Genomic DNA, 70,756 nt, shown 5'->3' on the forward strand with positions numbered 1-70,756 from the left:
CTGGCCTCTGTATTTCCTGTGAACGGTAAGTTGGATCTAGAGACTTGATGCAAGGTCAATTTTTGGCGAGTCTACTTCAGGGTGTTGTTGGGCGCTTCCCACAGTGGACAGGTGAAGTCTGCTTTGTCACTTGCGGGGATGTTGACAGCCACGGATGGTCACTGTCTGGGTCATTGGTCCATCAGGGATTGTGGCACTCTGGCACCCGGGGGAGCAGGTTAGAGGCTCACGTGCGTCCAATGATTTTCTGTTCATCCAGAGAAGAACTTGCTGGTGGAGGAAGGGGCAGCGGTGGTCCCTGGGTCCTTTCCTCTCCACCACTGACAGTACTCCGCTTTGACAGGGGACCTCTCCTGTATATGAAGCTGTTCCTGGAAATGAAGAAAACTTCACCTGGGCTTTCCTTGTACCTTAGAGTTTTAGTTTTGAAATCAGCAGCCGGACCCACATGCTGTGCCTCAGCAGGTACAAGCCTGGCTCTGGCAGGACCCAGGACTGTGCTGGAGGGGTAAAGTCCTCTCTGACCCCACCCTGTCTAAGGGCTCAGAGGCCTCTGCCATCAGACCAGGGCACCAATCCTCACTCCCCCATGCACCAGATTGGGCAGCTTATTTCCCCTCCTGGAGCCTCAGTTTTCTCACAGGTAAAATGGGAATAAATACCAGGCTTACTTTAGAGAGTCGTAGGTTAAATGCAGTAATGTGTATGAGGTGCCGAGTGCGGGGCCTGACACATGAGAAGTTCACAGTCACGGTGACGCATGTTATGGCATCATTTATGACTAGTGCCTTCCTTGCCTTGACAGTAGGTGGTGTGAGGAAAGGGGCTAGACCATTCACCTCAATATGCTCATCTTCGGTAACATCCTTAAGGGGGCCCCCTATCAATGGCTTTTCCAGACAAGGTCCTTGGGCCTCTGACCCAGGGTAAAAGGATCTGAGTCGCTGATTTGAAGAGGGAGGTGTTTTGTGACCAAGGAGAGAGATTCCCATCCCTTGTGATATTAAATGAATAGTAGCTTATGTGTTACAAGCCCCATAGTAAGGTATGGGGCTCCAAGACCCTGGAGCCCCAGTGCCTGGTGAACCATCACCCAGAAACAAGTCCCAGGACTCCAAGGCCAAAGTCCTGTGTGTGCTCAAGTTCTGTTTATTGCCCAGCTCGCTCCTGGACGGGTGGCTGAGGGGGCAGAAATTCTAGGAATCCTGGTTCCTCCTTCCCCTTGGCACCCTGTTCATCTTCCTCCCCTCCCCGCCTCCCTCTCCACCAATCCTCAGGCCCCTCTTCCATTCCATTTGGTGGACAAGTGGTCAATTGTCTCTGGGATCTTTATGTCCCTTGGGAGTAGTCACGTTAGGGCCAGATGTGGCTGTTGTAGGCATTAAACAGTGGGTCTGACTGAATGAGGCCTTTTGGAGATGCTTAGAGCAGCTAGAGGGTGAGAGAGGTTAGGGGAGGCCAGGGGTGGGGGTGGCGGGAGGGGGGGGCAGGGAGACGTTCCTGTGTGAACCACGTGTTCAGGCAGTGGGGGATGGGAAGCAGATTTCATGGGTGCCACACTCCAGAATGCAGCAGGTCCTGCAAATAGCAGCGTAAAGTAGCAGAGCTCCAAAAACAGTGCCAGCTCCCAAATCGAGAAGCTGCTACCTCCTTCACATTGAGAGTCGTCCCTGTTGCTCACGGCCACTGTACCTACCCTTTGTCCTCATCCCCATTGTCTCACGCCTGGACTCTGGCCCTGGCCTCCTAAAGGACACGCCTGGCTGGATGAACTCTTGAAAATACTAGTGTTCAGGACACTTGTTTAAAATCCTTCCAGGCAGAATGCTTAAACCTTTTCGTTTAATCCACCCCTCTGGCTGTCGAGTTAAGTCTGTGGACTTCTAGCTAGTATGTTTTTAAACACACATAATGAAATGTACCATATTATAAAGGCAACCAATTCTATCCAAACACAATTAACCAAAATATTTTAAAAAAATAAAATTTGTGTTTAGTAATCTACAGTCAGGTGCCACATAATGACTTTTCAGTCAACAACAGACCACATGTACAACACTGGTCCCATAAGATTATAATGGAGCTGAAAAATTCCTATCACCTAGTGACGTTATGGCTATCATGTCAGAGCACAATGCATTGCACAAATACTTACCATTGTGTTACAATTGCCTACAGTATTCAGTATAGTAACATGCTGTACAGGTCTGTAGCTAAGAAGTTAGAGGGGAACAGAGTTTGTCACCCCCAAAATATGTATCTTTGGCATAAGGATTATTTTAGGCTGCTTAATTTTAAGAAACAGCAGATTGGGGAGAAGCTCTGAAAACCAAGTAGGAGGTACCCTTTGTGAAAGACATTTGCATTTGTAAGAAAAATCTCCATTTGTACGGGTGTCTCCCTGGGTCTACCAAGGAATAGGAGAATGACCTTTTCTTTATCAAAGCAGCAGACAAAGATTTAAATCTGCATAACAACTGTCAACCTCAGAACGTCCAAACTTGCAGAGAATTTTTATAAGAGTTTATTTGAGCCCAAAATGACAACAGTTGCCGGGAAGCAAGAGCTGAAATGCTCCGGAGAATGACAGTTTTGCAGTTTCTTTTATACATTTGGAATTAAGGAGGGAAGATCACAGGGAGGTGGGAGAAGGCAAGGCGGGGACTGGGTTACAGGGTCATTAACAAGATTATGCGCTCTCTTGAGGGTAGTTATGCATTTTCACTTGGTTGAATTTTGTTTTTGAACAGTCATATTTGCCGTGGTGCCCCCGCTCCCTTTCCACTCACCTTTTCCCTCTTCTGTTCTTACCAACCAGCTCTGCTCAATCACCCTGAACCTCTCTGCCCACGGTGCTTATTGAGTCATCCAGTCAGGGACAGCCTGGGGGGTGGGTGAGGGAAGGGGTCTCCGGTGAACCATCAGAACTTGCATAATAGTTTTGGTGGGTACGTGCATGGTGCATTTTTCTGAGGAAACGTCCATAGATACTCAATGATGTGACCAACATAAACAATTGAAAAACAGTGTAAGATCCACAGAAGTGAAGTGTTAGGGTCTTAATGTCATTCTCCTTCCCTGGGTTTGAAAAGAGGTCTTAGGGAGAGGGCAATGTTTAACGCAAAGGAATGCCTCTCAAAATGGTGAGATTTCAGGGATAAATGACATTGGAGAGAAAGGTTTGGGGGTAGGTCCCACAACTCACACCACCTGACTCTGTTCCTCTAGAACTGAACCAGTCTAAGGAATAGCTGCAGATGACTTCTGAACTGGTCAGAGTAGGGGGGCTTCTGTGGTTATCGAGTTGTTTTTCCTGGCAGTAGACATTGTCATTGTTGTCACACGACAATTCTGATATCGTATTCCCTTTCTAAGGGAAAGACTTTGAAATGGCAATACAGATCTATCTGAAATCTTCAAATACAAATAATTCATAATCAGTGCTTGAGCTCTGCTCTTAACCTGCAACAGTATGTTTCTCTATAGCTTGACTGGCTCTGAGTGAAGGACATGCAGCTTTTGTGTTAAGAATAAATGAAACCCTGCCAAGACAACACTTAACCTGACTTGGTGATTGTCACTTAGCCTCACCTCTCTCCTCAATGTCTGGCTAATTCTTGTAACTTCAAATATCTTCCATTGAATTTACAAGTTCAATTTTCACTACTATTTTGTGTGTTTTTACCTTAAACCTTGCATACAACATAAAATTCACCATCGTAACCATTTCTTAGTGGACAGCACAGCAATGTTAACAGTATATACCTTTTTGTGCAACAAATCTCTAGAACTTTTTCATCTTACAAGACTGAAACTCAGTACCCACTGAACAACTCTTTTTTTCCTCCTCCCCGCATCCCCTGGCAATTTCTTTCTGTTTCAGTGAGTTTGACTACAGTCATGGGCTGCTTAATGACATGGATACAAGTCTAAGAAATTTGTCACGAGGTTATTTCATCATTGTGCGAACATCATAGAAAGCACTTACACAAACCTAAATGGTATAGTTCTTACGTCGATGTAGGAACATCTGATCCTGTAGAGAATTTTTGTAAGTTTATTTGAACCAAAACTAATAGTGTCAGGAAACAAGATCTCAAATGCTCTGCAGAATGACAGTTTTGCAGTTTTTTTTTATACATTTGGAATTAAGGAGGGAAGGTAAGGAAGATTATGTGAAGGTGGCAGAAAGCAAGGTGGGAAATCTCTATGATTGGATTACAAAATAGTTAAGATTCGGTGCTCCCTTGAGGGCCATTACGCTTCCCAGGGGTATGAGAAAGAGGCTTTTCAAAGGTGTGTTATCCTAGATGCACCAGAACAATGAACAGGGCTTGCTTAAAGCAAAAATAAGTCTTTTAGTAAGGAAGTTACATGCCTGGGAGGGTGACTACCCACCATGACCTGCCCAGTTAGGAATTTATGATCAGATCACCCTGTGAGGTTACTTTCCATAGAACCCTTTTATGTTTTTCATCCACAAGAGCTATAAAGCTTTTCTTTTTTTTTCTTTTTAAGGAATGAAGCTTTTCAAGTGATTGTGATGTTGAATCACTTTATGCTCTTAATAGCTTTTTATATGCCTTCGTAGATGGGACATGAATTTCAGAGGAAAACTACTCCCCTTGAAATTCCTAAACAGAATATAAACAGAAATATTCCTAAATAGAGATAAAAGAATAAGTGTTTTAGCAGTATGAAAGCATTACCAAATGTTCATTCATCAAGAGGATAATCCCTTTACCTAACTGAAAGAAGGAGAAAAAAATGTGGGTCCTTTGTGGCCAGGATTTAGGAGAAAGACCTTGAGGGAAACAATTGATCTCCTCTGCCAGTTTCTTGGAGTGGGACCCAGATAAATCCAGTGATCTGTTGCTATCAAGGTGAAACTCAACTCTAATCTCAAAGCTGATTGCCTTTCAAAATGGGACTCTGAAATGATATCAGTCACAAGCTAAAAAATAAACATAATAATAAAGGTATTTCAATGGCTTTATTTATCAGCAATAAGAAAACACATACTCTGAGACCCTCCCCCATATACCTACTTTTTCCTTTTCTATTCTTGAGGCTCAAGTTATCTAGACATTCATTAGTTTCAGTACAGATTATATTTCCGAAAGCCCCCACTGGCTGCTGTGCAGAAAATGGGCATAGCTCCTGATCTCCATCAGAAATCGTTGGTCCAAAAGTGTGGATGGGGCTGGAGTGGGTGGGTGGGTGGGTACGAGAAGCACATTTATTGCGGAAAGAGACAAAGGAAAGAGAGAGGCAGGAGCAGGGAGAATGGAAAACTAGGTTAAGGGGTTTGGGAAAATACAAGAAGGTAAGGAATGGGACAACAGGAGAGGATGAGGAGAGACTGAGCCTGACATTGAGAGTGCAAGAAAGAGAAAGGGGTCCGGAAATGAAGAAATAGGAAAAGTAGAAAGATAGAGAAACTAGAAATTATAAAAACTTCGAATAAAAACCAGTTAATCCCACCCAAAGTATTCTGCAGTGTTTTTGTGAGACAGTTAAGACTGAAATAGGAAGAGGCCCTTTATTTTTTTAGGAAGAGAATGCAGTCTGGAGGTGGGAGAGGAATGGTACAGAATTTTCCAAACAAAGCGAGAGCCTGTGGCCTCCCATACTGCCCCCAGCCCACACTGAGTGAACTCTTCACACCACAGCCCGTGACAGAGAGGGGGAACAGAGATGTAAGCCTGGTCTCTGTAAGGGCTAAGGGCTGGAGAGCGGGACCACAGAAATGGGTGCATGGTGGGTAGGAGGCAGGCAGGGTTAGAGAGCAGGGCTCTGGATGGAGTGGCTGAGGGGGCCTGTCTGGGGAGGCTCCCTCCCATCCAGAGGGAGCCACCCCAAGGCCTCATTGAGGTGCTGACTGGACAAATAATTCTCCAGGTAATCCACCAAAAGAACGGTTTATTCAGGAAAATAAAAAGAAACAAAGCCACCAAGGAGTGTGTATACCCACACTCCCAACCGGCCGCCCAGGTGGAAAAAAAGAGCGCCGAGACCAACATGGCTTCCCCCTTTATTCACATCCCTCCCCTGGAAGTTACCTCAAAGTTCAAAAGGAAGTCATGACTAGAGAGTTAACAAGGGGCCCAGCTCTACCCATAGTCCTTCCAGTTCTATGGTTAAACATCCTAAGGTGCCAGTTCACTTTTATCAGAGGGCACTTGGCTCCCCAAGGCTTCAGGGACACAAAATCAGGAGACCTGGGGCTTCCCAGCTTCCTATCGAGCCTCCTGGGGACACACACGGTGCCATAAAGGAGAGATAGAAACATGTACAAATCCAGATTAATCTTCCAAACTGCATCCCTAGCTCCTCTGCTCCAGCCAGATTGGGCGATATCACTGATACCTATCCCTGCTCTCCTCCCCCACTAAGAACTGCCCTAACTCTTGACACTCCCACCACATACACTTCCCCCAAGCGGGAAAACAAAAAAGGTCTTGGCCAGGGAGTAGTGAGGGAACTTGACTTACTGCTGCACCTGACCCCTCCAAGACAGACGGGGTCAGGGCCAGCCCTTGGTACAGAGTGCTGGAAGGATTGTGTCTCTCCAACTTTTGGGTGTTGCTGGTTGAGAGACTTTGAACAAATGAACCCACCTCAGCTTCAGTTTCCTTACTGCAAAGTGGGTATAATGACGGGCCCTGCTTACGATGCATGGAAAGGATATACTACTGCCTGGGATTTATGGTTTATAGACACTCAGTAATTTGTAGCAAGATGAGTGAGAAATATCCTGGGTATGTATGTTTTTGTTGTTTAATAAATTTGGTTAATTTTTTTAATTGAGGTATAATTGACATATAGCATTATATTAGTTTCATGGTGTACAACATAATGATTTGATACTTATGTGTATTATGCGATGATCACCATGATAAGTCTAGTTAATATCTATCACCATACATAGTTAACAAAAGTTTTTTTCTTGTGATGAGGACTTTTATGATTTACCCTCAGCAACTTTCATGTATGCAATATAGTATTATTAACTATAGTCACCAGGCTGTACATTATATATCTGTGACTTATTTATTTTATAACTGGAAGTTTGTACCTTTTGACTCCCTTTACCCATTTCATCCATACCCCCGCAAACCCCCTGCCTCTGGCAACCACCAATCAGTCTCTGTATCTGTGAGCTTGGTTTTTTGTTGTTGTCGTTTTTTGATTTCACATACATGTGAAATCGTATGGTATTTGTCTTTCTATGGCTGATTTATTTCATTTAGCATAATGCCCCCAAGGTCAATCCATGTTGTTGCAAATGGCAAGATTTCATTCTTTTTTATGGCTAAATAGTATTCCGCAGTATAGATATACACCACATTTTCTTTATCCATTTATCAATGGATGAGCACTTAGGTTTCCCTGTCTTGGTTATTGTAAGTAATGCTGTGATGAACATGGGGGTGCATATATCTTTTCAAGTTAGTGTTTTCTGTTTTCTTCACATAAATACCCAGAAGTGAAATTGCTGAATCATGTGGTAGTTCTATTTTTAATTTTTTGAGGAACCACCATACTGTTTTCCATAGTAGATGTGCCCGTTACATTCCCATCAACAGTGTACAAGAGTTTCCTTTTCTCCACATCCTCAACACGTGTTATTTTTTTATCTTTCTGATAATAGCCATTCTGACAAATGTGAAGTGATAGCTCATTATGGTTCTGATTTGCATTTCCCTGATAAATAATGATGTTGAGCATCTTTTCATGTACCAGTTGGCCATCTGTATGTCTTCTTGGGAAAATTTCTATTCAGATCCTCTTTCCTTTTTTTAATTAAATTGTTTTGTTTTGTTCCTATTGAGTTGTATGAATTTTTAAAATATATTTTGGATACTAATCCCTTATCAGATATATGATTCGCAACCTCCCACTTAGGAGGTTGCCTTTTCATTTTGTTGATGATCTCCTGGGCTGTGCAGAAGATTTTTAGTTGGATGCAGTCCCACTTGCTTATTTTTGCTTTTGTTGCCTTGGTTTTTGGAGTCAGTTCCAAAAAATCATTGCCAAGACACCAAAACTGATGTCAAGGAGTGTGCTGCCTATGTTTTCTTCTAGGATTTTATGGTTTTAGGTCTTACATTCAAGTCTTTACCCCATTTTGGTTTAACTTGTGTGTATGTTGTAAGATGGCAGTCTAGTTTCATTCTTTTGCATGTGGCTGTCCAGTTTTCCTAACACCATTTATTGAAGAGACTGTCCTTTCCCCTATTGTATACTCTCATTTCCTTTGTTGTAAATTAATTGACCATATATGCATTGGTTTATTTCTGGGCTCTATTCTGTTCCATTGATAATGAATCTGTGTTTATGCCAATACCATACTGTTTTGATTACTATACTATAGCTTCATAATATAGTTTGAAATCAGGGATTGTGATGCGTCCAGCTTTTTCTTGTTTGTCAAGATTGCTTTGGCTATTCTGGGTCTTTTGTGATTCCAAACAAATTTTACGTTATTTGTTATATTTCTTTGAAAAATGCCATTGGAATTTTGATAGGGATTGCATTGAATCTTTAGAGTGCTTTGGTAGGATGTATATTTTTTTAATTGTAATTTTTTATTAAACTTATTGGGGGTGACATTGGTTAGTAAAATTATATAGGTTTCAAGTATACATTTGTATAAAACATCATCTATATATTGTATTGTGTGTTCACCACCCAGAGGCAGTTCTCCTTCCATCACCATATATTTGACAGGATGTACATTTTAACAATATTAATTATTCCAATCCATGAGCATAGAATATTTTCAATTTATTTGTGTCTTCTTCAATTTCTTTTTATCAGTGTCTTATAGTTTTCAGTGTACAGGTCTTTCACCTCCTTGATTAAGTTAGTTCCTAGGTATTTTTTGATGTAATTGTAAATGAGATTGCATCATTAATTCCTCTTCCTGCTATTTCATTAGTAGTATATGGAAACACAATTGATTTTTGTATATTGATTTTTTTGTCCTATAACTTTACTGAATTCATTGATTAGCTCTAACAGTTTTTTTGGTGGACTCTTTAGTAGGGTTTTCTACACATAATATCATGTCATTTACAAATAGTGATCATTTTATTTTTTTCTTTCCAATTTGGGTGACTTTTATTTCTTTTTCTTGCATAATTGCTCTGGCTAGGACTTTCATTGGGTTTGTATTTTTGACAAATGTTTTTGACAGTCATTCACTCCTTCATTGTACAAATGTTTAATGAGTGTCTACTATGGAACGGGCCCTAGGAATATGTCATTGAACAATTCAGACTCCCCACCCACCAGTTGTCAGTTTAGTGTTATATACAAAGGGTGCCAAAAAAAGTATACACATTTTAAGAAAGGAAAAAACTTTATTAACATTGTAACACTAAATATATACCGATAACAAGAGATGAATACAGGTCATCTGTATACACTTTTTTGGCACCCCCGGTAGTATGTTAGAGTTATATAGTATACTTGAAGTTTAGTGCTAGGAAGGAAATAAGGCTAATAAGGGGGATGAGGAGTAAGTGTAAGTGTGTGTGTGTGTGGGAGGGGGTGTGTGGTTTGCACTTTTAAATAGGCTTGGGCGTATGAAAGAGGTCAAGTGTTTCCCCGAGAATTACAGTGTGTGGAATGGGTGAGTGTAAAGGAGGGGGTCTGAAACAGTGCTACCTAGACTGCTCCTTCCCCATGTGGGGGTCCCACCAGGGCAGGTGAGAAGGGCCAAAGGGAGGAGTCACGCCTTTTTGGCTGGATTAGTTTCTAATATTCTGATTCTCTACAGCTTCTCCAGTCCCTTTCTAATGCCTTTTCCCCAGGCTTACAGTAAGATGTGTGAGACAGAGACTGAGAATCAAGGTTTCTTGGTAGAAACATCAGTAAATGAAAACTATATTACTACAATGAAAATAACAATAGTAATAACTTTCTGACCCCAGTTATTAAGTAACACTCATTTTATTTAATACACCAGTACTAATAGCAAATGCGAATCCCAGAGACCCCAACCCCTCAGGCTTCGGCCCCAGGGGCCCAAGGAGCACCGGGGCGCACCTCGGGGTGACTCCTGCCCGCCCAGGAGCCGGCGTGGGGGTGGGGCTGGCGAGGGGCGGGGCCTTACCGGGCCCCACCCCCGCGGGGGCCTGGCACAGGAGGGCGGGCGGCGCGCGCCGGGCGCTAGTTAAAGAGGCGCGCGGAGGCGGGCGCCGCACATACTGCAGTGGCGCGCGGAGAGCGCCCCACGTGTCTCACCAGAGGCGGCCCTGAGTTCCCCCAGCTCCCTCTGCTTTCGCGATCCAGGGCGCCCCCTTGGACTCCTTGTTGTGCGCCCACGCCCAGCCCGCGTGAGCAGGGTCCCGCACAGTTCCCCGCGTTCAGTGGGCCAACTTGGAGGAGCAACTTTGTCGGGGGAGCTGCGCCAGGGACACGGGGCACTGCGCATGCGGAGCTCCAAATTCAAACAGCTGTTCCCAGAGGCTGGAGGGCGGGTAGACCCGGAGCCACTGGGGCTTGGGAACGCTTTCTCCAGGAGGCGGTCTCTCGGGAGCCATGGTGGACCGGGGCCCTCTGCTCACCTCGGCCATCATCTTCTACCTGGCCATCGGGGCGGCGATCTTCGAGGTGCTGGAGGAGCCGCACTGGAAAGAGGCTAAGAAAAACTACTATACACAGAAACTGCATCTACTCAAGGAGTTCCCATGCTTGGGCCAGGAGGGCCTGGACAAGATCCTGCAGGTGAGCCGCCGCTTTGCCCCTACAGACGCACCTGAAGCTGGCTGGTGCTTTAGGAGTGCTGAAGGGACGCCCCTCGCAGCTTTGGATGACCGTCAGTCTCTGTGGGTGGTCCTGGGGGTGACTGGACAGGATGTCTCATCATGGATCTGGCTTCTGGGATTTGTCGTTCACCCGTGGACACAGGAGTCACCCACGTGCGGAGACTCTTTGGAACCCAGTTTGTTCAGAGAAAACTTAGGGTTGACCCCCAGGTGAACCGGGCGCGTGGTGGCTCGGTGGGAGTGTGCGGGTACCTTTCTCCTTGGAGGGAGGCTGTGGGGCGGATAAAGGCGTTTGTCTTTCGTTGGGACGTTCTCGGAATTAGGGAGCCGAGCCCGGTGTCACCCTCTCGCATCGCCACCTCCCAGCTCCGGGGCCAGTGCCGCGCCTTCCCGGCTTTTCTCCGGGAACGTGAGAGCCCGGCGTAGTTGCGGGAGGGTCCTGCCTGAGCAAAGACCCTCCAGCCCCCGCAGGTCTCGGGCCAGGAGGCTCTGTGGTGCCTGAGCCGCTGGGATGGGGGCTGGGGGCTGGGATGCTGAGAACACGACCCAGGCTTCCGAGAAGCCTTATCTCGCCTATTCGGGAAGGCTAACTCCAAGGCCTTGGAGTTAAACTTCGTGCAAGTAGTACGTAGGTTGAACAAAAGAACAAACCCCGGGAGTTCCTTTGGGGGGCGGGGGTGGGGGGAAGAGATGTTTTGCAGAATGGGAGGTAGTGGGGAGAGTTTCTCATCCGTGTTGGCATTGGGAGTTTCTTGTTCACATGCCCAATGGATGGCATCGACTGCCCGCGGATAAACTGTGGGGCTGACCTTTGGCCAGTTTGGGGACCGAGGCCCTCTACCCCAGTTTCTCTAAGGCTCTTAGCCTTAACCATCCACTCTTCTTGGCCTGCACTAATGGTATCCCTCCAGTGGAATGACCAGGACCTGAGTAAGAGTCAGTGAAGGCTCTAGATTGGGAGGTGGAGAAGGAGTGGGTGATCTAAGATGTTACATTTCTCTTGGGGTGAAAGATGCCATAAAGGAGGTTTGATGAGGAAAAACATTTAATCTACAGCAGTCCCCAGTACTTTATGGCTGTCTAGTTGTGTCGTTTTTTCCTGGCCTCAGTTTCCCCATATGTTAAATGGAAATGAACTCGTCTTCATCCATCTTTCCTTCTCTGAAGGTTGAAAGCATTCGAAACACGAAGCCTGTGGTTCTCCATTTTTGTCCCCAGATCGGTAGACATTCACATGGATGAGTATATCGGTGCCTGCCGGCAGCAGGGCAAGTACACTCATCCTCTCAGGGGCCAGTGGAAGGGGGGAGGCTTAGGCCAGTAGGTTGGGTGTTTGATTTTAGCGGGGAGAGTCTCCGGTCCTGTAGCAGTTCCAGGGTGCAGGCTGGCGGGAGGTGAACTTCAGAAGGTGGTTTAGCTCCTAAGAGCAGGAATTCTGGGGTGATACGGGTACCTTTGGCTGGGTGTCTGCCCTGTGTGCATGTGTTGGGGAGGGGTCACTGGTCACTTGATAATTTCCCTTGAGGAAACAATTCTTCTGGACAACGAGCTGTTGTTTAGTTACTTCCAGGGCTTTGTTTAGAGGGGAAGAAGGCAGGCGGGTGTGATAAAGAATCGAGCTGCCTTCGAAGTGTTTCCCTCTTCGCTGCTCCTCCGCCACTGCAGGGGAAGGAAGGAAAGAATTCAAGGCTGAATGTGGGAAAATAAACTTCAAAACACAAGGAGAAAGGAAAAGGAGGGGTTAGGGTAAGGCAGCTGGGTGCAGCTGGTGGTAGTAGCTTTGGAGGTTAGACAGCTTTCCTAAGGTGTTTAAGCAAACAAAATGCCTCTTATTTGGAGGTCGTGTTAACCACCCCCAAAGTGGGCAGGTAACTTTTAGAAAAAGGACTTGGGCGTCAGGCCAGTGATTTGGAGATGATTATGGGTAATCCTGTCCCTGTCCCCAGCCAAAACACTCAAACCATCTCCAACTGGGCGAGTCTCCTCTCTTCACAGGAAAAACCCAAGAAATGAAAACCAGTGGAAGCATTTTGCTAGTGTTACTTTTAGTCTCCAGAAATCTGCCTGGCTCAGCTTTCTGATCTGTGACTTGGGACGCTGCCTCAGGCGTCAGGAAATTGGTTTAAGGAAAAAGGAGAATTCTGAAATCTTCTTTTCCATCTATCTGGTTGTTTGGGCATTTTCCACCTGAGGTTCTGTGTTTTTATTGCGTTCTGAATCACCTTTGTAATTCTAAAAGAGTCCCTTGCTAGGAATTCCTGGGGTGGGGGCAGGCTCCAGAGAAGGGTTGTAGGAAGGGTGTGGGGGTGGTGCAGTCTGGGTTGGGGTTTTTCTCACACTGGAAATTGTATACTTTCAAATGCATGAGAATGGGAGTTTACACACCTTTCTTTAGATCTTTGGAAATGGTCCCTGACTTGTCAGGTGCTTCCTCCCTGTACAGACTGCGGTGGGTGGAGGTTGACTTTCAAATGCTCAGGCCCCACCAGCTTTGGACCACGTGGTCGCCCTCCTTCCTGCCATCAGAACCATCTTGAACCTTTGCTGTGAAGCTTCCTCCACCAGGGGTTGGGTGATACCCTCCCCGTCTCTTCCTAAATTGCAGAGGCTCCCACAAGGGGTGTTAGCATGGACTTGGCCCTTTGGGCATGATGGGTAGTATCTGCATTTTCTGAGAGAGGGCACAGGCTGGTTTTGCCATCTTGCTTGGCCATTTACCCATCAAACCACTTAAGCTTGCCTCTTTCCTCATCTGCTACATGAGGGTCTGGTGAGGGTCAAGTAAAGAAGCATGTGGCAAGATGCGTGAAGATGTAACTTAGGAGAGCGAACCCGTCTCCCTCTGTCGCTTTCCATTATTGAGAGCACACTGACTAAGGCAGGTTGCCAAGTGCTTTACTTGTATGAAATCAGGTACTCCTTCCAGCAACCTTACGTATTCAGATAAGGACACTGAGGCTCAGGGAAGTTCAAGTGGCCTTGGTGACACAGCAGGAGGGCACAGCCTGGGGTGGGAACCAGCTGTCTGCCTCTTGGTACACCCCTGCCCTCCCATTTGGGGAAGTGAAGCTGTTGTTGAATGGTTGGTCTGTAAGTGAGTTTGGTAAATTGGTTCAGCTGGACTCTGGTCTGCTGGGAGATTCTGTTTCCTCAAGAACAGACATCTGCTTGCAGGCTTCTCAGTGTTGTGCCTGGCTGAGCCGGCACCTCCGCCATTACTGAAGTAAGAATAGGCCGCCATACCCCACTCCTCTGGAAACACAAAAACTCAGAGGACTGGAGTAAAGGGAAAGAATGAACTCTTCTCAACCATCACCTCCAGTGTGCACTGATGGTAAACAGGAAGGATTTGAGAGCTCACCATGCCCCAGAGCTTTGAATAAGCACTTTATGTACATTCTTATTTTAATCTGATCTTGGTGACCACCCCCTTTTACAGATGGGGATAATGAGGCTCGAAAAGATGATATAACTTGCCCAGGATCATATCATGTAGAGTCAGGTATCAAGTCAAAGTGCGTTATAGTCCAATGTACCTGGGAATTGGTCAACAGCCATTTATTAAGCACCCACTGTGTGCCAGGCACTGGGCAACATGCTGGGATTGCAAAGATGAATTAAGACAGCCAAGTTCACACTGGCTGCTGGGGAGTAGGATGAATGAATCTATAAGACAGTTCGTGAGGGCCCCACAGCGATATTCAGGAGGGACTCTTAATGAGGGCCCCCAGGTCCAGCCTGAGGGGTCAGGAGAGCCCTCAGGAGGAGATGACCTCAAGCCAAAGTGGAGTCGTGGAATTAGGAGGGAAAAGAAGTGGAGAGAGGGTGGGGTATTGCTTTGTGCTGTGACTCTTGAGGTTCCCAAATCTGGTTGTACGTTAGGCATGACTCCAGTCCCTGCCTTTCACTGGGAACACCCCATCCCTAACTTGAGTTTTCCTGGACTGCTCACCTAGCTGACCAGTTCCCAGAAGCCTCTTGGATCCCACTGGCCTCCTTGCTGCCTAAGCTCCAAACTACAGTGTTGTGTTCAGAGGTTTTCCATGTGTCCCAGACCCCTCTCCTCTTATCTTCCGGACCCCTCCTACTCTATCCATGCTCCAGACTACAGCCGTGAAGCTTATTGCAATTGGGTCGTTCTGACATCCTGTTATTAGCACCAATCCTCCTAACACTTGAAAAATATAACCATGGATTATGTGGTAAAATGGTATCTGACCAAAATGTTCACAATGGGGCACATTCATTGGCTTTTCTGGAGCATTGAGGGTTAACATGAAAACCTCTTTTGTTTCCAGCTTTGTTGGAAATTGTAAAAGTGCACTGGTCCTCTGAACTGCCATTGTAAGTAAAAGGAACACAATAGATCTTTTGATTATCCATGATCATGGAGACCCCCTCCACGTCATTAGTTCTAACTTGAACTCTCTCACCTTCTAGGACTGGAGAAATGGAAAGTGGAGAAGTTGGGTTTTTGAAAGGAAATGGAAGAAAGATACTCCTTCGTAAAGGCTCATTTTCTTATTTATGGTCTTCTCAAAGTCCAGGGCAGCCAAAAAAAAATTCTCAATTGATAAATCTGCCTTAGTTAACCACTGGTTAGAGTTTTAACAGTGAAGTGAAGTTTTATTGAATCGTTTTGAGAGTTTTACTAGAGCCCTTAGCATGATTACAGATGGCAAGGTAATAGAGACTTATTGAGGGTAGAAATTAGCAAGTGTTGAAAGACACTCGTGGGGGTGAGGGGACTCATACAGGAGGGGGTGCAAGGAAGGTGATGACTGTTGCTTCTAAGTATTTTCCTGGGGTTTTGCCATACTTTAATCTGGTGTTTAAAAGAAACACAATCCTCCAGTTTTGAATGCTGTGCTTGGCCAGCTCTGACCTCGGGCCAAGGGCTTTCATCTTGAACTTGGCTGTCTGCTGTCAGATTGGGCTCAGCCTCTGAACTCTGTGTGTGGTGGTGGGGAGAGGACAATGGCAGGGAAGTATAAGACTTTGGGGAGCAGAGGAGCCATACTCCTAATGTGGAACCCCCAAGCGAGTCTTCATGCAAATTGGGATGTCAGATTAGAGTAAGAACTGATTGGTCAGAACTGGGTGATACAGAGAGGCCAGGAAAGGTAGATACTATAGGAAAGCACTTGAACTAGATTTGCCTCCTTCTGATGTTCCTTTCAGGGTGTGGAGAAAGTAGAGGAGACTCTCGTTGGAGATTTCAGTGGGCATCCCCCCCGGATCAGCCCAGCCTTGGCTGCAGCCACTGGGCAGAGAGGTTGGGGTCAGATAACAAAACTCTCTGGGTTTAGCTAAGGAATTTGAACTCACAAAATTTTTGCAATTTTCAAGTCAAGGAGTGAACAGCATTTCAGAAAGTTCCCTCTTCCTTCACAGCTGTATGCAACTTAAAAGAAGTGGAATATTCTACTCTATAAACTAACGGCATTTCTGTGGGCTGAACCCTTCACCCCATGGGTGTTATGATAAGAACGCCTCCTCCCTTTCTTCTTCTGATATGATAGAGTGTGGGTTTTTCCACCAAAGCCTGCAGAGCTCACAGCCCCTCCAAAGAGCCCGCCCCATGCTCCCCCACACCCCAACTTTCAGTTAGGGTACCACTCTCTTCCTTCCATGAGCCCCTTGGGAGGTCTAGGTCTGGGTCCCCCTCCCTGCCAAAGACAACCTCCCCCATTTGATGACCTTCCCAGATTATGCCTTAGTTGCACCTTGATGTAAAAGTGGGGGCAGCGTGCTCTAGTTCTGTATAGCTGCCCGAGGCCTCTGAGCTTTTTGTGAGCAGTGCATCTGGTCCCCAAACCTCAGAGACCTGGGCAAAGTTAGGGGATCCCAGAGGGGTCCCTCCCTGCCAGCTGTCATTTCTCTGTGTGCTGAAGCCTCAGAAACCAGAAAGGGCTTTAGCCCTTGGGAGCTCAGGCTAGCTGGGGAGAGAATTGGGGCCATGGTGGTGAAATGAGGGGAAATATGGTCCTGGTGCCGAGTGATGGTTTGCAGATGGTTGAGGCTGGAGAGACGGCTATGGGTCAGAGGGCTTTGGAGGATTCAGTTCCCATTTGAAATAGGTTTGCCTCTTTCTGATGTCCCCCACATGGGGTCTGGGGGGAGCTGGCTCTGATAAAAACAACTCCTGCCCTCAGGGAGCTCTTGATGTAGGAAAAGAAAGGTAAGGAGCTGTTGTTCTCGGTTGACATTGGGAAGTGTACTGGTAGCTACCAAGTGTGTACCATTGAGTGGTTAATTTCTGCTCTCGAACTTGAGAAGGGGGAATTTGAGGCAGGTGGGAAGGATGAGGGGGAATTTGAGGCAGGCGGGAAGGGTGAACGCTATGAGTCACAGGGTTTGTAGGCATTCTGCTGAACACCTGCTATGTGCCAGGCATCGGGCTGGTTCTTTCCCTGTGTCTCCTTGAACCAGTCCTGTGGGTTAGGTGTTACTGCTCTGCCCATTGTACAGGAAACCAAAAGCCAGGGCATTTGCCCAGGTCAGCATGGCTAGCCAAAGGCTGAGATTCACGCTGTCTTGCTCACTTCAGACCCTTGACCCTGAGGGGAGGTAGGCCAGGAGGTTGGAGTGATGGGACCTGGGGGGGAGGGGGGGCGATGCCAGCTCACAGTTACTGAGCGCTGGCTTAGCCACGGGCTATGTGAACTATGGTGGGAACTATCTCAAGAATCCACAGCAACCCACTGCGGTGGGTACTCTCAGTGGCACTACCTCATGGTGGGAGCAACAGAATGGACCATAGAGGTTCAGTAGTGGAAAGACAGGGATTTCAACCCTGAGCCCACACTCAGAACCATTTCACTCTATATGAGGCCACATTGAAGGTGGAAAAAACAAGGAGCAAAGGCCTACAGGTGGGAAAGTGCAAGGCTTATGGTGTCTTCAGAGCCCTAGGGTACCTGGGACAGCTTTTGGGGTGCCTACTCAGCTGTGTGACTTAAGCAAGTCCGCCTCCTCGTCTGTGAAATGGGATAATAGTACAGTAGCTCCCTGCTGTCTGCAGAATACATGTAAACACACTACACAGAGTGTCTGGCACATGGGACAGGTTACTTGCCGTGTTTCAGCTGCTGTTCCTGTTTCCTGTCTCTGTGGGGGCCCTCCTGTCCCTCACATGCTTCAGGCCCCATACTATACTGAGCCCCTAATCTTGGAGATGGAGACACAGAAGATGAAATGCACCAAATCCCTCTCATTGTCCATTTCCTGCAAATTTCACCCACAACCCTCCCCTCAAGGAGTTAATGTTCACCTCCTGAAACTTTGGATGGTTTACTTCCTTTCCCTTCCAGCAGGGCCCTGCTCCCTGGTCTGGGGGAAAGAGGAAAGGCTTTGTCTACTTAGTCCTGGCTTGTCCCAGGCCTTGGTTAAACGTTTTCCCTTCTGGAGGATTCCTGGGTTCAGATGGCCTGACAGGTGACCTCCCTGGAGAGTGGTCACGTGGGACCTGGGGTCAAAGTTGTGCCCCTGGGGCAGATACCACCCACCTCCCCTCTCAGGGTCCTGGTAGCCAAGTCTCTTTGATTGGCTTTGGAATGTGTATTCCATTTTTCCTCTCTATCTAAACATTTGGGTTTCCTGCCAAATTGCTTAGGCAGGATTATGCACTTCTGGCTGTTGTCATCTCCCATGGCCCACTGTAATCTTGCTGTAGCTGCTTACCTGCACCTCCTAAGGGAGAGGGGCTTGCCCCAAGGCCAGGAGGGAAGCCCCGTTGAGCCCCTCCGTTTGAGTGGACAAGTGCTTGGGACGACCCGGATCTGAACCACTGTGTAGGGAATAGCTGATCGTAACTGGTTCTGATTCTCCCTACAGTTCCGGTTTGTGCTGTGTGACCCTGGTCAGATTTCACCTCTCTGGACTCCACTTCCTTCGAGTAAATTCACTTATTCATTCCAAAGGCTTGGAGTGTCTGTTAGATTAGTCCCAGCTAGGCTCTGGGAGCCCGTGTGGTTGGGGCCGTGGCTCCCACCGTGGCCCTGTGTTCCCAGGCCCAGCCCACGAGACATGCTCAGTAAACGTGTGGGTTTTAGTCAATCACTGGCTGGCTCAGAACGTGTCTGTTGGGCCCAAGTGCCCAGTGTGTGCCTGGCTCTGAGGGGGCCACTGATAGCCGTGGGGACCTTCCGCTGAGAAGTCCAGTCAGGAGAGGCTGAGCCTCTTGCAAGGTTAAGGCAGTTACCTGGGTGAAGTGAGCCGGGTCCAGACTCTGGCCCCAGGTCTCCTAGGCTCCAAATCCTGGAGGATGAGAGGGGGGCGTGCCATTATCAAAATTTACTCCCATCTCCCCCTTTAAGCCACACGAGGTGGGGCCATGTTTCCTAGTGGTTATGGAAAGGCTTTCAAATTGTACACTGAGCACATTGATTGCTTAATTGGAATACCCTTGGGAGTGAAGATAACAGCAGAAAATGCATGTTAAGCTCACTCACCGCAGCTTCCAGCTGTCAGTTAACTTTTACGAACAGTCTGTTATCCTCTCCTACTCGAGGGACTTGACAGAACAAACAGCTCTCCCTCTCTGGGTCTGTTTCTCTCCAGGAATTCCTTTCTCTGCTCGCCCTCCTGCTATCCCTTGTTTCATAAACTTTTCCTAAACTCCTTTCCCCTGGGATTAACAAGGCCAGTCATTGTGAGCGTGTTGAGCAGGTTTTGTCCTCGCAGGCCTAGGTGCTGGAGGCAAGCCGTGGTTTCCGCTTTCAAGGAACTGGAGACAGCAAATACCCAGTACTCTGTTCAGCAGACGTTCACTAAGCACATACTATGTGCCCAGACCTGTTTGGGACCCGTCACCAAGAGCAAGTTCCGCCACCTGCCTTTTGGGCAATATCTTCAGAACAGGACTGCAGAAGCCAAGAAGGCAAGTGACGTGCTGGGGAAGGGAAACAACACCCCCGCTGCCCCTTCCTTGTGGAAGCTTGTTTGATCTTCAGAGCCTTCTGAGGAGGAGCAGGAGGGAGAGGCTGGGCTGTTTGCTGGAGAAGGGCACGTCCCTAGCTGACACTCCTTTGGCATGACTGGAGCCTGCATTGGGCTTTTTCTTCCCATAGCCTACTTCACAAGGCATACCCTCTACAGTTGTCCAAGGATGTGGCCCCAGGGGAAGGAGCAGGAGTATTGCCTACGGGCCGATAACACAGGCTCCCCACCTTACTGCAGGTCTCTGCAGACCCATTCATCCAAGGTGCCTTCCTGTGACCTCCGAGGTCTGGCAGTGAAATGCTGTCCCATTTGCCAGATGGAAAAACAGAGGCCTGGTGAGGAGCTGGGGACAGACTGTTTAACTAAGCTCAGGTTAAACTTGCTCTACTTGTCCAGGTCCAGAGCCTTTCTTCATGGAGCCATTTGTCACCCCTCCTCTAATCCCTTTTCTTTCTTTCTTTTTTTTTTTTTCAAATATTTTATTGGGAAGGGGAACAGGACTTTATTGGGGAACAGTGTGCACTTTCAGGACTTTTTTCCAAGTCAAGTTGTTGTCCTTTCAATCTTAGTTGTGGAGGGCGCAGCTCAGCTCCAGGTCCAGTTGCCGTTACTTTTTAAGTGGCCTTTAAATCAAAATCTTGATGGTGTCTGAGAGAGCAGAGCACTCCCTCACTTACCCTAAGCTGGTCTGCCTGATTTCTTAACCTGCCCCAGCACACCCCTCCCCACCTTGAGCACCAGCTTCTTCATGCACTAGTGAGTTTTTCTGGGATAAGAGGCAAAAGTTGAATTTGTGGGGAACTGTAGACTCAGAAAGGAGGACGTTTTTTGGGGCCATCCAGAGCCTGGGGCCGAAGTGATCTGATGCCTCCCCAGGGAGTTTCCGGTCACAGGACCCTGTTCTCCAAGTGTCTGCGCCCAAGAAGCTGTAGTTGGCTGGTGTTTCTGGAGCCTTGGAGGCTGGCATGGCTGATGGGGGAGGAGGGTCAGGCTCTGGGCACCTCTCCTGGCAGCGAATCATAAAATCTGAGGCAAGAGGGAGCTTGGTGGTTATCTAACTGGACCTCCCTTTACAGCCCTGGAGCCAAAGCCCAGACCTTGGGAGGTTATGTAACTTTTCCAAGGTTACCGTGCTCACCAGGGTCGGGGGAAGTACAATAAAGAAGTAATTAGAGCCAAATAGGGGTAATTAGGAAGGGCTCTTCAAAGCAGTAGCCACAGGAGATAGGTTGAGAAATGATTGCCACACCTAATAGGTCTCCTGGTCACTAACGGTCAGGGATCCTCACAGAGTTAGAGCGGGATCCCCAGTTTAGAAAACCCGGTGTGTCTTCTCCCTCAGACCAAAGGCCAGAAGCCTTCTTGCAGTGGCCCAGGTGACCTGGACTCTGCTACCTGTGTGATGTTGTCTCTCTCTGGCCCTACCCTTGATCCCAGTTAGCCTCGACGCAGACAGGAGACCAGCTCGTGAAACTCCCTTGAGGTCTCTGGGCACTGACACCATAAATGACTTTGGCGGGGAGAAGGGGGTCGCAAAGGGAGGCATGACAAAGTCACACAGCCATAGAAACGGCAGCTGGCACTCAGTGAAGGACAGTCTGCATGGTTCATGCAAGGGCCATCGTCGCATTGCATCGACACCCCAACAATGGTAAGATAGGTGCTGTGGGGAGCCTCATTTTGCAGAGAAGGCAACGGAGGCAGAGCAATTAAATAACTGAGGGCCACACAGCTAGTTACTGGCCTGAGCCCAGGCTTTCTGTGTCCAGAGCGCTGCAGAGTTGCCTCATTTTAGACTCCATGTGTCCGAAATTCATGCAGGTCTTACAGATCTTGCTGGGCCTGCAGCCACTCTTTGGGACTGTTTCCTTGGGCCTCGGTAGCTCCTAGAACCCCAGCCGCGCTCTGCACAAGCCTATTGGCTCCTCACTGAGCACTGCTCTGTTCAGCCGTGTAAGTTCTGACACAGTTATTTCCTGACCACATTGACCATGTGTAGGTGGTTGACTTTCAGTGTGAAAAGTTTTAAAGCAGGAAAGCCTGGGTTATGTAAGTGGTGCCACAGCTCAGAGTTGGGGCTGTCAATTCTGTCCCGACTCCCCACTCTGGTTGTCATCCTTACAGACCTAGCAGGCCCCTCTCTGACCCTTCACTGCAGGATTTGTGGGTCAGGGGACCCAGACACTGAGCCCTTAAGAAAATCGAGCTGGAGGGGGAGAGCACAGTTGTCTTTTAGCTGTGGGGTTCCTACCTGCATTCCACATTACCTGCCACCTCCCTAGAAGCTAAAAACCCCACTTGTGACACGTCCCCCATGCCCCCCATTTGGCTTCCCCAGCAGGGCTCTGGTCTGCACCTTGGGAGGGAATAGCTTGATCCTTGCCCTCATCCAGGGGTGTAAGCACCGCCCAGGTACTGCCTCCATGGCTGGGGACAGATCGGTGATTTTGCAACATGCCCAGGACCCTGGGGCGGGTCCTTTATGGACTGAATGTTTATTTTGGCTTGGGTACCCCTTATGTCTAGTGTAAGGTTCTTGTTCCTCCCATGGCCCGGATGTAGGATGGCACCTGTTCATAGACCTGGAGGAGAAAGAACAGCAGCCCGTGCCTTCCCCATCGCTCCTGTTCAAATAAAACTCTCGCCTCCCGGGTCGTGGAATGCATCCTGACAGTGTTAGCTTTGGAAGGGTGCCCTTCCCTTCTCAGCATCCAGGCCCCCTTTGGAGCAGCGAGTGGTGGAAGGGCTGCCGCTCACAGAGGAATAAGTGCTGAGTGGGCTAAGTGGAGCAAGCTGTTCAGTAGTGGCTTGTCAGCAGTCCCCGGGGAGCAGGAAACCAGAGGGTGTCCTGATTATCAGCTTTGCAACACTCTCCTCTCCCACCCCCCAGACTCTAGCCTCGGCCCTGAGATCTACTCATGAGGGGCCCTATGGGGGACAAGACAGTCGGGTCCTGGACCTGGCTCGGCTGACTTGCTGTGTGACTAGGCCAGGTCACTACCCCTCTCTGAGCCAAGGATTGCTCACTAAGGCCAGTTAGACACTGAGCACCTGCTGTATGCCCAGTGCTATTTCAAGGATTGTGGGAATTATGAGACCTGTTAGACATATCCCTGCCTTGGAGATTGGGGTGGGGCCACGCTATGTATGTGAAGGATTAAGTAGGGTACCGACTTGTAGGGACCTCAGGGGCACCAAGGTGGAAAAGTTGCTATAGGCTGGAGCTGTCAGGGAAGGTACCCCTGGCCCTGTGCCTGAGGGTCGCCTTCCTTTGCACCCTATCATTCTCTGGGTACCCCCCTGCCCCCACTGCACTGGGGGTTTACCTTGTGTGCATTCCTCCCCGCGTCCCACAAAGCCCCCCCACCTGTGCCCCCTGGGACCCCAAACCTAGCACTGTGGAAGGGGGTAATTATTAAGGAGCATCCTGACCCTGAAGCTGTATAGCCCGCCCTGTTCTTGACCTCTCTCCCACCAGCCCCCAAAACCCAGATCTGGAAAAATTCCTGTCCCTAACCCTTGCAGTGGGGGACCTGCCAAGCCAGATTCTGCCTTCACCCTCTAAACACTGTGAGACGGCCCCCCCTCCTGCCTCTTGTGTGTGCAGTGCCCTCTTCGCTGGGGACACTCAGTTCTCTGTTGGGACAGTTCGATCGGGGACCTGGAGAAGTGCGTCAGCATCTCCTTGAGTGTGCATCTGTCTAGACCCAGGTCAGGCTCCCTGGGGGGCCTGGGCAGGGCAGCTTCCATCACCGGCAGCACTTTTGGGTCCTGCTGGCGAAGGCTCCTGTGTCCACCAAGCGTGCTGGGAATTTGGCTCACCCTCTCTTTTTAGAATACCCTGGGGCCGAGAGCTGCGTGGGTTCAAGTCCCCTGTCTCCATCTGCTCCGTGTTGGGGTCGTTATGTGCATGTTATGAATGTTCCCTTCCATGAAGCCAGTTTCCCACCTGTGTACACACTGCTCCCCACCTCTCCCTGCTTATCAATTGACCTGGTGGGCTCTGGCCTGTGCAGTGAGACCCTCAGACAGCCTGCCACAGGCCACGTGGTACACACATTGCCAGGCCCTGGGGGTGGCGGTGGTTTCCTGGGGCCTCAATTTAGTGTTTCTCAAAGTGAATCTGAGGTAGGAGCCAGTCTTCACATTACAGGAAAACAAGTGTGGGTGTGAGGGCAGTGGGGTGTGTGGCTCTGTTACCATCGGCGCATACACAGAAACTCAACGTGAAAACAGAAGGCCGCAGGATTATCGACACGGTTTTCTCTCTCTCTGCCTCCCTCTCCAGTTGTCTGTAATGCGGTTGTATATTGCTTTTAAAACAAAGAAATCGAATTTTCTTAAAGGGTCAGAAAATGCATAGATCCTTAGCCACTTCCACACTGGCTATTTTTTATGTGTGAAGCACAGATACACATGGTTTTCACAGAACATACGCTGAAAACTGGTATCACTTCTGTAATCACTAAACAGTGTATTGTTTTTATTTTTAAATTTAGCTGCCGGAGTAGTGACTTCCTGGGCAGCAGTGCTATTGAATACTTTGAGGGGGAGGGTCTCAGAGACGGGGGAACCTGGTGGGCCTTTGGCCTGCACACCAAGGAGTTACAGGTCGGGCACATGAGTTCACAGTCAGCAAGAAGAGAGTGTGGTTCCTCAGCAGAGGCTTGGCAGAACCAGGTGGGCTCCCGTGGCTGTCCCCAGTGCGTTGGGTCAGTGTCCCCTGCAAGGGAGGGCATCTTCCAAAGACGCGTGGATAAGTTTTATCTTGGCCTCTCTGTGCACCCAGCTCTGCCAAGCCCCGTGGGAGCCCAAGAAGAAATTGCCCTGCCTTTCGGAGTCACAAAAAAACACAAGCACAGGCACGATATGAGAGCCCAGGACCATGCAGGAGCGCACTGCAGACTTTGACCCATAACTTGGGTAAATCTGAGGACCCGGGAGCGGCAGATCCTGCCTAGGGATGGGGTTGGGTGGTGACCACCCATATGCCACTAGCTAATTTTATTTTAACATGATATGACTAACTGTTATGGCTGTTTAATTTAAAATTAATAAGATTAAAATTTAGATCTTAGGTCACATTAGCCACATTTCCAGGGCTCAGTAGCGCCCTGGGACTGCTCAGATATAGAACATTCCATCAGCACCGAGTTCTGTTGGAAAGAGCTAGCGTGTTGATGGGGCTCTGTTGAGGTTTCTAATGGCACACCTGCTTCTCTGGGTGCCTAGTCAAATTCTGTTCCTGTGCTGGGGTGCGAGTGGGGAGAGTGTGAGTTGCCGAGAACCCACAGGAAGGGTGTTCCCCTGTCCCACCCACCAGGAAACTTGCAAGCTCTCCTGAGGTAAGCTTACCCACCGGTCCAATTTAACAGAAAACAAGTTTTCAGAGGCCTGCTGACTGCCTAGCCCCTGTCAGTCCCATCAGACTTGGATGAGTATGCATTTGGCGGAGGGCGTTCCTGGTGTCCCAAACTCAGTGTCATTGGTCAGCCGTAGCACCATGGGAGATGGGATCAGGCTGTAGAAAGTGAGTCCTTTTTCATGGATCCCCAACTTGAAACTCAGGGTCTCAATTCCTTCTGTTGCCCTCTCCAACCCCAACCCCTCAGCCCACCGGTCTGCACTGAAGTGTCAACTATTCTGCAGTCCTTGGGAGGAAAACCATTTCCTGCGGTTCAAGGTCACTGGTCAGGTGACTGGCCACATGGGCACACCTTGTCTTCTCTTTGGGATGAGAACTGTGAATGTATCTTCCTGCCACAAATGTAGAAAGAAGGAGGTGACTGATGGAACACGCAGGGCTTTCCTAGGTTACTTCCAGGGCCCACAGCGGGGGTCCTGGGTCAGGGAAGACGGAAGACCTGCGGGTAAGGGTAGAGAGGCAGGGTGGGCTGTTTTCAGAGCAGATAGAACATGACTGGGCGATAGCTGTGGTCTAGTTCATTCATGGCTTTTGAGCCTGTTTCCTCGTCTATGTTTGGGCTTCTTGTCCTGCTTTGTGCCCCTTGCTTGGACTTGAAAGGGGCACGGCGTGAGCCCTGGGGCCTGTCCTGGCCTCACCGTTGGTTTGTTCACTGCTTTCTCATTCTGTCTTCCACGGTCATGTAACGTCTCTCTGCAAATACTTGATGAATCAGTCAACCCGACTTTGAGCTGCATGGTACGAGGAAGGAAAGGTTGTCCATGCTGACTGGTCCCTGCTTTCTTCGGGTTGAATTACATTGGGTGGGTTGTCTTGTATGTGGGTTGGGGCCTGGCCAGAGGTGGCATTTGTAGCAGGCAGGCACAGCTGCACTTCTGCCCCTCCAAAGCCATGAGGTGAGAGTGAGGGTGAAGGGAACCCTTGTTCTCCATCTGGCCCTCTTCCTGGGAGGTGACACATGGCGGAGAGGGCGGGCTGTATCCTGGAAGCCCACTGCTAGGTCACTGGTTTAGCCTCAGCAGCCCAGGACAGACCTGCTTCGGCAGCCTTAAGGAGAAATGAGCCTGAGAAATGGCCGCCCCAGCTGCCACTCAGTGTTTTGTGGGAAACAGTTCCCCAGGGGACAAGATGCGGTCACGCGAGGAGCGGGTCTCTCTCCCCTGCCTGCCCCTTGGGTGACTTGGAAATTGGGTGGCATTTACTGGCCTGTTTTTCAGCCTCTCCTGGCCACACACAATGCACTGGGAGGCTGAGTTTCTGTCAGGGGCATCTCTAGCTTTGCCCGTATGCCTGCTTCCTGCTCTTCACATTCATGCCCATCAAGCCTTTGGACCCTTACTCCCGAGAACTGATGGGGAGGCAGCATTATTCCCATTTTACAAGTGAAGAAACTGAGGTCCTGACTAGTGGGGCTGGGGCCTAGATGACGCTGTGCAGGCCTGTGTCGCTTGTTCCTGTACTCTACGGGGGAGTACAGACGGCTGCCAGAGCCAGGCAGGCATCAGGGGGTTAAGTAGACTTGGAAAATGCTCTTGCCTAAAATCACAGCCTTTGTGAAGGAGAAGAATGTGTGTGTGTCCAAGGCATGGTCCTGGTTCTGCCTCCTGCCTTTCGCAGCGGGGCTGTCTCAGTCAAGATTCTTCTGCTGCACCATCAGGGGAGTTTCCATTTCCTGCCCGCAGCCTGGCTGAGTCCTGGGCCCCAGGTTGGGGGGAAGGAGGTTTTTCCGACCCCAACACCACCCCTCACCTCAGCCCAGCCTTCCTGTGCTAGGCGGGCTGGCTGTACTTTTCCATACCTTCAGCACAAAACATCTCTGTTTCTTCACCCTGGTCACGTCCACGCCCAGTCGGCTAGGGATGGGAGATGGTGGGGGGACCATCCTACAGGGGCACTGGTTACATATATCAGGTTCCTGCTTCTTTCCTATGCTGTTTGGGGATCCTCTTTGTGTCTCCTCCAATGGCGGTGATTTCCAATGGCAGCCTTGGTGGCCAGAACCCCTGGTGTAGGAGGTGTGGAGTGAGGTCTGTGTCTTGCAGCCCAGGGCCTGGGGCATCTGCACATTAGGGCAAAACTCCCCTTGTATCTGGCCCAGTGATTTCAGTTACTAGACATCGCTATGTTGGCTTTTGTCTCTAATTGTGACTCAGTGGGATTTGATCTTGAATTTGGGGGCCACTGAGGCAGAAGGCACCCCCACCCCACAAAGAGTACCACCCATCCCCAAATGCCAGTGCTAGTTTGCCGGTAGTTTCTTGTACAATTTATTCCAGAGAGGATGGAGGCCAGCTGTTGTCTGTCTCCAGCTGGAGACTGAACCGAAGGAAATAGACTTGGACTGCAGCCGGAGGGACTTTGGTAAGAGTCAGACAACAAAGGAGGGTTTGGTGACAGGTGGTTGGCCCTCAGGAGGATCCCGCAGGGGGCTTTGTGGAGAGGGATGGGGTGGGCTCATGCCTGAGGCAGCGAGCCCGGTTTGGGTGGGAAGGGGCAGAGGTTAACCTTTACAGGAGTGGAGACATTCAGCTCCCCACCCCTCCTGCAGGATTCATAACACGACCCAGGACCCTTCTGGGCTTTCTTTTTTTTTCTTAATGAGTGAAGAGGTTTACAATTTAGCCATTGGGTAATCTGAAACAAGTTATAATAAACAGGTAGGGTTAATAATCCCTAATAATCAGAACTTCAGCCTTCAAGGATGGGCAGTTACTTGTAACCTGGAGCCACTAGCCACAGGTGAAGGGAGAGGGGTAAAGGAGGAAGGGGCAGGTGAAGAGGCTGCTTTCTTGCTTTGGGGAGGGGAGAGTTTGCTCGTGGTCTGGGGTGCTCTGTGGGGCAAGAGGTGGGGTGTCAGCCATAACCCTTCTCTCAGGAGTGGGTGTTAATGGGAAAGGGATGAGTGTGAGGGGTGGGGCAGGTTTCCTCCCATGGAAGCTTGGGAGTCTGGGGGTTCCTGGGGGGGGCCCTGTCCTCAGAACCCCTGCAGAGGCCCCCAGGAACAGGGCTGGCAGACATGAGAGGTTAGGAGAGCTTCGTGGAGCCTAGCATACTTTCTTTCCACTGCTGGGGAAGCAGGAAAGCAAGGATGAGCTTGGGAAGACCTGTGGCCCCTGACTGTGACCTCCCTCCCAACCCCCACCCCTCTCACCCGCTCTCCTCCTTCCTCTGGAATCCTGATGGTTCCAAAGTCTGCAGTGTAGCTGACTCACCAGGGCTGGATCTCTGATGGCTTTGGCCTTACAGATAGGTGGGGTGGGGTGGGGTGAGGCGAGGAAAAGGCACTGAGGCAGAGAAACACAAAGCCATCAGCCAGGCTGCCCCTACCTGCCAGGATTGCCCGTGTCACCCACTGCAGCCAGAACCCGCATTAAATACAGCACTACTCCCATCTTTGTGCCCCGGAAGGAGTGATTGTGGAAGGCATACATCTTGGAGACTTCGTCATTTATTTGGCAAGTGTTGAGTACACCGATGCCAGGTTCTGTTCTGGGAATGAAGGATGAGTGAAATCTTCTGCCTTCAGCAGTCATAGTCTATTTGTGGGAGATAAATAGGGGCCAGGTAACAGATACCAATTAGGATGTCATGTGGTGATAAGTACTGTTCCCAGGTCTGACCTTCCAGTGTATGATGGCCAGGAAGGGGGGCATTGCTGTTCACAACTAGCCCAGCGCTCTCGTCCACAGCTCTGGAGGTACCCTGTGCAGCAGACACAAACCCTCAGAACGGAGCCAGCCTCTCCAATCCCCTGGTTCTGCCCACATTCACTTTTCTGCCCAGTGGTTGTTGCAGGAGTACACTCCGAATGGCCGGCACCGAGCTGTGCCTCGTTCACGTAATCTGAACCCCAAGCCCACGAAGTCTTGGTACCCTCACTTTACAGATACGGAAAGTGAAGCTCAGAGAGGTGAAAAGACATACACTAGGTAACTGCATGGTGGATGGTGGAGCCAGACTTTGAACCCAGGTGTGTCTGCTGCAAAGCCCAGGCCTTTCTTCCTAGGTCCCCGTGCTACTCTCAGAGGGTCCCCAACTTGACCATTGTGATTTTTGAGGTGGATTGGCCATCCCAGCTTGTGTTGCAGGGCAGGCCACCGTGCAGAGCTGGGCTCTGGAGAACAGGAAGCAAGCTGGCACAGGTGGGGCAGCTGGGCTGATGCTGAACCAAATCTCCCTCAGGTCATCAGCCCAGATGGGGAGATGGCAAGTCAGCAGTTCCTGTGACCTCCTTTGTGGCCTGCTCGAGGACTGTTTTTAGAAACTTCGAGTGGCTGGTGACTTCCTTATTTGTTCGTTTCAACCGACTGCAAGGTTGGGGTAAATGTAAGAGGCATCTTTAGGAGTGGGGGGGCGGGTAGCGTAAGTATGTACTCATCCTAGATAATATCAAGATTAGATCATGGGTGCGACCGTGCAACCCTTTTATAGCTCTGCATCACCTGTCACCTGTCTACCTGCTCCACTTTGGTTGGCATTTCTTATCCTGGTCCCAGGAGCAGGGATTGTCTCATTATTTGGTGGAAAGGGCCCTCCAATGAGAGTTAGGGGGCTTCTGGCTGGTTCTTCTATGTGCTTTGTCATCAGCTAGCTGTGTGACTTCTGCCATGTTTCTAGCCCTCTCTGATCAGTTTCTTCAGCTACCAAGTGGGAATAGTAATATCCATTTTGTCTGTCTTCCCTAAAGGGTCTTGAGTCTCAAATGAGATTAGGGCGAGAGGAGTAGTAGGCCTGAGAGGAGGCTGATGAATGTGGGGTTTGGCGGGGAGGAGGGGATGCTGCCTTAATGCTCTCCTTAGCCTACTACAGAGGGGTTGAATGGGGCCCAGATGGCTGTGCCCTTTTGCTTTGAAAGGATAAGCCAGGATCCGAATCCTATGCTGGGAACTCTCCTCCCTAGTGACCCACACCCCTATGGGGAAGGTGGGGGGGTGGGGTGCTATTCTGCCCGCCTGATGTGCTTGAGGGGTCCTGGCTGAACAATTTCCTGTACCCAAGTCGCTGACCTACTAGTTGGGAGATGCCTCTTGCCATCAATGAAAGCAGAAAAATGTCAGACACTCCCAGGATCTGGATTCTCGGGCAGGGAAGGGGCAGGTTGTGAACCCAGGCCCCAGGGAGCATCCCAGGTGGAAGAGGTGCCAGCACAGCAGCGTGGGCCGGGCCACGGCCACTTTGGAGCAGGGCAGTGGTTGAGAATTGGGGGTAGGGAAGCTGCAGGTAGAAGAAGAAAGTCCCTCTTGTCATTTAATTCTCTGGACATCCCACCTGCCCTGAGTCCTCAGAATGAGGCAAGGGGTGGATTTGGAGAACACGGCTCCAGAGGGTCATCTGATGTGTGTGTTTGGGCCGGAGGGAGCCCTTTCTACTCCCCAGGGCCACCTCTCAGGACAGCGGTGCTGTGGGACCGGGCCTGGGCCCAAGAGGTCCCCTGTGTCTGCACGCACAGGGATTTCCAGTCCAGCTTACCAGCTGAGCCCTCCAGGTTCCTGAGAATGCTTGCTGAGCTCCCATCCTGAGCTCAGACCCCACCAGGCCCTCACTGTTTGCTTTAGCCAAACCTGCAGCTCTCCCAGGTCAGCCAGTCCCTCCGAAGCCCTGGGCTGGGCTGGGCTCTCACGGGAGGGGCGCCCATCTGCCAGGGGGTTACCGTCCCTGCCTGAGAACAATGGGGGCAAGGGTCACCTCCTTTGTTTTCATTGTCCCTCCTGAGTGAGGACAGGACTCCCGGGCCTGAGAAAGTCGGAAACCCGGAGGTTTCTGCTGAAAACGTGCTCAGCTCTGGCACGGGCTTGTGCCTGTGAGCGTGAGACCGAGCGGTGCCTCTGGGCTGTGCGAAGGCTGCTGAGAGATGGCCCAGGAGGCGGGCGAATGGAAGTCCAAAGGGGGACGCGAGGACAGTCAGACGTGCACAGTTGGCCTGCCGCAGCAACTCTGGGGGTGACTCTGGGGGCGGGCCGGACTTGGCTTTCCCCCCAACAAGGAGACACAACGGTGTGGATCTAGGGCAGTGGGTTTTAAGTCAGCTGTGTATAATACTAGAGTCACCTGGGGCAGCTTTCAAGCGTCCTAGTTCCCAGTCCACACTGCAGACCACTTATGTCTGAATCTCTGAGGGTAGGACCCAGGCATGAATATTTTCCTAGGCCCCCTGCACCCCGAGGTGGTCTGCATGCAGGACAGTTTAAGAAGCAGTAGTATAGTGACCCATAGAGTGTGCAGTGAGGGTGTGCCATGTTCTTCTTGCCCAATGAGGTCGCCTGGGGTTGTGGGGTTGGGGCTTTAATCTCAGCGTGACCATCACTGCAGGGGATCGTGTTTTATACACAGCCCACCTGAGACACCAGGGGCATGCTCTGGCTGGCTGCTTCCTCCGGGCTGGGGAGGGCAGCCTGGGCCAGCTAGGCATTTTAAGGACCAAAGAGGCATGTCCTTAACAAGGCGCCTTCTCCGTCCTGCAGTGGGATCTGGGGCACACGAGGAAGGAAGCGTGAGCGAGGAAGAGGGCTTGCTCCTGACACAGGCGGGCTGGCGCTGGTAGAGCTGGAGCTGGAGGCCAGTCAGCTGAGGCCTGAGAATGAAAATGTAGTTTCTCAAATGCACTTTGGGCTTGGGAAGTGCTGAATGGGGACGACCAGAAGTCGTGATTCTGGGCAGAGAAGAGTGTGAATTGTAGAGAGGTGTCACCTGCCCAGGCAGGGGCACCTGGGTAGTCACACTCCAGCCTCCTCATTTTACGGGAAAGGATGTGGGCAGAGATGGAGGATCCCTGGAAAGCTGAACTCCGGTCCTCATCCCCTACCTCTGTTGACATCCTAGCACACCAACCAAGTATCCACTAATTTGTCTTGTCTTCTGAAACCATTATCCAGGTAGGAATTAGAACAAACCTGAAAATGCAGATAAGCAAAAAGGAAGTTAACAGACTCTATTACAATAGCTGAGGTCTGGTCTTAACTGAGACTTGTGGCCCCGCCCCCTCGGGTCCCTGCACCTGTCCCACAGACACCCCACTCCTTTCCTGGGAGAGACAGGGCCCAGGTAAGCTGGGCCTGCAGCTGGCACAGGTATCAGGGTGGCACCATTGGGGCCTCGCCAATATCCTGCTCATAAACTTCACCTGCCTCCAAGCCACACCCTGGTCTCCTGGGCTGAGGTGGGAGGGCGGTGAGAATGCCGTGGATTCCTTCCCTCTGCCCTCCTATCCTCCCTTTCGGGACAGGGAGATGGAAGGCCTGAGCCCCGCGCCTACAGCCGGCACTCCCTACTAAGGCAGTGGCTGACATCAGAATCACCTGGTAGTTGCCTGGGGCCCATGTCAGCCACACACGTACCCCGTGAGTGGGGCCCAGGCCCTGTATCAGCCTGCACTGAGCCCCTGCCTCCATGGTCGGGTGGTGTCTAAGGTCTCCGAGCCTGAGTTTCATCATCTGAGAACAATCCCAGCACACCTCCCTCACTCCCAGTTCACCTTATGGAAAACTCCAGAAGTTGAGTCAGTCTAAGAGATGGAGAGTGAGAAGAGAATATAATCGAGGGCTTAGCTAATAGAGTTACATTCTCTAATTTGTCTCTGGTAATAAGAGAGTTAACAGGCGCTCACCTTCTGCAAGAAGCTTGATGTACCATGTTTCCCCCAAAATAAGACCTAACTGGAAAAGAAGCCCTAGCATGATTTTTCAGGATGACATCCCCTGAGCATAAACCCCAGTGCATCTTTTGGAGCAAAAATTAATATAAGACCTGGTCTTATTTTTCGGGAAACACGGTCCCAAGTCCTTTTCCTCAAAAGGAGATCAGATGGAGACTAACAGGCTGTACCCACTAGCCCCTCTCAACCCGCTCCCCCTTCTCAAACTGCTGCAGGGTGTTGGAGGGGAGTCCTAATACATGGGATCTGGGGTCCCCCGCACACTACCCTTTATCTGTTCATGAGTTCCTGGTGTTAAAGAATTTGAAAACCATTGTTCTAAAAAAGCCCAAACTGCACATATTTGCCTGAAAAGTGCCTGTGATAGGTTGACTAATCTTCACTTCTGTCCTATTCAGAACTGTCAACCCCACACTTGGCCCCCTGCCCTGGCGGGGGGGGTTCTTTTTAGAGACTAGATGGACCTACAGACAGACAGGGACACATGGGGAAAGACCAGGGCGGGTGGACATTGCAGTGTTGTGAAGCTGAGGCAGCTGGTCAGGGAGTTGAGACCATGGTTCAGAGAAGCTCCCTGGGCCCTGGCCTCAGCCTCACTGCTGAGCAGGGGGGCGGGGTGGAGAGGAACCCATGTGTTCTCTGCAGCCTCCTGCCTTGCTTGGCTGTGCAGGAAATTGGCCGGGTGGCTGGCAGCTCCTGGTGGCAGAGGTCAGGAGAGGTGGGCCTTCTGAAGGGTGAGGCAGGGCGTCTTGGACATGCCTCTGCTTCTCCTGCCCTTTGCTGCTCCACGGAGAGTTTGTTTTGTTTTTTTGTTTGTTTTTTTAAATAATTGCACCCCTTTCCCCCAGGTCCCTGGACTCCAGTTGTCTGGCGGCCCAGGAACACCTCCCGCTGAACCCCAGTTCCCCTGTCCTCCCATGGATTGTTTTGGTCCCCCTCAATGTGGGAGAAGTCAGCCTGTGGCCTGAGGAAGCAGACTGATCAGAAGGAGAAAGGACAGTTTTCAGCGTGAGGTCGCGGCCCCACAGGGAGTGGGTGGGGGGGCGTTCTGAACAGGACAGAAGTGGAGATTAGTCAACCTATCACAGGCACTTTTCAGGCAAATATTGGCAGTTTGGGCTTCTTTAGAACAATGGTTTCCAAATTCTTTAACACCAGTTGGATGCTGGTAGTTTCAGCAGCCCTTGCATCCATCCCCCGGCCCTGCCAGCCCTACTCTTACTGGGGTCTGACTCTGCTTCCCATCTTCTTGCTGGATAAAGGAAGGCTTCCACCTTGTTGCTGATGAATTTAGTTAAAACCCAACTGCAGAATGCAGCTAGGAAGGGGTTCAAGGAAGGACATGAGAGGATAAGTTAGTCAAAGCCAGAGAGGATACCCTCATCCATTCAAGTTAATTGACTCAATTTAACAAATATTTATTGAGCACCAACTATGTGCCAGGCAGTGTTCTAGGCTCTGGAAACAAAGTCATTAAAAAGAAAACAAATAAAAGTCTTGCCATTGTGGAACTTATATTCTAGGGGAGTCTGCACTCCTGTGACGATTTCCTTTGCAGTTACCTGAGAAGTCGTTTTTTTCTCAGAGACCTGGCTTCACTTCTTGCAGCTAAGACGTCCCCTCCCTTCCCCAGCCGGGGTTCAGAGCCAGACCGCCAGAGCTCACACCCCAGTTCCACGACTGACCAGCTCTGTGACCTTGGGCGAATTACTTAATTAGCCTCTGTGCCTCCGTTTCCTCATCTTTAAATGGGGGCACAGTAGTCCCCCCTTATCTGTGGCTTTGCGTTCCACGGTTTCAGTTAACCCTTAGCCACTGCAGTCCAAAAATATTAAATGGAAAATTCCCAAAACAAACAATTCATAAGTTTTAAGTTGTGTGCTGTTCTGAGTAGCACGATAAAATCTCTGGTCATCCTGCCCTGTCCCGCCTGTACTGTGTTCAATTAACCCTTATTTTACTTAATGGCCCCAACGTGCAAGGGTAGTGATGCTGGTAATTGAGTTACACCAAAGAGAAGCCATTAAATGCTTCCTTTAAGTGAAAAGTTATGTGTTATAGGACAAAAACAGTATATATTGGGTTTGGTACTACCCATGGTTTCCGGCACCCACTAGGGGTCTTGGAACGTATTCCCCTTGGATGAGGGTGTTTACTATAATAATAGTACCTATTTATGGGGTTGTAAAGATTCAGCGAGCTGAGTTCAAGTGCTTTGATTGGTGCCTGTCATATAATAAGTGAGCACTTCTCGGCTACTCTTCAAATATCAACTATTTTATAATCTATATAAAAAGGATTAAGAAGCCATTCCCCTCCCACCTCCCAAGGCGTCTGGGCGGGGCTCGGGAAGAGGAATTCTAAAGGTTCTTTCTGGACTGCCAAGGACTGCACACATGATGACGAGCTTTATTTCACCTTCCAAGCCAGAGGGACCCAGTGATCTTACATGGAATGAATGATGGATGAATGCAGCCAGGCATGGTGATGGATGCTGGCTCGTGTACTAACAGTCCCTAGGCCCAGTGGGGGCCGCCCTCTCCTGCAGAGCAGGAAGGAACTTGGCGATCCCCGTGTTATGTCTGCTGTACGTGATGTCTGCCGTGGGAACAAGGCAGCATGGGAGTAGCTCTGTGGATGGAACATAGCCGCCATCCCCAGACAGGCTGCCACCCTTACTTCAGGGTCCCCCACCCAGCCCAATGGCGGGAAAGGCCTGAGCTCAGCCCCGCCCGCCCCTGTCCGAAGGTGGGCATCATGTCCTAGTCTCTGGCTGTGCCTTCTCGGGAATTACTCGTCAGGAGGAATCTCCAGGAAGGGGAGACCTGGCAGTTGCCTCTGCATGGGAAACCCTAGGTCCCTGGAGATGAGGAGCCATCCAGAAACCCAAGGTTGGTGGACAGTGAGAGCCCGAGGGGGTGGAATCAGGGCACTTGGTTGGCTGAAGTCAAGGCAAGAGCAGAATCTCACCTCGTGGAGGGCTGGCTGGAAATGCTGAGCTCTGGTCGGAGTGGATGGACTGGTTCTAGGGCACTGTTTTCTCAGCTGGTGTGAAGGGGTGGAAGTATGCTCTGTCTCCTTCCTGTGGCCGTGTGGGGAGAGGAGTAGGAGAGCAGTGGCTTGGACCGGCTTGGACCCAGACGGGCCGGGGCTCCCTCCTGCCTTCACTGCTTTTAGCATCCTGACCTCAGGCTACTTACTTAACCTCTCTAAGCCTTAAATCTTCATTTGTAAAATGGAAAATATTATGGTGTCGTCCCAGCAGGATTCTGTCCTCATTAAGTGAGCTAAAGGCTTGTGAAATGCTTAGCATAACACGTGGTGCATAGTAAGCTCTCAATAAATCATAGCTGCTTTCATATGAGGAGGTGGCAGGGAGCTCTGCTCCATCACCAGACAAGAGCTGGGCCTGGCTCTGTGCAGGATCTCTTTCCCGCCACTCTCTAGGCTTATGTGGAAAATGAAAATATTGTCTTGTGTGAACTTGGGAGCCAAGTTAAAGAATCCTGTGAGGGAACAGGGGCCACCTCCTCCTGTGAAAGCTGTTTCCCTAACCCTGGGGACAGAACACCGTGTCTGACTGGGTGTTGGCCTGGCTGCCCCACACTCCTCCCCTAACCCAGGGATGAACTCAGCCTGGGTCAGCCCCTCCATTCTGTGAGACCTCTCCCTCAGCCTGCGTGACCCTGACCATACCCGTGTGGCATCGGGACCACAGCCACAGCTCCATGTGGTGGCAACGGATCAGGCACCCCAGGTTCACATTGGGACCCCTGCTCCTCGAGCCTGGCTTTCCTCACCTGTCAAGTGATGCCTGGCAGAAACGCAGAGAGAGCCTGTTAGATTAAATATATAGAAGTCCGAGCGCGGGGTGTCTTAACATATAGCAGCACTAAAATCCTGCTTCTCTCCCCAGCACTGGAATGGAGCCAAGCTGGTTCCCAGGTCAACTGCTTGGGACCTGTGGGCAGAGAGGAGGCAACGGGTGCTGGGGGCACCCAGAGCAGGTGCAGCAGTGAAGGGGGAGAGGTGGGGAGCTGTGTGGACTTATAACCAGACAGTCTAGAACCTACCCCAGTTCTGCCACTTAACTTCTCAGACTGTTTCCCAACCTATCCTGTGGGCATAAGTACTGCCACTGGATTGTCTTACGGGTTAGTGGTTCTTCTATCCCTGGGGGCACGGGGCCCTTCAGAATGCCCTCTTTCTTTGCCTGCCCCTCGCTGGGTGACCACGAGAGATAATAGAAGTCGTGGGTAAAGCACATGGGGCTGTGGCTCCCTGATAACCCAAGACCAGAGGCTGAGGCTGTGCCCCAGAGGGTGCTCTGCCGTAGGGTGAGTGAAGGGCAGGAAGCCCAGCTGTTCTACCTCAAAGCTCCCAACTACAGTGCCTCTTTGGTTACCCCATTTTGCCAGCTCTTACGTTTGATGTCTCCTTAGCACTTACTAAATGATTGTCAAGTCACTGATGGCCTTTTACAAGCCAGTGTTTCTCAGTGGGAGCAGGGTTGGCACAGTGAATTGCATGGCACTCAGCCCCTCGAGCCCCTCCCCACTCAATGCCAGCAGTGCCCCCACCCACCGTGAGAATGGACGTGTGAGAGGGACAGGGCTTTTGCTCCTTCACTGCTCTTATCTGTGGGGCCTGAACAGTGCCTGGCACACACGGTGTCCCCCCATGCACACACCCCACCAGGCAGCAGTGCCACCACACCTTCAACATCTCTGAGGTATGCTGGTTACCCTTGGTCTAAATACTTTCCATTATTGGAAATGGACGACGGCCAAGGGCAGTCCATTCCGAGCGAGGTAGCTTGTTATCCAAAAAGGCACCCCTGTTTCCCTCTTGGACCTTGACCCATTGGTTAACATATCGTGAGAAGTCACTCAGAATGGAACAGTGTCCCCTGTGTGGCTTGACCCTGAGAGAACAATGGGCTCCTTACCTCCCAGCCCTGAATAGGTAAACTGTTGACACAGCCTGAGATTTTATTTACTTTTCTTTTGGCAGCCACCCTAGTGTTTGTTGGTTTGTGGTCAGCTGAGACCCAAGGACTTTTCCTTTCGATCCTACACTGGTCTTTTTCTAAACCAAAGTGTAAAACATTAAAATTTTAAGACAATTATATCTTGTTAATTTGGGCCCCAGTGCAGACGATTTTGAATCCCAAACTGCCATTGCGCTGTGTTACCATCTTCCAACTCCATCCTTGTCACCTGTTTTCCATCCTTTGCAGATTAGACTGGTCAGCCATCTCTGTCCTCAGTGCGATGTTGATTAAAATACTGACAAGGCCAGGGCTTTGGCATGGAGTGGAGACCGCAGGCCAGGTTGATAATGGTCGATACTTCTTGTGGTGGTTTATCTGCCTTTAAATGGACCCAAATTAATCCCAGCTCTACCCTACGTTTCTGTCTTGTCTGCATGGCTGTCTTTAAAAACCCATGTATTCAGCTGCCTCACTAAATCTAGATGCATTGCATTCTACCCAAGTTCAAGGCTGTGCAACCCCTTTGCAGAGGGAGGTGCACTTGACTGACTGTGACTTGTTTTTGGTGAACCGGTGCTGGCTTCCAGTGCCCACCACTTCCTCTCTGAATGTGCCAGACCCCTGCTGGTGAGAAGTCCGCAGGAGTGCAGGTTGGAGTTTCCAGAATCCACCCTTTTTGTTTGTGTGAGAACAGAGATAGCTGGTCTCCTGACATCTTTTTAGTTCCCCAAGATTCTATGGGAATGACGAGAGGGGGCACCTCAGTCACATTTTCCTCTGGGCAGTGGTGCAATTCCCACTTACAGGTGTCCTTGTGTGCTCTTTTCATCCCTGACAGTTGCCCTCTACCCTCTCCGCTCTAAGACGGATATTTGCGGTAACAAAAGCGGAGGCCAAAGGGGAGCTGAGTGGTTCTGCCTTCTCTTCCATTTGTTTAACATTAGGACACAGGGCCCTGGTACATACTTCCGCATTCTCCTGCTTCGAGTATATATATATATAACTTTTTAGGAAACCTTTTGGGTAGACCTTCATGTTTGTTTTAGCTCTCCTGTTGGCCTGTTCGTATGGAAATGCCCTGGTGCTTTTGTGTGTATGTGGCCTGGCCAGCTACCCTGTTTCCCCGAAAATAAGACCTAGCTGGACAATCAGCTCTAATGCGTCTTTTGGAGCAAAAATTAATATAAGACCCAGTCTTATTTTACTACAACATAAAACCTGGTCTTATTTTACTATAATTTTTGCTCCGAAAGACGCATTAGAGCTGATTGTCCGGCTAGATCTTATTTTCGGGGAAACACGGTAGATAGCCAGCTCTCTGCGGGCAGGGTTGAAAGCAGCCTTTGCACTTGGCTGCTACATGGCCTGCAGAGAGATGCTCTGGAAATGCCGCGAGGAGGCAGGGCAGTGAGTGGTGTGGTTTGATGCCGTCTCAGGCAAGCATGTCATCATGGAAAATTCTTTGTAGAGTGCAGCTCCGTTTACACAGGCTTGCCACGGCTGCAGACTGCACATTTCTTCAGAACATCCTACCCTTTCCCTTTTTTCCCCACCAAACTTCAGTCATGCCGCTGGTGGGTCAGAACTATGGTTTTCCTGTCTTTCTTCTGCTTCCATTCCCTCACTCTGTCTTCCCTCAGTTCTAGGTGTGATTCTTATAGGGAATTTGGCTGAGTTCCTGACGTCTGAACTGGATGGGGGAATCCTGGGGTCTAGAGTAGGTTGGGGTGAATGGTGGCAGAACTGAAAGATGGGGTAGAGACAGGGTCTGGTCAAGGGGAAACAGGCTTGGCAGCTATCAGTGTTCCCGGAACACATAAGGCCTCTCCTGGGGTCTCTCCCTGGACTTCCCCAGGTGGCCTTTCACCTGCTGCCCACAGTTGCTGGGAGCTCTGTGGGGACTGACAGCACACTTTTGAGTCACCCTGAAATGTACACACCTTCTGATGATGTGTCCTGGCTCAGACCTTGCGATTGCAATTGCTCAGCCCAGGGCTGAGAGAAAGGAATCCAGAAAAGGGAGGGAAGGGGGAACCTGTAGCAGGGAGAGGATAGAGTCCCAGGCAATGGGAAACGGAGGCCTTGGAGGACAGATCCAAGAGGACACTGAACTGACTCCTGACATTGGGGGTGAAGGGTATATACCGTGTTCCCCCGAAAATAAGACCGGCCTAGCTGGACAATCAGCTCTAATGCGTCTTTTGGAGCAAAAATTAATGTAAGACCTGGTCTTATATTATAGTAAAATAAGACTGGCTCTTAGCTAACGAAATATAAGACTAGGTCTTATATTAATATTTGCTCCAAAGATGCATTAGAGCTGATTGCCCGGCTAGGTCTTATTTCCGGGGAAACACAATAAGGGTCCCTCCCAGGCCCACCCTGCAGCAAACACTTCTCTGTAGAGATTTGGGAAGGCCTAAGGGTCCTCCTGTGGGTCTGTATCACCTCGGCCCTCTTTAAGAGGCAGAATAGTCTAGTGCAGTGGTTCTCGAAGTGTGGACCAGCAGCTTCAGCATCACCTGGGAACTTGTTAGCAATGCAAGTTCTTGGACCCCTTCCCAGACCTACTCCTGAATCAGTGGCTCTGGGGGCAGGGCCCAGCTGACTGTATTATTAACAAGCTCTCCAGATAATTCTGGTGCACGTTAGTAAGTCTGAGAAGCACTGGCTCAGTGAAAAGACAAACTTTGGAGCCAGATTGCTTAGGTTCCTACAGATGGTCCTTGACGATGGTGTGAAAGTATACTCATTCCGTAGAAACTAGACTGCAAATTTTGAATTTGGAGCTTGGTCTGGGCTTGTGATAGGGTTGGGTTGGATACTCTTGTGATGCTGGGCAGTAGCAGCGAGCCCCAGCTCCTAGCAGCCACATGATCCTGAGGATAAACTACTGTTGCCAGTATGTTTTGCACAGTGTTCTGAGCACGTTTAAGATAGGCTACGCTAAGCTGTGATGTTCGGTAGATTAGGTGCATTAAATGCATTTTCAAACTTACAATGGCTTATTGGGACGTTGAAGAGCATCGTAAGTTGAAGAGCAACTGTACTTACCAGCTGTGTGACCTTGGGCAAATCACTTAACCTCTCTGATCCTCTATAAAATGTTTCATCTATAAAATGGAGATAATAACTGCCACCTTGTTATGATGATGATTAAATGAGAATGTCTATAAGGAGTTTAATAGAATGCTGTCACTTGGAAAGCATCTGTTAGTCTGGCCTCTCTGACCTGCATTGTCTCTCTCTTTTTAGGTAGTATCTGATGCTGCAGGACAGGGCGTGGCCATCACAGGGAACCAGACCTTCAACAACTGGAACTGGCCCAACGCAATGATTTTTGCGGCCACCGTCATCACTACCATCGGTAAGTCTTCTGGTGCCTTCCAGGGTACCCACTTTCATGTTCTAGCTCCAGTTCTGGTCACATGGCCTCGTTGAAGCAGAATCAGGCCATTTACTGCCTGTCCTTTGGAGATCGTTCCTGGGGATTTAGTAAATTCTTGTTGACTGGCCAAGCCTGGGGGACTGCGTTCCAGGAGTCCTGACCTGGGCTTGTGCAGCAGAAGGGACATGACCTGATAACCAGAGCTATGCTGGAAGTCGAACAGGTTGCTCACTACACAAACCCAGCCTGTACTTGCTCACCAAGCTGGGTGTCTATTCTGATTATCTGTGGATAGCTGCACAACCAGCCACCCAAGAATCTAGTGGCTGAAAACACAGCTCCTTATTTTTTGCCCCATTCTGTGGGTTGACTGGTTTCAACTGGTCAGTTCTTGCTTGAGGTCTCTAAGCAGTGGCACTCACGGTGGCAGGGGCTGGAGTTAGTTGTCTGCAAGCCCACCTGGAGGACGTCCAAGATGTCTTCTTCCATCACGTGCTTTATAGTTGATGCTGGCTGTTGGCTGGGACTGCAGCTGGGGATGAAAACACAATGGTACGGTCACCCCACAGTACGGCAACTGGGTTCCAGGAGGGAAAAATCCCAAAAGCGAGCATTTCATGCAAACAAGGGGAGAAGCAACAGGCTTCTGAGACCTAGCCTACCCATGACCACTTTCACTGCATTTTATGGTCAAGCAAGTCACTAAAGCCCAGGTTCAGAGGGAGGGGAATGAGACGACAGCATGACCCGGGCAGCAGCATGCTCGCATAAGAACGGAAGGAATGAAGAATGTCCATTTGGAGACCATCTCCCACAGCACCTCTGGGGTGTAGATTTGTACATTGATGCCATGCAGACTAGTAGAAGGCTTGCGAATACTGGCGGAGCTTTAGTCTGCCTTCAGGGAGCTTCCCGTCTGGTGGCAGAGACATAGCCCACACCAGCATAATTGCTATAATCGGTCATAATCATAGTGTGATCAAGGGAAATGTCATTTCCTAAGTATTGATATTAGATCAATATCACGTGATCTTAGAGAATGGGCCTCCCTCAAGCTGTGTGTGTGTGTGTGTGTTTGTGTGTGTGTGTGTGTATGTGTGAGAGAGAGAGAGAGAGAGAGTTATGGAGGCAGGGGTTACTCAGTCTGGGTCCATTCTTAGCTTCACTTTTCTTCTTCCTCAGGCTATGGAAACGTGGCCCCCAAGACCCCTGCTGGGCGCCTCTTCTGTGTCTTCTATGGTCTCTTCGGGGTGCCACTGTGCCTGACGTGGATCAGTGCCCTGGGCAAGTTCTTCGGGGGACGTGCAAAGAGGCTTGGCCAGTTCCTCACCAAGAGAGGCGTGAGCCTGGTATGTCCCCACCCCTAGGTGCTGAGCAGGGGGGAATCCTGGCAGGTGACGGGAGGGTAGGGAGGCTCCAAGGATTGGACAGGTGTTAGGACGGATGGCACGAGGGCAGCTGCAGAGCCCCCTGCCCTCCTGGGTCAGGCTGGGAACATGGTTCCTCCCTCCCTCCTTGGGCCGCAAGCCTCGTTAGGTGTGGTACCTGGTGGCCTCCCCTCTGGCCACCTCCTCAGCCCTCTGGGTGTCCCTGCTGGGTTCCCCTAGTCTCCACTGTTGTCTGACTTCGTCTCCCCGCCACCCCATTAGCGGAAGGCGCAGATCACGTGCACAGCCATCTTCATTGTGTGGGGCGTGCTGGTCCACCTGGTGATCCCGCCCTTCGTGTTCATGGTGACTGAGGAGTGGGACTACATCGAGGGCCTCTACTACTCCTTCATCACCATCTCCACCATCGGCTTCGGCGATTTTGTGGCCGGTGAGTCTGGCCCTCTCCCCTCCCCCCTCGCCTCTGCCTCCCCATCCTCTCTCTCTGCTTCTCCAGTCTCAATTCATCTGCCCTTCCTTGGGAGCCCCAGGAGGCATTCAGCGTCCTGGGCACTTCCTCCACCCAGTGGGGTCCTTACCCCACCCTGCCAGTGGCAGGAGGAAACCAAGGCACAGGGTCATTGCAGGCGACATTCCCATTTCCCTTCCTTGGGACTTCTTTCTGCTCTTTTCTCCCCCATCTCCAGAACTTAGGTACCTAGGTACACCAGGGGTAGGGGATGGGCCTCCTGCCTGCAGGGTTTATGCCCATTACCCAGAGAGCCCCTGGGCGAAGCCAGGGCCCCTCCCTGTCGCGGAGCTGCCTTCTTTCCATCATTTACAAGAGCTTAGGGAGCTGTCCTGGAGGCTTGGCTCAGAGGCCCGAAGCTGCCCTGAGCCCTGAGTCCCAGGCACTCCCTCCCCTCCTTAATCCAGGCAGGCAATGTGGTTCTTGGGACCCTTTGGCCCCTTTGTCTGGTCTCAGCCACTCAGTGCTTGTGTCTGGGGCCTGCACTGCATCCTGTTCTCAGTCTTCTTGACACCCCATTTGGCTGCATTGCGCCAGCGTTTGTTCCCTCAAGGCCTGCTGCCCTGCCCAGTTGACCTCAGCCTCTGATCTCCCCCTCCTCCTTTCCAGGGGGCAGGGGCAGGTCACTAGCCTTCTGCCCCCTTGTAAGTGGACACTCGGAATGCTGGGAGGGGCAGCTGAGTGGGTGGGAGGAACCGGAAAGAGGCCTGAACACCACTGACCAGGCAGGTCTGGGCCTGCTGTATTGAGAGATAAATTTAGACAGAAGCACAACCCTGCCATTGTCTAGCCACCGGGGCCCAGAGCAGGCTAAGGAGAAACTTTGGTGCTGGAGAAGCACAGCAGGGCGTTTAATCGTACTTTCTCAGCTACAGCCTCAGTGTGCTCGTCTGTAAACTAGGTTAAAATAGTGCCTACCTCACAGGGCAGTGGAAAATCAAATGAGTTACTGTTCATCGGTGCTGAGGAGAGGGCCCAGCTCTCTGCGTGTGCGCCCTGGTTCTCGTAACCTGCTTATGCCCCAGAGCCCTGAGGAAGAGGAGCAGCACCTCCTGTCTGCAGGGGGAGACTCGACACAGTCCCTGCCTTTGAGGAACATTTCATCTGATGAGGGGGTCCCACTCTGGAAGAAGCCCCCTTTCCCTAGTCCCTTTGCCAAGTTGCCCCCATCCCAGTCTCGGGGGGGAGGGGAGGCACAGGATACGTAATGATACAGATCAGCCTGCCTGGAAGTGGAAAGTTAAACAAATCTCAGATCATCTGGGAGCGTAAGAGAGGAACCAGAACTGTGCAGGGTGACCCAGGGAGCAGGTGTCAGGAGCCTGGCCGCAGAGGAAGGGGACGTGGAGTGGGCAGAGCCCTCCAGGCCATGGGAGGAACCAATCCGAGGAGGGAAGAAACAGGAAATCACGAGGCAGGTCCGACCTCACAGGAGAGTCAAGGCTGTGCAGAATATTTCCTCCCAGGACCAGTGCTCGCAGCCCAACCACTAGCCTTATTTATATTAAACCAGTGAGCCCATCCCCAGCAACGAGGATGTCACTTAATTTCCATTCTGGTTTTAACTGAACTCTAACATATACACCAAAAAGTATACAAAATAGCCAGGTGTAGGTGTAAGTGACTAACTGAAAGGCAAACATTGGGACTGTTTTCCTGACCTGTGTGCTGGCTCCAGTACCAGCCTCAGAAGAGCTCTTTCCCCTGGAACCTCCCTCAACCCAGGGAGCCACTCTCCTGACTTTTGGCAGTTGAGGAAACTGAGGCTCAGGCATTTGGGGCCTGGGATGGGCGCGTGAGGGACTGGCCCAAGGCCCTTCAGGACGATGGGGCAGTCCACGTTCTAGAACAGGCCTCCTTCTGTTCTCAGTGTGTCCCCCTCTGTGTCCCGGTGCTGTGTCCACTCTCAGATAACACAGCTGTGGCCGTGGAGTGTTTCCAGGTCCCACTGACCCTCTGCTGACCCTCTGGGCTTCCTGTCCTGTCCTCAGGTGTGAACCCCAGCGCTAACTACCACGCCCTGTACCGCTACTTTGTGGAGCTCTGGATCTACCTGGGGCTGGCCTGGCTGTCCCTCTTTGTCAACTGGAAGGTGAGCATGTTTGTGGAGGTCCACAAGGCCATTAAGAAGCGGCGGCGACGGCGGAAGGAGTCCTTCGAGAGCTCCCCGCACTCCAAAAAGGCTCTGCAGATGGCGGCGCACACGGCCTCAAAGGATGTCAACATCTTCAGCTTTCTGTCCAAGAAGGAGGAGACCTACAACGACCTCATCAAGCAGATTGGGAAGAAAGCAATGAAGACGAGTGGGGGTGGGGAGAGGGGCCCGGGCCCGGGGCCGGGCCTGGGGCCGGGACCTCAGGGGAATGGGGTGCCAGCCATCCCAGCCTCCCTGGCCCCACTGGTGCTCTACTCTAAGAACCGGGTGCCCAGCTTGGAGGAGGTGTCTCAGACACTACGCAGCAAAGGCCACGTGTCGCGGCCCCCCAGCGAGGAGGCCAGGGTGGAGCCCCCCGGGGACGGCTCCCCGACCCCCGAGGTGTTCATTAACCAGCTGGACCGTATCAGTGAGGAGGGGGAGCCGTGGGACGCCCAGGACTACCACCCGCTCATCTTCCAGAACGCGAGCATCACCTTTGTGAACGAGGAAACCAGCCTCTTGGATGAGGAGACGTCCAAGTCCTCCCTGGAGGACAACCTGGCTGGGGAGGAGAGGCCCCAGGAGGAGGCGGAGGCTGAGGTGCCCATGAACTTGGGCGAGCTCCCCTCGTCAGACGAGTCCACCTTCACCAGCACCGAGTCGGAGTTCTCTGTGCCTTACGAACAGCTGATGAACGAGTACAACAAGGCAAACTGCCCCCGAGGCACGTGAGGCGGGGCCGGCTCCCCACTCCACCTTTGATGGCTTCCGTTCCCCTCATCCTGGGGCATCCTACGGTGGCTGGGACCCCCAGGAACTGGGAGTGGGGGGCCAGGGGCCTTCCTCACCTTTCATCCCCTCCAGCTAGATGCTACCTGTCAAGCATGGCGTGTGCCCAGGACAGGGCCTCTGTTCTCTAGCTGAATGGGCACCCTGGCAGTGGGAGGCGTCTGTCCTGAGCACCGTTGGTGGATTTGATGGTTCAAAGACTGTGTTGGCTGGCAGAACTGACTCTGAAGAGGCCACTGTGTGGGTCCTCGCCTCATCATTCGGTTGAGAATGTCACACGGTTCTCTTAGGCTGGGGCCTCAGCCATTTGAGCTTACTAGTATTCACGAGCTCCTTCTGTGTGCCGAGCCCTGAGCCAGGCATTTCAGAGAAGGGGAGGCCGTGTGAGACCTGGGCCCTGCCTTTGCTGGAGGTACAGCTGATGTGTGGGGGCTAGCACTTCAGGCCCTGGCTGGGGCAAGGATTTCACCCCCCCCCCCCCCCCCCAATCCCACCTGTCTGCCTGACTGGCCCCTACTGCAAAACTCAGTAGGGAAGAGGTCTCCTCGGGGAAGGGAGCAAGAAGATAATGTGTGGGTACTGCAACACTCCTGATACAGAGGACCCAGAGCAAGTCCCGGCTGCCCGGGTCCTGGTCCTTGTTCATTTACTGGGACCAAGCCGAGCCCAGAGACCAGGTCCTTGTCTCAGATACCCTCTGGCAAGTGACAGTAGATGCAGGCCTTCTGCCTCCTGGGAAGCGATGGGAGGAAGGGAAGGTAGTAGCAGGCCATGGCCACTGAGGCTGGGATTCCTGCAGCTGGTGAGCAGGGAGCTGCAGGAGTGAGCTCAGCTCTGGCTCTTCCTGCACCACGTCACCCGCACCCCCCACCCCTCCCCCCTCATCTCCCCTGTGCCCTGAACAAGGACCTCACGGCGCCCGAGTTTGCCCTTGGCTCTCAAAAGGGTAATGGCCAAATATGTGAATCCAGCTCCTCCCTCCAGCCACTGGACCTCGAGCGTACATGTCAGGAAAGGACTTGGATGGAGGAAGCAAAAGATAATGTGAAACTGTTTCTGGTTGAGGGACTGGCAGAGTTCTTGGGCTCTCCATGATGCACACCCTGGGGCCAGCCCACTCTGCCCTGCATGTTTTGTTTTGTTATTTTTTAAATAAACTGCTGTTTTTCTATGCCTGGCATCTGTAGTTGGCTTCAGAGCCAGAGAGGAGAGAAGGTAAAAGAACAGGGTCCCAAGGATTGGGATGTTCAGTGTTCACCCTCTTACCCCCAACTCATTTGGGTCCTTCTTGGTGACCTCAGCCAAGGTCATGATGTCGAGTCTCCACACAGTAGGGGAGAGGTCACTGACCCACAGGGGAGCAAAGTCGGGAGGGCACCCATCACAGACAGTGGATTCTGGGCAGAAGGTGAGTGACCACCCTCGACCCAAACACCCTCCCACCTCTTAACCCCCTGCCCAGTATTGTGTGGCCAAGTGGGCCCAGAACCACACCCAGCCCCCCAACATGTGAAGACATGGATGGGCATGTCTGCCCACACCCCACTTATCCTGTAACAGGGATATGCTGTCCTGGCAGCGGGGAGAGAAAGCCGTCTTCTATTTTTCTGTGAAATGTTTTAATGAGCTCGTTTTAGTTTCCTCACCCCACTTTGCTGGGGTGTCACTGGCTGTCCTGGAATCACACACACTGTATGTACATACTGACAATGATGTCAAATGTAATTTATTTTAACATTTTTACAATAAAACATGAGATGGAAAGGCAAGCCTGGTGTGTGCTGTGTGGGGGGCAGGTGGGAGACGGTGCTGGGGTGGGGGGGCAAAGTGATGGGGGCAGTGGGGCAGGGAGGACTGAGGACAGCCTCAGGGTCAAGAGAATTAGGGTAGTTTGGAAGGGATAAAAAAATGAAAGGTAAGTTGATGGAGGAATGGCAGGCTACTTAAGATGAGGTGGTCAAGACAGGCCTCTTTGAGGAGGTGACAGTTAAAAGATCTGAATGATAGCGAATGAGCATTGCAGGAGTCCAAGAACTAGGAAGGAGTTGAGAGCAAAGGGAGAGAAGCAGGGGCAATGTTGGCAAACACATGTCACCAGTCTGCCCGGAACTGTTGTATATGCTTGAACTCAGTAATAGAGGTCTGACAATTAAGTTCGCAAACTCATCCTAGAAAAGGTGCTACATACCTTATTCCTGAATATCACTATGGTCACGTTCAAAGTACTCTTGGGAAGTACTCACCGATGCCAACACCTAGTCCACCCTTCAAAACAACTTTGGAACTCTTTTTCTGGAATGCCCATCAGAGCTGTCAACGTATTACCCTTGAGGTCCTGAATGTCATCAAAATGTCTTCCTTTCAATATTTCCTTTATCTTCAGGTAAAGAAAGAAGTCATTGGGGGCCAGATCAGGTGAGTAGGGAGGGTGTTCCAATACAACTATTTGTTTACTGGCTAAAAACGCCCTCACAAGCAGTGACGTGTGAGCTGGTGCATTGTCGTGATGCCAGAGCCATGAATTGGTGGTGAAAAGTTCAGGTCATCTAACTTTTTCACACAGCCTTTTCAGCACTTCCAAATAGTAAACTTGGTTAACTGTTTGTCCAGTTGGTACAAATTCATAATGAACAATCCCTCTGATACCAGAAAAGGTTAGCAACATTGTTGCAACAAGTTCACAAACGTAACTGTCAGACCTCAACTGTCAGACCTCGTACATGAATGAATGGGTATTACAGCCCCATGTTAGAGGGAAACAGGCGCTGAGAGGTGACTTGTGCAAGATCTCAGTGGGTGGGGAGCCTGGATTCAAACCCATAGAGCCACACTCAGCTCTGTTGAGATTGGCCTCCTCCGGGACAGTTTTAGGGCTTTCTTCCCAACACCACATGAGACAGTTAAAATGTTGAGACTTGGGAAAAACAAAAAGTTCTGTGATTTCGGTGAACCACATTTTTAATGAGAACATGAATGGGTTTACAAAGGATCGTGTTTTTAAAATACCGACCGATTCTGTAACTACTTGCTACTATCCCTCCCTCTGCAACATCTCACACACGTGCACACGTCCATGGTTCTTTGGTTTTGCTTTAGCCCCTTTCAGCCTCAGTGTAACAATTCCATCACACTAAGTGCTACCTTTATTTACTAGTCACACTAAATGCTACCTTTATTTACCACTAACCTATCATGAAGCCCTTTGACAAATACAGCTCGCAGCCCCCCTGTGGCACAGATTATTTAACCCCATTGGCAGTTAAGCAGATAAAAGCCAGAGTGACTACTGGGCCACAGCTTCACAGAGTTGTGCTCACAGATGATAAAGTACAAATAGAAGGTTGGAGTGGAGGTGAGGCCTTGGGCCATGGTGGCTAAGACCAATGAGGAGCTTTCTGATTAAAAGGTCTGGAAATGGGACAGTGGGACAGCAGCTGGAGCAGAGGGTGTGGCCGTGGAGGCCCCAAGTTCCTGAGGGAACAAGAGCAGAGAAGGGGTACCAGGCAGGGCGCATGGTCCTGTCACTGCCTGAGCTGTAGAGGGATGGAAAGTAGAGGGTATGGGAGTCAAGGGAGAGGACCCTGGTGGGGAAATCTCTCTGCTGACACCAGACTCATGACTGGGTCTGTGAGAGAGACCTGGATAAGTGAGACCTACAGGTTCATGGGGTGCATTGTTCAACTCCCAGAGATCCATGGGGCACGGAGGCGGACATTCCCACTCCAGTGGGCCTGCTCCCAGGAGCCTCCCAGCCCCTGGCTTTCCCTGCTACCTCCCAGACGCCTCCCTGCCCTAGTAGTGAACTGGCCCTCTGCACTCCACAGTCACCACCTGGACTCCTCATTCATTTGTTCAACTAATATTCACTGAGCACCTACTACGTACCAGGCTCTGTTCTGGGCACTTGGGAAACACCAGTGAGTAAAGTGGACCAAAAAAAAAAAATCCCTGCTTTCGTGGAGCTTATAGCCTGTCTCACTTTGCTCTCATTTCTGGACATTTTTCATGGTTTGTGCTTGGTATTTATGTACTGACCATATTCCTCAAGGCTCTTTCAATCTTGTCTCTTCTAGTTTTTGTCTTTTAATCCTCACAACAGATTTTTTTTGGGGGGGGTTGTTTGTTTGTTTGTTTTTGCAAATTCAAACTATTAAGCAGCAGCAAAACAGCTCCTGTGACTTGCGTTACCATTCCTCATGTTACCCTCCAGAAGTTCCTAACCTGATGGGCGAGACACCCTCAGATAACCCAGTCTGATGGAGGAGACAGTTCCTGCCCTAAAGGGTCTGCGATCTGAGGGGGAGAGGAGCACAGAAATAGACAAACAAGCACAAACTCTGTGTCCCAGCTGGGCCTCTGCCCTCTATGGTGACCCTGCAGGAGTCACTTAGCTCCATGCCAGGATTGGTAAAAAGAAACCAGGATGTCTGGGTGTCACCCCCTTATTGGAAAGGGCCAATCCAGGTTATCCTCAGCCCGACTGCATGAAAGCTTCCTTGAGCCTGTGGTAGAGTGAGGGGGAAGGAGGAGGCAGGCTGAGCAGCGCTGCTCTGGGTGGGGTCTCCTGCAATAGCTGCCCTTCTGTGGGCCCCTGAGGTTTGGGTTCGGCCTTGTTAATCAGCTCTCCACCTCTGAAACAACAGGTCCCCAATTTCCAAATTCATGCACAACTGGTCCAAGAACCAGATGCCAGTTTATGAATTGCCAGGACGTGTTTGCGTAACAGTGGGAGCGCCTCCCCACATCTCTGCCCCTTCCCTCCATCCCAGCCAGCATCCAGGCCACTGCAGCCCCTCACCCTCAACAATACAAGGCTTGGCACCTAGTAGGGGCTCCACAGAGGTTTGTTGAAATAATGAATGAATGAATGAATGAATGAGCCCCCTTAGGTGGTCTCCCACCTCGTTATCACTGCAACCAGCGGGATGTCTCCTCAACTCAAATCTGACCCCTTTATCTCCTGCTTTAGACTCCTCAGGGGCTCCTGTTGGTCTTTCCGGCCCTCCTCTCTCTCCAGCCTCATCTTCCGTTCCCCTCCACTTCTTTCTGGGCTCCAGCCACAGTGAAGTTTCCCAAATGAGCTAAGCCTGCGTATGGCCACACTGTTTCCTCTGCCTGTCCCCTGGTTAAGTCCGAATATCTGTTGGGGTTCAAGGTGGACATCAACTTTTCTGGGAAGAGTTCCATAGCTACCTGCACCCACTCTGGATTCCAGGTCAGATATCTCTCCTCTGTGCCCAGAGAGCCTCTGTCAACAAACCGGCTGCTTCGATGCTGTTCAGGGTGCCTCTCTGCTGTCTCCCATCCTGATGCCGGCTGGGAGTCTGGGAGACAGCAGAGAACGGCTGCTCACTTTCACTTTATTTATTTATTTACTTATTTATTTATTTATTTATTCTGGGGGCTTGCTCACTTTTGGATCCCTGCCTCAGGGCCTGGTGTGGAGGAGGGCTCAGCTGTTCAGTGTTTACTGAACAGAGGGTGAACGAACCAGAGTTCTGGACTCTCTTATTGGTAATTCAATACCTCTCTTCCTGGAGCAGAGGCCAAATCAGGAGGCAAGGATTGTTCCAGAGGGCAAGTCCCAGCAAAGCCAGCGAGATGATCCTGAGGGGCCTTGTCAAAGCTGCGGTGGCCTGGTGAGTCATCTAATTGTGCTAAGTCACCCGACTGTGGTGGGCAGGACGGGGACACAGCACACCTTACTTCTCCACGCCTCAGAAAGCACCTCTGGCCACACCCTGTTTTGTGTTTCCCCACATCTCTGTCCTCCCCTGTCACCATCCCCAAGACAGCCTTGTCACCACTCCCTGAGGATTGGGGACTGGGCCTCCCACTCCAGGGACCCCCAGTCCCTACGCTTCCCTCCGGAGAACCTCTGCTCAGTGACTGCTCAGCTCCCAGAGGCCAGTTTACAAAGCCCTTTCACATCCATTCCTGCAGGATTACTCAGCAGCCCGGGGAGCCAGGTACAATATTTTACAGCCCCCATCATGGGGCTATTTTCTAACAAAGAAACAGTGTCTTGGTGTGGTTTCTCAGGGAGGAAAGCCTTAGACCAGAACTGGGAGATGTTTGGAGGAAGTAGCAGGAAGGGAGGGGGAGATAAAGATAGGGAAAGAGGAAAAGACAATTAGGGGGCATTGTTGAGCTAGTTCCACTATGGGCATTTGCGTCCCAATTCTGTTGGGGATCCCCTGAAGAACCCCTGAAGAATAGGTCAGAATTGTCCCTCTGAAGGACAGGGGACCTGCATTTATCCACCAGTTTCCACCCTCTTTGGTTAAGGATGGCCCCGGGGGCATTAATCCCCACCTTCCTCCCACACCTGCTGGATATGACAGACTGTGTTGGGCAAAAGTGGCCATGACAATATTCCCCATCCCACATTCTGGTCAGCAAAGTGACCTCACTGCTTCCCCAACAAGAGGTGGAGTCTATGCCCCTCTCACATGGGCTGGCCCTGGGACTGTTTTGATCAACAGAACGCTGTGTGAGTGACCCTTTGTGCTTCCGGAATCCATATGTCAAGGCCTAGCAGCTTCTACTTTTGTGCTCTTGGGGAAGCCAGCTGCAATGTAAGAAACCCAAGCACCTTGAGACTCATGCTGTGAAGAACCAAACTAGTCACGTGGAGAAGCCACGTGGAGAGAGAACCCGCCCAGCCACAGCGTCATCTTGGACATCCAGCCCCAGCTCACGCCACGTAGAGCAGAGCCCCGCCATCCTCCAAACTGCAAGTCATGAGTGAATACATGATTAAGTTTTGGGGTGATTGGTTAAACAGCAATCGGTAATGGGAATCCTGGCTGGGCTTGCCCTGAACTAAGCAGCCTTCTGCCAGGCTTCGGAGAAAGGTCTGAGGTGGACAAGTGGAGAGGAACCAAAGGCGCTCTGAGGTTGCACTCGGGCAGCATTCCCGGGACTGTCCACTACAGCTGCACTGACATCTGAAGAGGACCGAGGGATTGAGGCACGGAGCACAAACAGCATTTCCTACCCTGAGACTAAAACTCTTTGAAGTGGCAGAGTTCAGACCAAATGCCATTAGGTCTTCTAACTCCTTACACAAGATCAAAGTTTTTTACCTTCAAGATATCAAAATCCCTCCTACTCTGGGGTCTCTAGTCCTTTCTGCTCTGTTTAAATAATCCCCGGAGGCCTGGGGTATGCTACCATCTAGCCATGTGACCTAAATAGCCACACCTGCCATTTAGGGGCTCCTTACTGCATAAGGGCACTGACCAGGACACTTTATGCCCATGATCTCATTTAATGTCCACAACACTGTGAGGTCGGTATTACGATCCCCATTTGGAAGCTGAGGATCAGAGTCGTTATGTAACTTTCCCAAAGTCACACAGCTAGAACCCAGTGCTACCGTGTTTCCCCAAAAATAAGACCTAGCTGGACCATCAGCTCTAATGAGTCTTTTGGAGCAAAAATTAATATAATACCCAGTATTGTATTATATTATATTATATTATATTATATTATATTATATTATATTATATTATTACATTATGTTATAAAAACCTGGTCTTATATTAAAATAAGACCGGGTTTTATATTAACTTTTGCTCCAAAAGACGGATTAGAGCTGATGGTCCAGCTAGGTCTTATTTTTGGGGAAACACGGTATTAACCACCATACAAGCCCGCTGGAGTGAGGCACTTGTGCTCAGGGACAAAGGTGCCCAGAGAGGATGCCCTGACTGAAGCTCCCAGCCACTCCTCATCTGTAAGACCAGTGAGGTGAACCAATCAGTGGATCCTAGCTCCATGGTGACTTCCTGGGCTCTGCCTTGGGAGATCCTGACTCAGCAGGTCTGGGGCAAAACCCAGAAATACCCAGGTTCTGGGAATACCTGGGTGGAGATCTCAGAAGTCAGGTCCCTCTGTGTTTCTGGCATCCACTGCCAATCCCTCCCTGCCTGTGTTTTCATTCTGCATTGAAATCTGTGTTTACCTCCAGTACATTAAACTTCCTCCTCGTTCGTTCTTTAATTCCTTCACCTGCACTCTGGCCAGCTGAGCTGCTGTGTTTGTGGTGTTCACATCCCACACTATTCAATTCCAATGGCCTGTATTTGTTGAGTCTCTCTTAGGTTGCCTAGAACACCTGACATTGTTGACTGAGGAGGAAGAAAAATGAAGGACAGACCATTACCAGCTAGGCAGCCAGGACTTGGCTTCTTTCTATCTATTCAGACTCCCACCCTCAGTCGTTCGCTCCAGGGGCAAGGTTCTGACCCAGTGATCGATGGAGCCCATTCACACCAGCTCATGAAAGCCAGTGGTTAAAGTTTCAGGAATTTTACAAGCTGGTTGTATTAAAAATTAAATTATATAAACATACAATTAAGAACAGAGGTGACAAATACACAAAACTCACCATTTTCTAATTCTTTATATGTTACTAGTATCCATGCTTTTGAGGTTATTTGCATCTATTACAGGTGTATAATGGTGTGCTATTGCCTTCCTCTTCCCAGCTTCACATTTTGTGACATGTTGGTAGCTTAGCATCAACCATAATTGGAGTATTTACACCACAAAAATGGGCAACTACACAATTTAGGGCACTTCCCTCCCCAGAGAGCCAGGTGTTAATGGCTGACCTGAGCATCACTGCACTGACCCTCTTTCGGACTCCCTGTGTGAGCTGAGCGGGGTCGGGGGAGGTGAGGTTTTGCCCACGTTGGAAAGGAGCAAGTAGTGTCTGGATTTCAGGGAGAACTTAATTCATAAAGTTGTCACTTGCACTCCCTTGGGTTCCTCAGACCAGTGCAGACTTGGGGTGAGGGTTCAAGGCCAGTGGGAACCAACTGTGAGGGTAATGGGTGGGCAGGTTACACATGTACCTGCCCATGTGTGTACACAGAAGCTTTTGGGTCTTGCTCCAAACTGGGCAGAAAGGGGACCACGGGCCCCGTGTAGACAGCATTTGTGCCTTCACCTGGAGTCCTCACACTGCCCAAAGCCTGGCCCAGGAGCGGCCTTCTGAGCTGTGGCTTCAGCCAAGTCCCCACCATCTGGGTGTCCTAATTACAGGGGAGATCCTCTTGGCAAACACTAGGTCTGGCACTGGACTAGGGCGATGGGGCAGGTTGGGATCCAGACTAAGACAGCAAGGATTGAATTGTTGAGCGAAAACACTGACACACAGGATCCTGTGCTTGCTGTGAGCTGACACAAGAGGGGGGGTCTAAGGTGTCCCAGAAATTCCCCACCCCTAGGGCAGGGGATGAGGTGGCTCCATGCAGGATGTCCATGGCCCCAGTCAAAAGTGGATGCTGCACACGTCCAGTGCCCCTCAGGCCTGCCCCAGTGTCCTCCTGGCAGCTGTCCACAGTAAGCCAGCCATAGTACAGCTCACCCCTCAGGGCGGGCATGGTCCTGCTGGCCACTGGCACACTCTGGGCTTGTGGGCCATGAGTTGTGCTGTCCCTTTAACAGCTACAACTTTTTATTGACCACTTGCTTTGCGACAGTCTCTGTGCTGGGCACTTTATGAGAGGACCCAGGGAAAAGGTTTCTCTTTCTCCATTCTCTTCCACTCTTATACTCTATGTGTGTGTTGGTGGTAGGAGGTGGAAGGAGAGGTTACGTAGGATTGGTTTTGGGGATCCTTAATGACCCACATGGAACTGCTGTGTGTTAGTCCAGGTTCTCCAAGAAGCTGATGCTATGGCTGGATTCAACTGGAAAGGATTATATTAGAGGAAGCATTTCTGAGAGGCTGGGAGCACCGTCTGACTGAGAAGCAAGTCCAATCCTGAGTGATGGGAGCGGGTTTAGTGGGGGGATGCAAGGTGGAAGCATCCTAGATGGCCATGCAGGCTAAGGAAGGTTAGGCTAGGCTGTCAGGGAGTTCTCCAGTCAAAGGCGGCTCAGATGAGTCCTGGGCACTCTCCTCTGCTAAGTCACTAGCTACAACATCCCACAGTCTGGGCACAAACTTGGCAGTGGATTCCAGAGGCTGGAGCGTTTGGTCAATTACGCTGCTGGGGCCTTTGGTCAATTATGCTGCATGTTAGCTGGAGGTCTGTGGGGAGCACTTTCATGGCTGCCACCACAATTATGGGGGTGGGGGCAGAGAGTGTGCTCACGTAGAAGTCAGACTGTAGAGAGAGGAGAATGGAATAAACACACAGCAAAAGGCAGAGCACTGTATGTGAGGTCTGACAATTAAATTCACAAACTCATCCTAGTAAAAGTGCTATATACTTCATTGCTGAATATCACTACGGTCACCTTCAAAGGACTCCTTAGGGAAGCTATGCACCAATGCCAGTGCCTAGTCCACCCTTCAAAGCAATTTTGGAACTCTTTTTGTGGAATGCCCATCAGAACTGTCATTGTATTACCCTTGATGTCCTGAATGTCATCCAAATGTCTTCCTTTCAGTATTTCCTTTATTTTTGGGTAAAGAAAAGGAAGTCATTGGGGGCCAGATCAGGTGAGTAGGAAGGGTGTTCCAATACAATTATTTGTTTACTGGCTAAAGACTCCCTCACAGACAGTGCCATGTGAGCTGGTGCATTGTCCTGATGCAAGAGCCAGGAATGGTTGGTGAAAAGTTCAGGCCATTTTTGTCTAACTTTTTCATGCCACCTTTTCAGCACTTCCAAATAGTAAACTTGGTTAACTGTTTGTCCAGTTGGTACAAATTCATAATGAACAATCCCTCTGATATAAAAAATGTTTAGCAACATCGTTTTAACTCTTGATTTGGACAGATGGAACTTTCTTGGTCATGGAGAATTGGCTGACTTCCATTGTGCATTTTGACACTTTGTTTCAGGGTCGTATTGGTACATCCATGTTTCATCAACAGTGATAATGGCCCAAATATCGTCTTGCTTCTCCTTAAAGTCTTGGCAAACTTTGACTCTTTTTTACTTTTGTTCATCGGTGAGCTCCTTTGGGACCATTTTTTGCACACATCTTTCTCACACCAAGGTTTTCAGTTAAGATTTTCCTAACCGTTTCTCTGTCGATGTTTATTTGGTGTGCTATGTTTCTCACAGTCAGCCAATGATTTTGATAGACAATTCGACGAATTTTTGCAATGTTTTCACCAGTTCTGCTTGTTACTGGCCACCCTGACCTCTCTTCATCAGTGACGCACTCTCTCCCCTCAGAAAAATGTTCAATCTATTTGTACACTGTCTTCTTCATGGTATTATTCCCAAAAACTAGGACTAACGTGTTCCTGATTTCACTTCCACTCTTGCCAAGAAATTAAATGTTTGCTCATTGTTCTAATTCAAGCTCAGACATTCTTGCGATGGCACCCCAAAACACGCAACAACAATGAACTCCACTCAGCAAGACACTACCACATGTCGACACGAGCACAGCTATGAAACACTGATATACAGTGTTCATCAGTTTATGAAACTGATGTGGGAGAGCTCCCTCACTAGAAAAGTTTTAAGCCTTCCTCACTATAGAAATTTTAAGTCTCCTTTTCCCTAGTCTCTTAGCTCCTTAGCCCTAGGCTTTGATTCTAATCAGTTTCCGAGTCCTAGACTAAAGATTGCTCCTAGTGTGAATCACAGGATGTCTCTCACCCCGGCCTCAGATAACTAATTAAAAGCCTGTGACTTCCCAACATCCCCCAAGCCATTCCTGACCATAACTCTTGGCCACCCCAGAGACCAAATAGGTTTTAACATTCCCCCAGGCCAGTATATTTGTTGATTGTAATCACTGAAGCCTAATGTTCTTTCCAACCCATTCTGGGCCCAGCTCCAGGACAATTGAGGCCACCTAAATGACTGGTTGAATGGCCACAGGCTCTATAGAGCTAATGGATTTATTAATTAAAATCTATTTTTCCTCATTTAGGGGTCTTGGGGATACAAAGGATACCCCAGCAATATTGCCAGTTGCAATCAAAGAAGCCAACACTCTCTTCCAGGTGGATCCTGAGACCCTTTCCTCTCATCTGAGATCAGATAGGGTGAGAACTCCATGAGCCCCCCAATAGGTAGGGACAGCTCTATGCCCCTGCCCAGCAGGAAACAGATACAGAAGAACAGACGTCCTGTCCCTCAACTTCCCATAGACATTTTATGGGGATCACGTCTCTCAACGGAAAAACAAGGCAGGCAGTTAGAGATAGGCATCGGTCTCTGCATTCCTGCATAAACCATAGGATTTTCAACCACCTAAAAGACCTCTCTTTGTCCAAAACTTCGTCTTTTCATTGTAATTATCTACCCCTAAGAGGAACAAATGGGTACAAAGTACCCAACTAGATCAAACCGGCCACTCACACCTGCACAGTCTAAAACGATGAGGTAATAGCCTCTTGTCAATCACAGGTGTCAATCAGGTGGCCCCACCCCTGGAAAGGAACCGCCCATTTGAGAGAAGAAAAAAAAAACCACCACGGCCTCACTAGTCAGGGCCTTTGAGCCATTCTCTACTGCTCAGTAGCTTCTGTTTCTTTGAAGTGCACTATCTCTTCCAATAAACTAGTCTCTCACCAGTGTATTTCTGTGTCTCGTTCAATTCTTTGCTCGACGAGATGCCAAGAACCTGGACGTTGGGCCAAGAAGGACTCACTCTCCGGTAACAAAACCTTCCCTTGCTGTTTGTACGCTGCTGCCAATGTAAGAGCACGATGGCACGTTCTCAGACTTACTTGTCAGACTTCATATGGACGCATGTGCCTGTGTATGTGTGCGTACACGTGTGAGCAACCTTAAACCAGAGAGAGACAGAAAGAGAGAGGGAGAGGCACCTAGGGAAACAGGTCAGAAAGACACTGACACAGAAAAAAAGAAGAAGAAACACCAGAACAGACACCGACGTCTCTAGCCCCAGGACTCTGCAAGGATCCTGGTCCCACCTCTGGATTTCCTTGAGCTCACCTGCTGAATCCTGGCCACAAACTCTTCTTTCCTTTTAGCTAGGGAGCTGGCTAATGTGATCTCTGATTCTTACCATGGAAAGTGCCCTCACTGTAACATCCCAATTCTCAACTGCAAAGAGCCTGACCTGCAATGCCAGGAGAGGCACCCCAAGACATTAGTGAATGAGAAGTCATTTCTTCATGCTCTTCCTCCACTGGGTGGCCAGGTTCTACACTAACCTAGAAAGATCCTCTTCGCAGGTCCCTGTTCTCCCTCCAGGTTTTTTTCTCTACCTGGCAGGCGACTTCACATTTGTGACTGCTGGTTTGCTCTCTAGGTGGTTCATGGGTGTCTGTCCCATTTCCCCAATGAGAAGGTAGGGTAATGGGTTATTCATGGGCTGCCTCAAATTCACGCTCAGCCCTCTCACAGCTAAAAACCTTGGGCAAGTCACTTACCTGTCTGGCCCTGCTTCTTCATAGGAAAAATGGGGACCATAACCTACCTGGAAGGTTAGCACGTAAAGCCCATGGCATTACTCCATGTAACTCTCCTTAGGGACAGCATGTACATTACCGTCATTCTTCTCATGCTAGGAAACACTTAACAATGACTCATGGAAGTGTCAGGGAGAAGTGTGACTGGACAGCTGTTATTTTCCACGTCAGACCCTGACGATGTAGTTCCTTCTCTCTACTGCTCTCTCAGGGAGCAGTTAGGCAATGATATACCTGGGATTTACCCGAGATGAGGCCTCATATGAATAATTCTTTACATTCACTAGTGCTTTCCAATCCTTTGTCTCCCTTAATCCTCCCAACAACCCAGAGAAAGGAGAAATATATATTCCTGTCTTGCAAGTGAAAATCTGGTGGGTTTATTGACTTGCCTGAGGTCACAGAACTGTTGAGGGGAGGGCCCAGTGCTGGACTTCAGATCCCCAAGGTCTCATCCCACTGAGCCCTCTGGCCTCCAAGCCCCATGGGAGTCAGAGATTCCGGAAAATCCAGCTTGGTCCCGCTCCAAAGAACCACTCTGAGATTCCTCCTTAACTGGCAGTGTACCCTCCCTCCAGTGTCTTTCTGACCCTAGTTCTGAGCTCCCCGGTATCCCAAAACCTACCCCTCAACTTGGAGTAAAATGTTACAGCTGCAGGGAATTTATTCCCTCAAGAAGAATCTATTGAACGAATGCCTCTTATAAGCCAAGTATCATGTTAGCCATTGAATATTAGTGGTAATCTAATGATGAATATCAACCCTGGCTGCCTATTAGAATCACTGGGGCCTTTTCAAAGTATGTCACTCAGATCCTATACCAACCAATGAAATCAAAGTCTCTGTGGGAAGGGGTGGGGGAGGGAAGAAAGGAGGGAGGCCAGTTATCAGAATGTTATTTAAAAACTCCCTAGATGATTCTAATGTTCTCTCGGGGTTGAGAATCTCCAATCTAGTTGAAATGTATCTCCCCTTATGTTACAGAGGAGGAAACTGGGGCCCATAGAGGGGCAGTGCCTTGCCCAAAGTCACAGATCTGACCCTGATTCCTCCACCTTCAAACTTCCAGTGCCCTTTCTGAAAATACTTGCTAAATATTTGTTAGAAGCATCTGTGGATGAATGTGGCATGGGAGGGAGAGCAAGGTGGTGAATGTAGTAGATGTTTGAGATGGTTTCCCCATTCACAGTCCTGTGAGATGGGACAGCCTACCTAGGTAGCCATCTTTGAATCATGTGACACACCTTGGCAAAGCTGAGCAGACTGCGGACTAGGAGAGGAAACTTGAACCATGATAAACCAATGAGATGACCCCGTTAGGCATTTGAAATTAAGGTATTGAGAGCCTGAGCCAGTAAGCTGAGGAGAGCTTAGCTGTGAGGTCTTGGAGGCTTGGGAGTGGTGGCAGGCATTTGGGGTCGTGAATGACCCAATGAGTAGGAAAGAAGGTGTGCAGAGAGAAGTAGGAGGCTAAAGCAGATATATAGTGAGAGATGCAGAGACAGGAAACTAGGCAGGCCTTGGTTCCCCTGAGAACTATATTCTTACATTGACCACCGCCTTTTATAACTAGTGGGTTCCTGGATATTTAAACGGCCTCAACAATGGGAACAGCCCCTGCAAAAGCCTAGAGCCAAGAAAAACCTTTATGTGTCCCTCACTTTGCCCCGATCCCCAACAATGTCCAGCTGAAGAATTGAGTTCCCTGTTCTTCAAAGTGCTCAGGCAAAATGTCGATGTCCACCTCTTGGAGATGTTGGCAAGTTGGTCTCATAGGTCCTGCTCAACCACATGATTCTGAATTTCCACAATGGGCAGGCAGAGGGTATTTTAAGATTATTTTTTCTCCTTCTTAGCACCCAGTGCCCCATGCCTGACACATGGTCCCTGGCAAGGAAGCCTGTACCCCTGGGGATGGGAGTGGGGCACATAGTAAACAAAGAACACAAGAAAGTTCCTTCTGTCCCTCCCCACACATCAACACACACATCCCTATGGTGGAAGAATGGCAGGGGTGTGAAAACAATGGGAACCTATGAGTCATGGGGGTAGGCAGGATAATGTTTCTCCAAAAAAGCTCCCTCTAACCATGTCCGGAGGAACTATGTAGGCAGCTGACAGGCAGTGATACCTGGAATGACCCCCAGTTCTGGGCAGTCACTTGCCCTGCCCTGGATGACCTGGGTTTTCTCTTTATCGTTTAATTCAACTTTTATTTTTAGCGAAGTGATATATAAAAATACTTTCAAAATGTCAAATAATGCTACACATATGGTAACGGAAAACAGCAAGTGCCTGCCTCACCCTTCCCCATCCCCACTCCCCAGAGGCAAACTTCATTTAGACTTTCCAGCTATGTCTTCCTATTTTTCTCCACTTCTCTAAATAACATATGGTTATTTTTTACCCGTTATTATTTTTATCTTACTGTAGTTCGTATAAATTATCTTCCTACTACAAAAGATGAAGATTAGCTCCATTCCACCCCCAACTCACATACTTCTTTCCTTGTCCTCCCTATTAGATCTCAACTTATGGTTAGTTCTCCTTTTGGTGTTTATATTATCATGACTAAGTAAATATTACACGATGTACTTGAGTTCCATTTTATTTCTGGCAGTGTCCAAAAAACATGGACATTTTGTTATCCATGTTTTTGTTTGCTTAGTTTCATATGTTTTTGTCACTAATTAATTCCCAAACTCCCTGCCACAATTGTAAAACTCCTCTCAGAAGAGTAACTTATCAGTCCCATTTGTTTTTCTCTTGGTGAATTGCTTTTAGAATCGACCATCTTTCTGCTCCTGGCTGGATGGATGCTTTCTAGGCTTGCTGCATGGCTAGGATCCTGAAGAGTCCCTTTACCATTCACTGGGAATTCCCTTTGCCTCCTTCCCACATTGGAGTTTCTGTTTTCTGAGTCCAACGTCTTCTGTCTTTTTTTGTTTACTTTTTTTTTGTTTGATGGAGCATTTCTTCCAATAGTTTTCTGAGAAATGGTGCAAGAGAGGTAAACTTTCTGAGAACTTGCATGTCTAAAAATATCTGTATTCTACCTTCAGGCTTGATTGATAGTTTGGCTGGGTATCTAATTCTAGGTTGGAAATTTTTTTCCTTCAGAAATTTGAGAGTTTTTCCCTTTTCTCTTCCAGTTTTCTGTGTGGCTATGGAGAAGTTCAGTGATATTCTGATTTATAGGCTTTTGTATGTGATAACTCTCTCTCTCTCTCTCTCTCTCTCTCTCTCTCTCTCTCTCTCTGTCTCTCTCTGTCTCTCTCTCTCTCTGTCTCTCTCTCTCTCTGTCTCTCTCTCTCTCTCTCTCTCTCTCTCTCTCTCTCTCTCTCTCTCTCTCTCTCTGGAAACATTTTAGAATCTCCTTATTTCCCAGTGCATTCGTTGGTATAATTTTTCATTCATGGTGTTGGGCCCTCAGAACGCCTCTTCAATCTAGAAGCTCATGACATTTGGCTCCTGTTTTTGCTTGTTATTTTCTGTCTTTTTGAGCTACACCTCTTTGACTGGTTCTCTGATTTTCTAATCTTTACTTTTTGTCTTCTTATCCTACTTTCAAGAGGATTTTCTAAACTTTATCTTTCAACCCTCCTATTGATTCAAAAGAAATTCTTCTACTTTATCTTTACTTTGTTTCTTTTTCTTCCTATATTTTTATTAAAAGAATTGCAAATATACAGAAAAGTTGAAAAAATAGTATATTTAACATACTTTTCCCTACTATCTAGGTTAGTGCTGTTCACTAGAAATATAATGTGAGTCACATATGTAATTTTAAGCTTTCTAGTAGTTACATTACAAAGGTAAAAAGAAACAGGTGAAATTAATTTTCATATTTTTTGTATATATTTCAAAATATAATTTCTACATGTCATTAATATAAAAAGTTTAATATGGTGTATTATATTTGTTTTTTTACTGTCTTTGAAATCCAGTTTGTCTTTTATACTCATAGCATGTCTCAATTCAGGTGATTTTTAAGGGATTAGTAGGCACAAGTGGCTAGTAGCTATTGTATTAGACAGTGCAGGACTAGATCAAACAACTGCTATGTATTTATCTATTAACTGCCTGTATATTTTGGCAGAACCGCTTGAAAGAAATTTATAGACCACATTATACTTGATTTTGGAATATGTTAGCCTGCAGATTCTAAAATTAAGGACACTCTGCTACATAATCAAACCACCATTATCATACCTAAGAAATTTTTTTTTTTTTTTTTTAAAGATTTTATTGGGAAAGGGGAACAGGATTTCACTGGGGACTACTGTGTACTTCCAGGCCTTTTTTTTTTTTTTTTTCCAAGTCAAGTTGTTGTCCTTTCAGTCTTAGTTGTGGAGGGCACAGCTCAGCTCCAGGTCCAGTTGCCGTTGCTAGTTGCAGGGAGCACAGCCCACCAACCCTTGTGGGAGTCAAACCGGCAACCTTGTGGTTGAGAGAACACGCTCCAACCAACTGAGCCATCCGGGAGCTCAGCGGCAGCTCAGCTCAAGGTGCCGTGTTCAATCTTAGTTGCAGGGGGCAGAGCCCACCATCCCTTGCGGGACTCGAGGAATTGAACTGGCAACCTTGTGGTTGAGAGCCCGCGCTCCAACCAACTGAGCCATCTGGGAGGCAGCTCAGCTCAAGGTGCCGTGTTCAATCTTAGTTGCAGGGGGCAGAGCCCACCATCCCTTGCGGGAGTCGAGGAGTTGAACTGGCAATCTTGTGGTTGAGAGCCCACTGGCCCATGTGAGAATCGAACCGGCAGCCCTCGGAGCTAGGAGCATGGAGCTCCAACCGCCTGAGACACCGGGCCGGCCCCCCTAAGAAAATTTTTAATAATTCCCTAACATCTTTAATATCCTGTCCATACTCAAATTGTCCCAATTGTGTCCAAATTTTCTTTTATAGATGGTCTATTTGAACTGGGATGCTATCTAGTTTCATTTGATTGTTAGGTCTTCTTAGTCTTTTTAAAATCTATAATAGTTTTTCTGTCTTTTTTTTCTCCTACAACACTGACATTTTATGGATCTAGGCAGTTGTCTTGTAGAATGTCCTACATTCTGGCTTTGTCTGATTGCTTCCTAATGGTGTCATTTAATTCATTCCACCCTATGTATTTACTGGAGATTGGAAGTCAGATCATGGTTACATTCAGGTTAAATATTTTTAGTGAGGATAAGACTATAGGTTGTTATATTTTTGATCTTGAAGAGCTATTTCTTATTCTGTGAATGTTACTTTTTATAGCATCCTAGTTTTTGTTTCAAAGGTTGCTGTATTTTTCTTAATTCTAAGATTGTTAATTATCTCAAAGTGAAAAAAGAGGTCTGCTTTCTGCATCATCTCTGAGATTTTATTTTTTCTTATTCGCTTGTTTTGGTTTCTCTTTTTCATAGTGCTTTCTTTCTTTCAATGTCCAGTGATCCTCAGTTGTCTATTCATATTTAAGACTGAGGTTCTGATTATATGAGAAGGACTTGTGATTAGTGGAGTTGGTGGCAAGCCAACTTTTTTTATTGAGAAACCTCTACATGTCAGCATCTGAAGGACTTTTCTTTTGGGCCAATTTCCGTAGGGAGACTCCTCAGAATTTGCTGGGGGTTACAATGTTCTATTTCCAATGTTCTGATGCTGAGTGGAAAAGGGCTCAGGGAAACTTTCCATTTGGTTCAGACTTGCACTTAATGCTGTCTCTCAGCTGTGTAACCCTCTCTGTTGGTAAGCCAGCCCATTTTCTGCTAGAGCAGGGAAGGCAATGGCCACCTATGCAAGAAGTGGGAGGGGACCTGGACTATTGCTTCTCCTTTACCCACTTGGAATCCGTCCTCCTCAGCCCCACCCTGTGCCCCTTTTCAGAGGGCTCTGACCTTTCCAAGTGCTGAGCCATTCAAGGCACCCATAGCTTGAAGCAACATGTTTCTTATTGCCATCCGGCCCATCCTTCCACCCCCCACCGTAGGCAGTTAACGTGACGCTCCTGAGGGCCCACGTCCACCCCTTAACAACTCCTTGAGTTTTGCTGATTACTCTACAGCTTCACTCCTCTTGTCCTTGTGGGCTATGTCTTATCATGATCATCTTAGTGGGGTTTTAGAAGAGGAGAGATAAAAAACGGTCAGTCTTCCATTCTTTCTCTTCAGCAATGACCCATTTTCTGTAGGTAAAAATTCAGACTTAGAGAAACTTTGGGGAGAACCCACATCCAAATTCCAACCCCACTAAGAAAGCATCATGGCCAGAGACCTAGGAGAGGCTCGACCCCTGAAAGCTTTGTTCTGTGGCCTGGCTTCTGGAGGGTTTGGGAGGGCAAGACCTCAATGTTAACCACAATGCTGGCATTATCAGATAGCCACTTTGCCCCATGCCAGCTTCTGCATGGCCCCATTACATCCCCAGACTCCAGCACAATCATTGGGTCCTGACTACCTGCTTGCCCTCTCCTGCCTTCCAGAGCCTTCACTCCATCTCTAAACTTGCTGTTCTCTTTTATTCCTTTTGTTTCATTTCCCTTTTTATCTCATTTTCTCACTCTCAACATTTCTCCTTCCTTCTTTTTTCTCTTTCCATGTGTTTTTCTCTTTACCTTTCCCCCACCCTCTCTCACTCTCTGTCTCTGTCTCTCTGCTCTTTCCATCCATCTCTAACTTTTTCCTTTGGTAAGTCAGGAACTTTTCAATCTATACCAGTCGTTCTCAACCAGGGTTAATCTCCCCAATTCTCCCAGGAAAGATCTGGCAACTGGGGAGTGGTTGGTGCTACTGACACCTAGTGGGTGGAGGCCTAGGATGCTGCTAAACGTCCCACGATGCACAGGACAGCCCCCATGAAAAGAATTGTTTGATCCCAAATGTCAATAGTGCCAAGGTTGAGAAACTATGGTCTCCTGCAATCCCTCCTTCACACATACTTCCTAGTCTCTCTTAGAGAAAACAAGTGTGAAGGACAGAGGCCCAGAGAGGGAGCCATTGCCAGCTGCTGGCTGGGGTGAGTAGCCCAGACAGTGGGCGGACACAGCCTCCAGAATCTTCTGGTGTTGGTTTTGGCCTTCTCAGGGTCAGACAATCTGGTGGAAAAGTGCTCCTTAGCCACTCCAACTGCTGCTGCCAGCTGTTTACCTGACTGTGGGACCACCCCTGGTCCTGGCTCAGGAGCAGGTAATGAAAACATAGCTGGCTCACTGCCCATCCCAGACAGGCCTCTCCTGCCAATGTGAGGGCAGAAAGAGTAGTCTCTGACAAGCGTGAACAGTGAAAGCCTACCTCTTCCCTAGTCTGTCCTATCAAGCATCCAGAAACCCTCCTAGAACTCAACGTGCGATGTGATGGGGGCCCAGGCAAGGGCTGGGCTTACCTTCCATGTCTGTAATCCTACACTACCAAAGCCTCCACAGGCTGCGTTTACTTCCTGAAGTTGATAGGAATAAGGGTAATTGTGGGACAGAATGGAGTCCCTCGCTGATGAACTTAGTAAAGCAGTCCAGGAGTTTAAGGCCAGGAGAATCCTGGAGAGACCGGCTCCAACTCTACCTTCAGACTATGGGTCATTCCTTGTGCCACTGCCCCCCTCCCACCCTCTGTGTATCCATTCTCCTGTTCTGACATAGTAATAGAATTTTCAGCTACGCACATGGCTGCCCAGCAAAAGAATACATTTCCTAGATTCTTTTGCAGCTATGTGTGGCCATGTGACCAAGCTTTGGCCATCGAAATATGAGCAGATAGGACGGGTGCAACATCTGGATCATATCTTTAAAAGGAAGGAGAGTGAAAATGTGATGGCAGGAGCTGGAGCATCCGTTTTGAACCATATGAAGCTATGTGTTGAGTGTGGCAGAGAAACAAGGTGGAAGATGCCTGCCTCTCTACCACCATTAAGCTGCCATACTAACTTTGTACCATCTACTCAGAGAGAGAGAAATGACATTGTTTCTTGTTTAAGCTACTATATTTTGGGGTCTTTTTTAAATATCAGCCTAACATGTATCCTAGCTGAAATAAGTCCTTGGTGAACTCTTACATGAGCTACTCCCAGCCTAGACAAAGTATTTGTCTCTTCCTGCACCCCCATCACTTTTCAGATGAAACAGCCATGACCCAAGGCCACATTTACAATTAATTTATGATGAAGCTGAGGCTTGAAGCCAGGTGCAAACCATTGGCCTGGATGAAGCACAAGGTTCTTCGCATTCTTCACATTCTAGGATTCTCTGAAACCTATCAATCAAGGGGTGTGGCAGGCACCCCAGAACTCTGGCTTGCTGGAGAGTTTTACAGACAATCTCATCTAACACAATGGTCTTTCTCACTCTCTGCGCTCCAGCCACACTGATCTTTAGTTCCTCAAACTAGCCATGCTCCATCTTACCTCGAGACCTTGACGCGTGCTATTCCCTCTGCCTAAAACATGTTTCTCTCCCCTTTTCACCAAGGTAAACTTTTCAAAATGCAACTCAGGTGATACTCCTTCAGGAAAGTCTTACCTATCAGTCCCACTAGCCTGAAAACTCTGAGAGGGCAGGGAACATCTTGTTGTTGTTGTTGTTTTGCTTATTACTGAATCCTAATGCCTAGCAGGGTGCCACAGTAAACAATTGTGAAATGAATGAATGAATGAATACATATAAGAGACCAGAGGTGTAACCACACCTGGAGGCTGGGAAAAGACTAGACTGACCTCACCAGGGGACTTCCTGTCTCAAGACTGGAGTCTACTAAGAGTGATGTCATCATCTATACCTCACCCAGGAAGAAACCCTCTTTCAGGGTTCAGGAATCCTCTAAGGAAGTGCCTCCAGATCCTGAATATGTAAATGGATAACCAGGTCTGACTCAGTAGGTCTGGGTTGGACCCAAGAGTCTGCATTTCTAAGAAGCTCTCATGTCATGTTGTTTTCCATACCACTTTGAGTAGCAAGGCCCTAGGGGCCTCAGATTTCCTCCAGGAGTCCGTTTGTCCACTCTCCTGCTCTGTCTGTCTCTGCATGGGGCCCCAGAAACTGGCTCCTTAGTCCAGGGAGGCCCGCCCTTTGTCCTTTCAGCCTCCAGGAGATTTTCCAAGGTCAAGGCCCAGTCTGTTCACCCCTGAGGTGCCACACCCCAAAACTGGCAATTGCACCCAGCAAGCCCTGTCCCTGCCACCAGCTACCACCTCCTTCCCTCTTCAGGCCAATTCTCCATCTTGGCACTGGCAGCTGCTGTGACACCCTTGGACTAGAGCCATCCTGTCAACTCTGAGTTTTGCCAGGATTAATTAATTGACTTTAAAACACAAAGGCTGTGTGTGTGTATGTGTGTGTTATATCAGACAAGTGAATGTAGCTTTGTCCACAGGGTCCCCTCATATGGTGTGTGTGTGTGTGTGTGTGTGTGTGTGTGCCTGTCTATGGGTCCTTTGGTGTTGATGTCTGGGCCTCTGACTCCAGTGCAGTATGTGTGGCGTGGGGAAGGGAAGCAGGCAGGAAACATTGGGGCACCAGTAGCTTTATCCCTGGGCCTCCCCTTTGCCTTCACTGAATAAACATCTTGTTTGTCCAGCAGACAGTAGCCTGAGCCTGCGGGCATATACTCTTCCTCCTGCCCACCCAGGGCTCAGGACTGGCTAGACCTGCACAGGAAGTCTGGCTGAACCTTAATCCGGCATGGGAAATGCCAAGGCCGGGAGGCATATGCCAGGCCTATTGATGGGACCAGGCAGTGCCAGGGCCACGTGTACCTTCATCACACAGGGGCTCAGAACTCAGCCTCCTCACCGTGCTTCCCCCACCTCCCTGGCACCACTTGGGAGCACAATGAAACCAATTCAGAGCAAAATCTCATCCGTGAAATCTGTCTTCCCAGGAGTTGCCAGACTTAGCCAGGAAGGTTTTGGGGCTCAGGTTACAATGAAACTCAAGCTCCAGTGCCCCATCTTCTTTGCTAGAGTCTGCTGTGACCAGGTGGAGAGCAGGGGATCCAAACCTCACAACCCAAATCCCACCCCCCATCAAGGGCAGCTTCAAAGAGAAAGTGAGCTCCCTGTCACCGGAGGTGTGACCTACTACTGGGAGACGGGCTATATTGCCACTTTGAGCTTCTGGGATTATAGATGTCAAATTCTTTATCCCTCTGCCTCCAGACTGACTGAACTTCAAGGAAGACAATTAATGCCAAGGCCTGCTCTCTCTCCCCTGGGCTCTGGCAGTCAAGGGGTGTGTATGTGGTAGGGTGGGGGCTGATTCTCTGCTTCGGGGCCTGGCCGCCCATCAGAAGCTTGGACAGCTCATGCTCGGCCCCATTTCTCCCATCCACCCTGTCTTCAATCTTTGTAGGTGCTCTTAGTCTTTTCAGATCCTGCTTCCTTAGCAGCCAGACTATGTATGTATGGGGCATGTGAGGCTGGAAGGGCACAGCTCCAAGGGGGTGGGGCTCACACTCCATTCTGGTTACCACGGAGATGAAAACACATCTGCAGGTGAGGGCTGTCACTCTCAGAGCCTCAGAGGATGCAGTGGGATCCAAGGCCGCTGAGTTCAGGTGCGGTTTGGAGCCTCACCCCTGGCAGCTCGAACTCGTCTTCCTTCAGTCACTGAGTTTGGGTCTCTGTAGTCCTTGGAGTTTAGACTACGTTCTTGACATTTATTGAGATTTGGACTTGAGTGTTTTTAAGACTTCTTCTGAATCTCTTTGTATGTGTATGTGTGTTTCTGAATGAGAGAGGGGAAGGTGGCAGCAAGACAGTGGCAGGGAGACAGAAGGATAGTCTATCAGAGACCTTTGAAGACCCAAAACGGTGTCTCCCCTCAGACTGGGGCTCCCTGAGAAGCCGATCTACTTGGGAATGAGGAACACTTCTGAACCACAAGTCCTCTCTGTACGTGTATACAGTGTATACCGTGTATACCGTGCATATGTGATAAACCCACTTTCCCTAAGTCTTCAGAGGCTTCTTTAGAAACACCCAGGGATCGCATTCTGTTTCTGGGATGGCGTTTACGGAGGCCCAGTCTGGGACAATTTGGATGGACTTGGAGGCCTGGGACTCCCCACTGGGCTGCTGCGGTGGGTGGGGGAGGCTGCCAGCTTACTCCTGGACCTCCCTCCCTCCTTCGCTCTGCCCCTACTTCTGCTGTGGGGCAGAGAGTGGCCTGAGGCAGTCACTCACAGAGCAGTCCTTCTCCTGGGCTGGCGGCAAGCACGCCTCCTGGGCGCCAGGGATGGTCAGCAGGGCTGCGAGCTGCGGGCTTGGCACAGCAGGCACTCCCTCCGCTCCCTCCCTCTCAGCCGGCCACCCACATGAATAGCCTCTCAGTGCTCTTCCTTGGCCTGGGTGGATCCGGAGGGCAGGCCCCTTCTTGCCTGTCATGATGGAGCCAGGAAAGCTACAGAAGAGACGGACAAGGGGTGTGACGA

The 70,756-nt window shown here is 49.6% G+C and overlaps 1 protein-coding gene across 2 annotated transcripts; it reads left to right on the plus strand.

Moving 5' to 3' along the window:
• The first annotated feature begins 10,201 nt into the window (after positions 1–10,201).
• KCNK5 (potassium two pore domain channel subfamily K member 5) lies at positions 10,202–47,769 on the plus strand. Of its 2 annotated transcripts, none has more exons than XM_019751553.2 (5): positions 10,202–10,737; positions 41,046–41,157; positions 42,361–42,527; positions 42,828–42,996; positions 45,066–47,769. In XM_019751553.2, the coding sequence occupies exons 1-5, from the start codon at positions 10,552–10,554 to the stop codon at positions 45,941–45,943; spliced, it is 1,512 nt and encodes a 503-aa protein (XP_019607112.2). In that variant the 5' UTR covers positions 10,202–10,551; the 3' UTR covers positions 45,944–47,769. The 2 variants fall into 2 exon arrangements, with proteins under 2 accessions (XP_019607112.2, XP_074188977.1); XM_074332876.1 differs by lacking the exon at positions 10,202–10,737 and adding an exon at positions 11,863–12,050 and having other exon boundaries at positions 41,050–41,157.
• Positions 47,770–70,756: the final 22,987 nt, after the last annotated feature.

Source organism: Rhinolophus sinicus, linkage group LG05 (genome assembly GCF_036562045.2).
Source record: "Rhinolophus sinicus isolate RSC01 linkage group LG05, ASM3656204v1, whole genome shotgun sequence".
NCBI lineage: Eukaryota > Metazoa > Chordata > Mammalia > Chiroptera > Rhinolophidae > Rhinolophus > Rhinolophus sinicus.

Coding starts and splice junctions, on each gene's coding strand:
- KCNK5 (XM_019751553.2), top strand. CDS start 10,552: ATGGTGGACCGGGGCCCTCTGCTCACCTCGGCCATCATCTTCTACCTG. Junction 42,528..42,827: donor CCAAGAGAGGCGTGAGCCTG/GTATGTCCCCAC, acceptor CCACCCCATTAG/CGGAAGGCGCAGATCACGTG. Junction 42,997..45,065: donor CTTCGGCGATTTTGTGGCCG/GTGAGTCTGGCC, acceptor TCCTGTCCTCAG/GTGTGAACCCCAGCGCTAAC.